The sequence below is a fragment of the Gadus morhua genome, chromosome 17 (assembly GCF_902167405.1).
Source record: "Gadus morhua chromosome 17, gadMor3.0, whole genome shotgun sequence".
NCBI classification, from domain to species: Eukaryota; Metazoa; Chordata; class Actinopteri; order Gadiformes; family Gadidae; genus Gadus; species Gadus morhua.
Genome location: NC_044064.1, coordinates 10,707,352 through 10,776,915, shown reverse-complemented (window position 1 = coordinate 10,776,915; position 69,564 = coordinate 10,707,352). Strand labels below are relative to the sequence as shown.

The following is a 69,564-nucleotide window of genomic DNA, read 5'->3' as shown; positions in this document are numbered from 1 at the left end:
ATGGTATTAACTTGAGATGTATATGGAACACTACCATCGCTACTGTACAAAAGGTATTCCACTCAACAAATAAAAGTGGAAGACAGAAATTTGTAGTAGCCAAAGTAAAGACTGTAGCTAAAGCCGGTATGTAGTTAACTGAGTTAATATCAAACATCGTAAAACAAGGTGATTTCTAGGTTTCTCTGCACTAACAGTGCATTTTTGCCTGCTGAAAAAGGATCTTATATCGTTTCCAGCTTTTCTCTTAAGACATTATGGATCCAGTAAATTGCATTGCGACTTAAGCCTTTTTTGTTTGTATAATTTGTTAAATTATATTTAATGTCATCGCAAGGGGGAGGGGGAGGAGGGTGCGTGTGCTCTCAGCGTTATAATGGAGAAGTTTCAAGACAGACAGCCAAAATTGACATTTTGATTCAGAAAATAGCCGGTCCTTTTGCTTCCTGTAAAAAGCATGTTTGTGACACTGGATAACGATATGGATACTTCATCTAGCCTGCATGTGGAGGGCCACATAAGGTAAGAAATTGGTTTACGTAAACTTTGCTGCTGGTTTTGTTTACTGCGGTCATGCCAGCCGACTCATCGAGATCGGCGGTCAAGCCAGCCGACCCAGTTTTTTTTGCCGTACCTGTATATACTAGCCATTACGGTAATAGCGTCTCAGAACTAGTTTAAAGTAAAAGCATTCGTCTGTTACATACAAAAAGACAGTCAATAAAAGCAAATACTATCAAAGGAAGTGTACGGCCGTTGTGGTATTTACTTTCAAAATCAAAGCCCACCAAACATTCCAATCTGAGACATATTACAAATGATTTTGGATTCGATTTAAAAGAAGATGCCCTGTTATTCCATGCTCATTTCACTTCAGGGTTATAGTTCACGACCCCATAGGGTCACCCAAGAGGTTTCAGAACATTCTGATATGGAGTTTCAAAATAAAAGCCCACCAAAAATTCCAATATGAGACATATTACATACGATTTTGGATTCAATTTAAAAGAAAATGCCCTGTTATTTCAGGCTCATTTCACTTCATGGTTATAGTTCAAGACCCCATGGGGAGACATATGGGTCAAGCAAAAGGTTTCCGAACATTCTGATGTGGAGTTTCAAAATAAAAGCCCACCAAAATTTCCAATATGAGACATATTACATATGATTTTGGATTCAATTTAAAAGAAAATGCCCTGTTAATTTCAGGCTCATTTCACTTGATGGTTATAGTTCAAGACCCCATAGGGTCACCCAAGAAGTTTCAGAACATTCTGATGTGGAGTTTCAAAATAAAAGCCCACCAAAAATTCCAATATGAGACATATTACATATAATTTTGGATTCAATTTAAAAGAAAATGCCCTGTTATTTCAGGCTCATTTCACTTCATGGTTATAGTTCACGACCCCATAGGGTCACCCAAGAGGTTTCAGAACATTCTGATGTGGAGTTTCAAAATAAAAGCCCACCAAAATTCCAATATGAGACATAATACATACGATTTTGGATTCAATTTAAAAGAAAATGCCCTGTTATTTCAGGCTCATTTCACTTCAGGGTTATAGTTCACGACCCCATGGGGTCACGCAAAAGGTTTCAGAACATTCTGATGTGGAGTTTCAAAATAAAAGCCAACCAAAGTTTCCAATATGAGACATATTACATGTGATTTTGGATTCAATTTAAAAGAAAATGCCCTGTTATTTCAGGCTCATTTCACTTGATGGTTATAGTTCAAGACCCCATAGGGTCACCCAAGAAGTTTCAGAACATTCTGATGTGGAGTTTCAAAATAAAAGCCCACCAAAAATTCCAATATGAGACATTACATATAATTTTGGATTCAATTTAAAAGAAAATGCCCTGTTATTTCAGGCTCATTTCACTTCATAGTTATAGTTCACGACCCCATAGGGTCACCCAAGAGGTTTCAGAACATTCTGATGTGGAGTTTCAAAATAAAAGCCCACCAAAAATTCCAATATGAGACATAATACATACGATTTTGGATTCAATTTAAAAGAAAATGCCCTGTTATTTCAGGCTCATTTCACTTCAGGGTTATAGTTCACGACCCCATGGGGTCACGCAAGAAGTTTCAGAACATTCTGATGTGGAGTTTCAAAGTAAAAGCCAACCAAAATCTCCAATATGAGACATATTACATGTGATTTTGGATTCAATTTAAAAGAAAATGCCCTGTTATTTCAGGCTCATTTCACTTGATGGTTATAGTTCAAGACCCCATAGGGTCACCCAAGAAGTTTCAGAACATTCTGATGTGGAGTTTCAAAATAAAAGCCCACCAAAAATTCCAATATGAGACATTACATATAATTTTGGATTCAATTTAAAAGAAAATGCCCTGTTATTTCAGGCTCATTTCACTTCATAGTTATAGTTCACGACCCCATAGGGTCACCCAAGAGGTTTCAGAACATTCTGATGTGGAGTTTCAAAATAAAAGCCCACCAAAAATTCCAATATGAGACATAATACATACGATTTTGGATTCAATTTAAAAGAAAATGCCCTGTTATTTCAGGCTCATTTCACTTCAGGGTTATAGTTCACGACCCCATGGGGTCACGCAAGAAGTTTCAGAACATTCTGATGTGGAGTTTCAAAGTAAAAGCCAACCAAAATCTCCAATATGAGACATATTACATATGATTTTGGATTCAATGTAAAAGAAAATGCCCTGTTATTTCAGGCTCATTTCTCTTCAGTGTTATAGTTCACGACCCCATGGGGTCAAGCAAAAGGTTTCAGAACATTCTGATGTGGCGTTTCAAAATAAAAGCCAACCAAACTTTCCAATATGAGACATATTACATATGATTTTGGATTCAATTTAAAAGAAAATGCCCTGATATTTCAGGCTCATTTCACGTCAGGGTTATAGTTCAAGACCCCATGGGGTCACGCAAGAAGTTTCAGAACATTCTGATGTGGAGTTTCAAAATAAAAGCCAACCAAAGTTTCCTAACCCTATGGGGTCGTGAACTATAACCCTGAAGTGAAATGAGCCTGAAATGAGCTCCGGGAGTATAATCCCTTTCTACTCCATGTCTCCTCCGCCCGACATCCCTTCGGCGGCAGCTCCGGCGGGGTGAGCTCGGCGCCAGAGAAAGGGATTGTACTCCCGGAGCTTAGCTGCAGGGCTAGCGCCGAATTCCTCTCGCCGGAGCTACTCATCTGCTGATCCACAAAATCTTAGCGATGCTCTGATTGGAGGGGAGTGGGGAAGTGGAAGGTAATAATCAAATGTGTGCACCCTTCCTACGTAGGAGGGGGCGCCGAAACTGACTCGCTCGTTCGGTAGCTGGAGGCGGGCTGCTTCCAGAAATGTGTATCTCACTCAAAAAATCATGTACAGACTTATTTCAAAGTTTGTATGCGTGTGGGAGCACCATCTACCCACAACAACACCCCAAATCCCAGGAAAAGTGCTGTTTTCATAATATGTCCCCTTTAAGAAGAAAATGCCAATGCTTGAAATATCATCGTAGATAATAGCTTGGAATTATCTATGATAATTCCAAGCTATTATTTATGATGATATTTAGAAGCCTAAATAAATTATATATTTTTTATATTTTGTTGCATTGTTGTAACCTGGATTGTGGTTTAAAATGGACTGTTTTATTGTAAAATGATTTTTGTTTATCGGTATGAACTGCATAATTTAATGGTTGCGTGATTGTAACCTTAGCGAGGAAATCTTTCTTTTTGATGTATGCTATTTAATTTAAATGTTTTGTTCAGCCATATAATTGCCTTTCCATTCTGTTTCGAACTCGTCTGAGTAAACATATTGTATTCATTAAAATTAAATCTACAAATAAGCTATATTATTTATATATTATTATATTATTATAAGGCCTGCATTAAATAGGCTACTTTGTGTTTTAATAAGTCTAAACTTACTAAACTTACAGAGCACAGTCATTTTCCCATGATAACTTTCCAACATTATAGGATTGTTTCCACACCTTTAATAATCTATAGGCCTATTGCAGTGACAAAAAATACTGTGGACAGATATATTTAGATCTGTGGACAACTGTTTTGTGCACAGCGTCTTTCAAGAATGTGTGAGATTAAGTCTGTTGATGTGAATCTAAATCAGCCATTTAAAATCCCCACCCAATTATGGTAAGAAGAACTTTGGGGATGGAGCTTGCAGCGCTGAGCCTTGTTTATAGCCTACACGGCTCTTCTCAATGCCGTGGAACGCTCCGTTCACTTGCATGGGCCCTTCACAACTTCCGGCGGTGAATTATATTTGATAATTCACCATTGCTAAGTATAATTGACCGCTGTCAAGGTAAACAAAGGATTTTTTGCCTCTACGACGTCTTTGTTAGCACTCCGCAAGTAGTCCGGTAACTTGTCAACCCCAGCGTCTTTTGTTGCTAAGCGACGTCATGGCGGACTATTTCTCTGCTAATCGAACACTACGAATGCTGGTAACAAATACATTGTAAAAAGACACACCATGTGAAGTTATTTTTTCGTTTTGGCAAGTAGCCGTGTAATAAGCGGGCTAATGTATAGAACCAGTCAATATTGTTTTTTAGTGCTGACTGCTTCAAGATGAATGATCAACACATGTAAGAGAAAGTGATAATTATTCAACTCAATTACAATTATATGTAGCTAAAGTATAATTCCGGTGAAAATTTAACCAAGAGTCTTTTTCGGCGTGAAGACCAATAAAATTAGGCCTCCAGGTGTTTATTTTCGTTGACAATAATAGAGCTTGCCCGGAGCAATTTAACAGCCCAAATGGCTGCCATGTTATTGGCTAGGGGCACCTCAAACCCTTCCAAATCTGCATTAACCACTAATATTGCTCAAAATAGCACCAAACCTCTGCAGTAACAGTGCTAGGGTCCCTACGCATAAACAACTTGGCATCAACAAATTAGTTAGCGTAGCAGGAGTTTATTAAAAAATACTGTTTTCCAAGTCTGTGCCTTACCGGTAGGTCCATGTTTCCAGGAAGACCACACAAGTCCATTACCGGCTACCGTAAATAATATGATATTGCCAACAAATTTAAGTTAATCTCCCCTCTTGATGCTTGGCTGTTTTAAATTTGTTGGCGCATCAGCGTTGTCTGGAGGGCTTGCCTTATTTTATGGGTCTTCATGCTGAGAAAGACCCTGGGTTCAATTTTCGCCAGAATTACACTTTAAGAATGGAGTTCACCGCTATGGATGCAATAAGATGACTTTGTGTGATTTACTGCATATCGAGGTGAACGGTGTTGAAAGATGTAAATAATAAAAATGCTTCAGCACGCGACTAATCAGAGATGTTCAGCGCTACAAGCGCCATCCCCAAAAGCGCTGACCATAATTGGGTGGGGATATTAAATGGCTGATTTAGAATAACATCAAGAACTTAATCTCAAACATTCTTGGAAGATGGCGTGCACAAAGCAGTTGTCCACAAATATAAATATTTCTGTCCACAGTATTTTTTGTCATTTCTTATATAGATTATAAAAGGGGTGGAAAACAATCCTATAATGTTGGACATTTATCATGGGAAAATGGTGACTTTAAATATATGAGAAGGGCAAAAATACAGATTTCTTGTTTATCTGATAAAAATAAATAATTAAAGAATATACTTTATAGTCCTATTATACTCTTGGATATGACAAGTAGGAGGATACCTGTCAAACCGCTCCCCTGGTGTTTATTTTCTGTATTTCTTCATGGATTCAATATAATAGGCTAAACATTGTATTGTACTACGGCCTATGAAGTTGTCTCTTTTGTGCTCCCAATGGCTGTCTTTTCTAAATTGCAGTAATTAAATCGTTGCATTAAACCTTATTCTCTTCTGAAGTTCCTCATGGAAGCAATTCCCGGATGGCAATGATGCCAATGTAGACCTACCACTAGGGGGAAGCAGATCATAAAGGAAAAGTGGAACAATCAGACTGACGCTCAAAGACATTAAACAATAATGGAGAAATGGCTTCTGATACCTTGTGGACTTGGTTTACAACAAATCACAAAAAATAATGAATTATTGCTAGGCAATGCTTAACAATGACATAACATTTCAGCATTGAACTTGAGGATTAGTTTCCACGGACTCATTTTGGAAATAATATATATATCAGCCAAGCAAGTTGTTAGTTTGGACGAGACATCCATACTAAGTTACCAAACCGCGGAACACAACTTCAAACTTCGCTTTTTACACAGGCCTCTCCACCAGCAGATAGACAAGCACTTCTGGGTAGTTCTACTCACATGTTGGGACAATAATATTTACGTCCAGTCTGTGCAGGGGCGGCCCCAGCACATTTGGCGCTCTAGGCGAGATTGTTGAGGGGGGGGGGGGGGGGGGGGGGGGGGGGGGGGGAGACGTGGCCGATAAGATTTTTTTTTTTTTTTTTTTTCGGGCGCATTATTTTGCGCTCCCCCTCTAGATGGCGCTCTAGGCGGCCGCCTAACCCGCCTGTAGGGAAGGCCGCCCCTGAGTCTGTGCTTGAAAGCTGGTATCACATCATATCTTTCTGATGTGGAGAACATTTCAGCTGCAACATCAGCTTATTGGTATCCAAGCTTTGGATATGAGAAAGGCTTTTGATATGTGGGAGGTGTAAAAAAGAACAGAATTCTACCGTGAAAAAAAACCCACATGTGACTGCATGCAAAAATAATCCATGTTTTAATCAATTGTGGCAGAATATTTGACATTTGTACATTGACAACTTTACATTGTCATTCACATTGTATCTTAAAAATAAAACACATTTAAGCTGTATTAGTCAAGGATAGAACACTTTCAAACTTGGAATTTGTTTGTGTTTAGATAGGTGAACCACTAAATGTCAATACTATTCTTGTACTGCCTTTCTGTCTTACATTTTTGAGTTTAGTTTTCAACACCAAAACTTTTGATGCTGACAGATAAAACCCGATTAGTTATTATGTTCCTTCCCAATAAGTAATCAGTAATAAATGGTGCCTTTCACAAGATTGTAATAATAATAACGGTTGGTTTAATTGAACAAAATAAATGCAGCAATGTTATTTAATGGAAAATGTCACAAGTTTAATTAAAACTGGTAGTATTTTATTGTTATATTTATAATTCTTTTCACTCCCTCCTCTTTTTTCAATAGAGGGTGCAGACAATTAAATGGGGGTTTAATGCATGCTTATGCACCGCTGTGAATCGGGCGGGGGCTGATACACCCCACCCTCCCTGTAGTGATAGGAGTCCTGAATATTACTGAGGCATACAAATGATCCAACATATACCACATTTGCATAATCTGCTGAACCCTGGGTTGCCTACATCAAAACATGGCACCTTTGACCTTAACCAAAGGTCAAATGACTACCGGGCCGGATTCCACGATACCATAGGCCCGGCCAGCTAAAATACGCTGAATATCGCCAAGATATCATCGTCATCATACGACAACTCTCAGTCCAACCTGTGGAAAATCACAGCTCCTCCTTAAGGCCAAAGTATACTTCTCAGACTCTGTAATCCGTAATCAGCCTCCGTAACTACGGAGACCCCTCGAGCATTAGCAGTTCTCCCTCGGGATGTCAGATACGCAATGCAATTCGCCGCCTGGTCAATCTTATATGCTGACTACTCACCATGTAAAAATATGTGCAAAGTAAAAAAAATTACAAAGTAAATAAGGTGCAATGTTTTGGTTAGAGGACCAATCACAGCCCTTGCCGTCTCCGATAGTAAATAAATATTGGAAGCGCACGTAGAGCTATGGAGTGGGTCTCCCACAGGGTCTCTGACGACGCAGAGGGCTCTCCGTGTCTACGTACAGCACTTTACGGAGGAGTACAAACCAGCTTTTAGGAGGAGCCACCTGCATAAATACGCAAACACACCCTAGATTGGTGGACAATTGGAGCGGCTCATTAGACGAGTGGTTCGAATCTCCTTGTGCACATAGTTATACCTGCTGTACCTGCTAGCCAGACTGCTTTCTAACTTACCTTGAATAAACGGTAAACTCAACTGAAGCCTCATCCTTGAAAAGATCACTGCAATTTGGTGACCCCAAAGTGATCCTCCAAAGACAACGCAGAGGCTGGAGCGGGTGGCCGAGCGCTCTCAAACTCTCAGACGGGATTAAACTAAAAATCAGCATCGTTAGAATATAGGACTATTAGGTGGGAGAGTTTGGAGTGGCGAAAGCCCAGCCGCGCGCTGAAGCGTTGGGAGAATCAAGGCGAGAGGACTTCTGTTGAAAAAGTAAAATAGTAATGCAACCTAAATCCTTAAAACCTAACAACTTTTCTTTTTTATACTATAAACTATATCATGCAAAACCCAAAAGTACCAACTGGCGAGCGAGTAGAGAAGAACCATAGAAAGCCGAGAAGAGGTAGGCCGGAATAACAACTGATGAATGGAAACTTGTTGATGGTAATAAAATCAAATAAATAAAAGATAATGCACGACGATGACAATAACGTTGACGACGGTAAACAGAAAACCCCCTTTCCATAACTCCTGCGGATCCAGTGCCCGTCTACGGAGAGCCTTGACACTCTATTGATTAATTTATTATTAATCCTCTTTGTCCCAAGTAGGACAAAGGCCTCGACAATCTGCCTCCATCGGGAACTGTCTTGCGCTGCATGCTGTGCCTCGCCCCATGTAAGGTTCATCTCCTTCAGCTCAGCGGTCAAGGTTCATCGCCAGGTTGTTTTTGGTCCCTTGTATCTCCTCATTTCCCATATGAACTGTGCTGCTTTGGATGTCTCGAACATCGTAGAGACATTCCGTGCACCTAGGCAGATCTTAGCTTTGGGCCTGTGCAGACTTCCTTCCCTCTCCGGACTTCCTGCTGGAGGCTTTGATCAGAGGAGTTCATGCTGAGTTCATGCTGAGTTGGCTCAAGTCCACTGCTGGGTCTGTGATGGTAGTAGTGATCGTCTTAGTTTCCGTAACATGTGTTTTTAAAGGATGGGGTCATTGACCCCATGCCCAACCCACAACCTGGGGGACCAGGTGCTTATTTTTGTCTGGCCTCGACCTGGGGTACCTGTCCGATATGGTTGAACCTGCCGGGGGCTAATGGCGCATTTCCACCGGAGGGTTTGGTTCGGTTCACCTCAGTCCGGAAGGGAGGGGGCAGTATAGCCCACTCAGTTCCGAGGTTGCGTTTCCACCGCCGACAGTACCCTTATGGTAGGCCGGATGTCGATCACCGCGGCAGCTACGTAAACATCGTGACATCATAGCAGCGCGACACAGTGTAGCCTGCTCAATAAAAAACAATAGGCCTAAATAAAATAAAAACAATAAAAACTGACCCATCAAGCTCCCTCTGCACGTCTTCCTACCCAAGAATGCAGAGGAATGTCTCCACCTCCTTGTTCGCCCAAGTTAAAGTTTTGCGTGACATGTCCATTGTCCAGAATACCTCGCGGGTATGCCTACTGTTTGTTTGTTTTTATCCCCATGTCGCCCGGAAGTGAGACGAGAACGGCTCAGTCCGGGTCACGCCCACTTTTGGCGATGGAAACACGATCCGTGACGCAAACCTTTCAACGGTTCAACCGCACCTTTGCGAACCGAACCAAGCCGCAGCCGCACAGGCTCTGGGTGTTGAGGGGCTGTCATGGTTGACACGCCTATTCAACATCGCGTGGGAGTCGGGTACAGTGCCAAAGGAGTGGCAAACCGGGGTGGTGGTTCCCCTTTTCAAAAAGGGGGACCAGAGAGTGTGTGCCAATTACCGGGGTATCACACTTCTCAGCCTCCCTGGTAAAGTCTACTCCAAGGTGCTGGAAAGGAGGGTTCGGCCGATCGTCGAACCTCAGATTGAAGAGGAACAATGCGGTTTTCGCCCCGGACGTGGAACTACGGACCAGCTCTTCACTCTCGCAAGGATCCTGGAGGGGGCCTGGGAGTATGCCCATCCGGTCTACATGTGTTTTGTGGATCTGGAGAAGGCATATGACCGGGTCCCCCGGGAGAAACTGTGGGAGGTGCTGCGGGAGTATGGGGTAAGGGGGTTTATCCTCAGGGCCATCAAATCTCTGTACTCCCAAAGCGAGAGCTGTGTTCGCGTCCTCGGCAGCCATTCAGTTTCGTTCTCAGTGGGTGCTGGTCTCCGCCAGGGCTGCGCCTTGTCACCAATCCTGTTTGTGATATACATGGACAGGATATCGAGGCGTAGTCGTGGTGGGGAGGGGTTGCAGTTCGGTGGTCTGAGGATCTCGTCACTGCTTTTTGCAGATGATGTGGTCCTCATAGGATCATCGGCCTGTGACCTTCAGCACTCACTGGATCGGAGTGTGAAGCGGCTGGGATGAGGATCAGCACCGCTAAATCTGAGGCCATGACTATTAGCAGGAAACCGGTGGATTGCTTACTCCGGGTAGGAAATGAGTCCTTAGCCCAAGTGAAGGAGTCCAAGTACCTCGGGGTCTTGTTCGCGAGTGAGGGTACTATGGAGCGTGAGATTGGCCGGAGAATCGGAGCAGCGGGGGCGGTATTGCGTTCGCTTTACCGCACCGTTGTAACGAAAAGAGAGCTGAGCCGCAAGGCAAAGCTCTCGATCTACCGGTCGATCTTCATTCCTATCCTCACCTATGGTCATGAGGGCTGGGTGATGACCGAAAGGACGAGATCGCGGGTACAAGCGGCCGAGATGAGTTTTCTCAGAAGGGTGGCTGGCGTCTCCCTTAGGGATAGGGTGAGAAACTCAGCCATCCGTGAGGAACTCGGATTAGAGCCGCTGCTCCTTTACTTTGAAAGGAGTCAGCTGAGGTGGTTCGGGCATCTGGTAAGGATGCCCACTGGGCGCCTTCCTTGGGAGGTGTTTCAGGCACGTCCAGCGGGGAGGAGACCTCGGGGAAGATCCAGGACTAGGTGGAGAGATTATATCTCAACACTGGCCTGGGAACGCCTCGGGATCCCCCCGTCAGAGCTGGTCAATGTGGCCCGGGAAAGGGAAGTCTGGGGCCCCCTGCTTGAGCTGCTCCCCCCAACTCAAAACTTGGGTGCACCATAAATACGTGCTGGTGCACCCAAATTAAACATTTAGGCGCACCAGTGCACCCAAGGAAAAAGTTAGTCTGGAGCCCTGTACCTGACTGCTGTGCTACTCGTCCCCAAACATTTAAAGTTCAATTCAAGTTATTTCAGAGTAAAATGATTACAAGTGAGACAAACCATTCACACATATACATACACACATATATATACATATATATATATATATATATATATATATATATATATATGTATATATATATTAGTGGTGGCCCGTTATCGGCGTTAACGGCTGCGTTAACGCGAAACTTTTATCGCGCGATAAAAAAAATATCGCCGTTAATCTATTTTCAAACACTTCCTTGTTCGGACCCATCACGTGACTGAACTAACCAATCAGAAGCTAGAATATAGGCTGAGGTAAACGTGAGGGAATCAGAGAGGCAGATTCAACAGAATATCCTGACTGTGTTAAATATGCAAACATGTAAATATGTAAGTAATAATTGTGTAACATAAATATGTAAATGAATAACTGACAAAACATTGTAAGTATATTTCTAGCAAATTAACTCCAATATAAATTATATTAATTAAATGTATTCTGCAACTTTCAAATATTTAACTTCTAAACCTTACATTATTATGGATTATTACACGGCTCTTCTCAATGCTGTAGACTGCTCCATTCACTTGCATGGGCCTTCCCAGCGTTCAGCTGTCAATTATTTTTGTTTATGCTCCGTTCACTTGCATGGACACTTCACAACTTCCAGCGGTGAATTATATTTGATAATTCACCGTTGCCAAGTATAATTGACAGTTGTCAAGGTAAACAAAAGGATTTTTTGCCGTTTGCCATTTTAATCTAGATTAATTCCGAAATTAATCTAGATTAAAAAAAAAAATCTATGCCCACCACTAATATATATATACACAGACATACATACATACATACATACATACATATATATATATATATATATATATATATATATATATATATATATATATGCATACAGTATGTATATATATATATATATATATATATATATATATATATATATGCATACAGTATGTATATATCTATATATGGATCTGACTGGGGTTAAAATAGGTGAATTCCCTTGAGGTGGTGAACAGTCTGGTTATGTGTTTAAACTGTTTATTCTCTTGCAGAAGGACAACCTAGAAGGACTTGGAGAGCAGAACTTTATAGCCTTGAAGTCACCTTAGTCCCACTGGTTTAACCTCAAACATCGTGACTGGGTGGTTTATAGATTCATAGGGACTTCATCAAACCTTTGCTCCGTCTTATCTTATCACTCGATAAGGTTATGGGGGTGAGTGCTGGTGGAAGCCCAGCCCTGACCTCATCATAAAGGCTTTACACGTAGTTCGCTGTTGTTCAAAGTCTACTTCCTCATTCGATCTGTTCTCACTGAGGAGCCCAGCAGCTCAATCTTTACTCAGTATAAGTACACAGGATACTGGCTCAGTATGAGTATAATTACACAGGATACTAGCTCATAATGAGTATAAGTACACAGGATACGAGCTCAGTATAAGTATAAGTACACAGGATACTGGCTCAGTATAAGTACACAGGATACTGGCTCAGTATAAGTACACAGGATACCGGCTCAGTATGAGTATAAGTTCACAGGTTACTGGCTCAGTATGAGTATAAGTACACACAGTGGCGGCTGGTGATCAAAAATGTTGGTGGGGCACAGTAATAGACAGGGGGTCTGGGGTCTGGGTCTGCCCCCCCCCCCCCCCCCCCCCCCCCCCAATAAAAATAATTGAATTTAATTGATTTTAATTCCGGTATTCTGGTGCATTTTGGGGGTGGCCACTTCCTATTACCTACTATTCATTCAGATTCATAGCCTACATCCTGACTAGCAGGACCTGGACAAGCTTACACTGCATATACAGACCTACTTTATGGCCATTCCACCAGCCATTGCTACTTGACCCATTGAAGTTATTCTGATATTGAGACAAATCATGATCACTGTCCTATAGCATCCATTTTTTGTGAGTCTCAATGTCTACTTCAAATACAGTTAGAAATATGGGACAGTAGCTTAATTTTGTTTATATGCTACAGGCCGAAAGACAAAAATAATATGTTTATACAAGTCATCACTTGAACTACTAGCTATTTAAAGCTATAATAAACTGCACATTTTGTATATTTAGGTAAGGCATTATGAAAAAATGTGCATGCACAATAAATCCTTACATTTTTTTTTCCATTTTTCTTTTCCCTCTAGGCTAAAACCCTGATGTTTTGGAAACCTAAAAAGCCCCCGGACATGACACTATATTTTGAGAAGGAGTATTCTTCCATATGGGGGGAATATAGTGAGTTTGGTAGGTATTCCTTAAAATCTACTTTACCAGCAGTTATCAAAATGTTTCTAGACGCATACTGTACATTTGAAATGATTCCGACGCTCATGATTATATCCACATGGAGTTCCAATCTGAAAGTTGTTCATAATGACGAAAGATGTATGCATACCAAGTTTCATGCATATTAGTTTCCTAGTGTTATTTAAAAAAGTATGAAAGATAAAATAAAAGGAGGTTTAGTAGTTCAATTGATGACTTGTATAAAAATAACCTGGCCTCAAACATAATTCACTTCTCAGAATCTCTTGGCACGGTGCTGCTCAGTAGAAGTCAACGGACAGTTTGATGTCCAACAGCATCTGACCCTTCAATCAAGTGAGTTAAAAAATTATTGAAAAGGCAGCTGCTTGTACGATGAAGGAAGAACTAAATATAGAATATATTGAAAGCTGGCCAATGCTTTGCGCCAGCTATGCATTAGTTCAAACTTGATATGTAAATTGATAAATCGCCTTTCCTGAATACAAATATGACCACCAGAAAACTAGGCAAATAAGCAAAACTTATGTGGGACTGATTGTGTGTGTGTATATCTGTGATTTTGTATTTTGTCGTATGTTGATCACTTTAGTTTCCTTTTCGGTCGGAAAAGGGCTGAAGAATCAGTTGGAATTGACAGCATGAAGGAGGAGATATAGTAACCAACCAATTCATTTTCGATTTTCTGCTAGTACATTGCCTTTTCATTGGTTTATATATATATATATATATATATATATATATATATATATATATATATATATATATATATATATATAATATTATATATATTCTTGAATCATACTGTTGCAGGTCATCTACCAGCCATCAAACTGCACAGCTATATTTATAATAATAATAATGATGGATTTAATTTATATAGCGCTTTTCTAGACACTCAAAGACGCTTTACAGTGAAGGGGGGGACCTCACTCTAACCACCACCAGTATGTATCACCCACTTGGGTGATGCACGGCAGCCAATCTGCGCCAGAACGCTCACCACACACCAGCTTGAGGTGGAGGGCGAGGGAATTAATGAGTCAACATTTACATTTATTTATATAAATATAGATGTATATATATTTATATACGGATACATACACAGTTTGTGAACCAGTCAGTGAGCTGAGAATATATAATTTCAATGTTAAATGGACTGCATTTTATCCAGCCCTTTTGTCGCCTAGAATTATATCAAACGACATCCACGTCAGTATGCGACCCATTTTCAACCTACCCCATTCGTGCCGTAGGCCTATGTGGAACTGTTCTGTGTAAAATCATACCTGAATTGTAAACGAAATGTCCGACAAACATTTGAAAGAACCGGTAGCGGAACCTCTAGGACGAAACCCAGTGTCGACCAACTCAAATTTGGCCGTATATATATAGGCTTATTGAAACGATATAATTTGGAAATGTGGAAATTATAAACATTTCAGTAGTACAAACCAGTGGTGTAGCCAAGAGTGTGCACGGGTACGTGTGCCTTGGACACCCAAGCGTGGTCCTGGCACACCTAAATCTTTTCTGAAATAAATCATTACAATGATTGTTTTAATTCAAACTAAAATGTGACAGAGAGCGCGGTGAGTGGTGCGCGGTGCACTAGGACCGGGCAGTGTCTGGGGGCAAACATTCGCTACCACAGAAGCGGGGCTGTGAAGGAAACAATAATTATGTTATTATGACTCTAGTTCTATAATTGTAGGTATAGCCGTCTAGGCTTCGCCTTATGGGCCTGTCCCGTGTGCATATGCAGGTTGGATGGCTACGGTGTAGGTCTGGGAAGAACTTCAGGCCAAAATCTTGCAAGCGAGCCTCTGGGTGCAAGTGCAACGAGATGGAGCACTTGCTGAGTCAATTCCTGTAGGGCTGGAGCCACAGGTTGAAGCTTATGCGTCCTTTGAGACCCCCTTTGATATATAAGAGACCCTCAAGTAACAGCTTACTTAAATGTTGTCGACCCAGTCACCTATTTCATCACTTCCTTTAGGGCTTCGGCCTCCTAATTGATCATTGTAGTATAATTGAATGCCCTCTTTCATATATATGATACCTCCACCACTGGGACGTGGCAACAATTCTCCAAATCCATATTGGGAGGGGGGGGGGTGATGCTTGTGGACAGTAGGGTTGTACACTAGACATAAATAGGAAGCAAAGTCAGGAGAAGGAATGACCTCTCACAAATATTTATTTAATAATTTTTTTCAAATAACCCTGCCTCGTTAAATCAATGAGCTTGGTGTTTTTCTTTCAAAAATAGATTATAGAAGAAGTCTAAACTGCAGAAAATAAAAACATCCAAGCTGCCTTTTAAGGATACCTTGGAATATCTGTCTATTTTTTAACCATCGGACCCTAGTTTACGACAAAAACAACACAATTGACGGCAGCTCCTTTGCCGCGTGGTTTTTAGAACCATGTAAGGATTGGAGGGGGCGGTCGATAGCAACCACCATAGCAACCATGACGGTCAAATGACTGGATGCAGCCCCGTTGAAAAAGATAGAATACCACCCTCAGGAGATTAATGATATTTAAATTATCATGACCATGAAGTCTTTATTTGCATGGGTTTACATTTCGTTCTGTGTAGCATGGAAAAATCGGAGAAACACTCCCATTCAGAATGCATTGGTTTACGTTTCGTTCTTTGGAGCACGGATATTTTTATTCATTTTCAGTTTTTGAGGGGGTGCTTCAAAGATGCTAATTTTTCTGCACTAATCCAAAATCCAATGGAAAAACCTGTTTGCTTTTTGTCAAGGGAACCGAGGGCGACGCTTCCGGGTTGGCCAACATACGTCATCCCTCCGCCACGCTATACTGTAAAAACACATGTTCAAGTTGAATGATAATGCATGAATTTATTCTTTATTCTGCCATAGTATTTATTTAAGGGGGGAGGGGGGGGCATACAAGTCTTTTGGCCATAGTGGATCCAGATCTGTTCCGGAGCATTTCAGCACCTCGGGCAACAGCGCAGGGTTGCCAGGTCCTGCAAAAAACGTGTGCGTGCGTGTGTGTGTGTGTGTGTGTGTGTGTGTGTGTGTGTGTGTGTGTGTGTGTGTGCAGGGGCGCTGCCTGGCGGGGAAAAGTGGTACTGATTCTAAGGGCCCAGCCCAACGCAGCACGGCCCACGGCCCGCGGATGGCAATTAATAATATAATATTAATATTCTTGCCTTTTTTTTTTTTTTTAAATGTCTCATTACAAAGAAATGGTAATTGGAAATAAACGTATTAAACTCACAACTGTCGATTTCCATAACGTTTTCGTTAGTTAATTAACATATTGTCATTTGGCCTTCCCCCTGAGCTCTTGCGAAATGGTTCAGCCGCAACGCACGATGCGTTGAATCGAACAGCATCCGAAATGTGAGATGCTGGCACTGGCAGCAGGTGTACAGAGCGGCTGGGCTGGCTGAGGTCAGGTCTTAACCACATGATGGTGAGCTGGTGGTGACAGCTACAGAAATGAAGTCAGGTTGGCAAAAACTGAAGGAAAGACGGGAGAAAGAGGAGAGGGCAAAAAGAGGCAGGCAACTGGTCACTCAATTGTTCGCCAATAAAGAAGGTATGCTCACTCAATGACCTTGCGTTTTCAAACTCTATCAAATGGTAGGCTAACAAGCAGAATTCTTGGATTAGCCTCCAAGAGAGCATGCTAGTTAGCATAGTTTCCTATTTAAAAACTCCACCTTTATTGTCACAGCGAACAAACGGCAAATGTGGACGAACGACCGTGATAAACTAGTCTTTTAATACAAAATAATTTTTTCAAAAGAACCTAACGTGTCTTAAATATGTGCATTTTCAACTTCAGGAGGAGGACAAGATCCGCCCACGGCCACCACGACTGGATTCCATTTCGGAGAAGGAGGTAAGCAACATTAGTTTGGTAGGATGTTAGTTGCTTTAGGATGAAAGTTTTGAATGAGGGTGCCTTCTAGGCTAGATCATATTTCAGTATTTGACGGTCAGTCGTTAGGTTCGAGAAAACAGAATGTTTTTCTTTCTTTTACTGTAACTCTTGTTACTTGTATATTTTTATTGATGTCTACAATGTGGATCCATTGATATTGTATGCAATTGCACTGTAAATTATGTTCTTTGTTTACATTTTGATTGTTACTTGGAGCTATTTTTTGCACTTTAGACTTCAGCAATTAAACTTTTTATTCATGAACAGTGTAAATTGAGATTTTTTTTCATATTGTTTGAAGCTGAAGTGTAAATATTTGTGTTGATGTCAAGCAATTGTAATGTTAATTCAGTTCCTATAAGAGTCTATCTTTTTAATGTATCTTTTTTATGTACTATTTATGGAATTTGAAATTGTACTTGCATAATAAATATGTGTTTAAAGTAAGCAGAAACGGTGGATTTTTTTGCAGTGCATCATGTCTTCTGAAAAGACTATTGCAGTTATACAAGGTATGAAATTGTGAGTACTCTTATGGTTTCTTGGGGCTCTGGCTGTGAAGCATCCACAGGCTTATGCTGCCATGTACTGGTTTAACATTGTAATGTACTCTCAATTACAAAGCAAGGTCACTAACTACATGAATGGGTAACCAATAATCAAACTGACAATTGTAGTACAGTTTCAAGCTGCTTACAGACAATTTAAGCATAACAATCAAATTTCTGTATTTGTGAATCTGTACACACAGCTTTATTTTCAACACAAATTTCCATTGGATTTCCATAGGTATTTGTGTTGTGTGGAAAACAGTGTGTTTGGATTTGCTGAAAAGTTGATGTGTTGAAACCAAACTGGGTCAAGTCCAATTTTAGCATGAGAGAAGGACATTGTTGTAAAATTGTGTTTAAGCCGCTATTGGACAATATGTATAAGACTGCTGCCTAAAAGACAGTAGGCTATAAATACTTAGTTTATTACTTGAATTACATGATGTCACTAACTGAATGAAATACGTTTAATAAGTAAGTTCATACCCTTATTTAAAGTCACACAAACCCATACTCCATGAAGGGGCAACGAAAAGTCTAACTGAAGTGCTATTGTGATGCTGGGCCATGTTTACCAAAACAGTCGATAGATGTTGGGGGGGGCCCAAAATTAGAATCTTTCATAGGGCCCAAAATTCCTGGCAGCGCCCCTGTGTGTGTGTGTGTGTGTGTGTGTGTGTGTGTGTGTGTGTGTGTGTGTGTGTGTGTGTGTGTGTGTGTGTGTGTGTGTGTGTATAACACGCTATTTTATGTTGAAATTCGACCAACCTGACGTCGTTGAAACATGCGAGCGAGCCGATAAAATCTTCCTAATAACTATAAAACTAAAGATCAGACACAATCACTGACTGAAGATTATGCAAGTAAACAGTATATTGCTAGCTGCAAATGTTATTAGAAACACGTTTAATGGTGTATCTGTCCTAAAATATTGCATTTCTTATTCAGATAATAAAGATTAATATAGGCTATACGTAACAATTTCACCAAATGGAGAACGTCTCGCCCCCATTTGGTGCTATTCCTCCATTCATTTAGAATGGAGAAGAAAGCGTGTACTGCTCACGCTTTGGTCAGGCAAAGCGTGACCCTGAACACGCCTTGCGATGTGGACCAACGTATCTATTTCACGACTTGGTGTGATACCGGGTTGGTGTGTGTGTGCGTGTGCGTGTGTGTGTGTGTGTGTGTGTGTGTGTGTGTGTGTGTGTGTGTCCACTGCCCAACCCCGCCCATCCTCTGGTTTTTAATAGTTCTGACTGAGTTTTCAAGAAGATTATACAATGCATAGTACACCCCAACTCATAGACCGCGGAACCGGCTGGGCCAGGGGGGCCGTGGCCCGGGTAACTTTTTGAAATGATTATTAAAAAAATAAATGAATGTTGGCCTGCAAGTTTTTTTTTCAACTCAAATCCTGTCGACAAGATCAAACTTAAACACAACCCATGCTGTAATAATTTAATCAAGCGTATTTCTAAACCAATATTGTTCACGTCACACGTCATGCATGAATGTTGCAAAATGTAGACCTATAACTGCGCAGCACTGAAAATCGCGCGAAAGAAGTAGAACTAGTGATTGTGGTAGACTGCAGAGATTGTTCGTGGCTTTAAGAAGATGCATTTGTGGACACAGCAAGGACTATTATTATTCTCACTGGTATTGTTACATTTTAATTTGTCAATACGTTAAGTCATTCTGTTGATGAGCTGATGGTTATGCAGTCCTATTTCAGTAGAGGTAAAATAGCATGATCAATCAAATTGATCAATATTGAGCATTTTAAGTCATTGAAATCCCAGCCAGTCATTCTCTCTCTCTCTCTCTCTCTCTCTCTCTCTCTCTCTCTCTCTCTCTCTCTCTCTCTCTCTCTCTCTCTCTCTCTCTCTCTCTCTCTCTCTCTCTCTCTCTCTCTCTCTCTCTCTCTCTCTCTCTCTCTCTCTCTCTCTCTCTCTCTCTCTCTCTCTCTCTCTCTCTCTCTCTCTCTCTCTCTCTCTCTCTCTCTCGTGTACTGGTACAAGCAAGCAGTTTCAGTTGCGTTACCACCGACCACCGAGGTACCTTTCTTGTGCATTTTATTCTGCGCTGTTCTGTGCTGGCTGACGTGACTGATGGCATTACGTGCGTGTCCTCGTATACCGTGCATAGCCTTGGCTATGGATAATGTCGGACCTAAAATGTTGGTGACCCCCTCTTGCGATTGTGGCCCCCCCTTGTTCAAACACGTTCCGCGGTCTATGCCCCAACTGTTTCTGCGCTGGGTTTTGAAATACCCAAGAAAACCGTGACCCGCGCCTTTGAGGTTTACACCCGCGAATCCGTTTTTAAAACAAGCCGTGAAGCTCGCAACCCTGCATCACCGTCACCTTCGCCGTACTGGCAGTACGAAATAATTATAATTCATGTATTGTAGGCTATATAACCAAGAATTTATGTATTTTATAACCTTGTTGGTTGTTCAATAAAACGTATTCACGGCCAAGATACGTGTTTCAGACTAAATACGTTAAATGAAACGTTCCCCGAAAGGGAAATATGCCTTAATGACAATAATGTGCTATACGTTGACATTCAACATATCTGGGATACGTTTCAACCAAACATAATCCTAGAAGTAAATAAATGGCAAAAAAAATATTTCAGAAGCAGGGAGATATACCGCACAAAAATCTATTTCAAATTTGTCAGTTTGCCATGTGTCTGCCTGCCGCAAATGCTCCCATTGAGCGGATATTTTCCATAATAAACAATACTATACACACACACGATAGCGATCAACTAAGCTATAATCTAGCATATAAGCAATCGCTCCATTAATACGTTATTCAGTGTTCCATGTATTTATGCTTATTATTCATTTTCTATTGACCAAACGTATGTGGCTCGGCATCAGCAGCAGCACTTGCCTCAACTACGAGCATGCAGGCAAAAAGCGCGACTCCTTTAAATAGAAAAGAAAAATCGCAAGAGCGATATGAGCTGTAAACATTTTGGATAGCGTTGCGTTTTGAGCTATTCTGCGATTTTGCATCTTTTACAGCTTTTGATGTGAACGTACAGTAAGGCTCTGTGTAGGTCATTTTTGTCCCGCAGTACAGGCATTTCTGCATTTGCCCGAACCTTCTCTGGATCCGGCTGCACCCCTGCCCAGGGGTGTTTCTAGGTTTCTGAAACATCAGGGGCTTAGCTAGCCTGGCTTACGCCATACCTCATCTCAATGTGATGAAGGTTGGGAACCACACATTAATTTTCTCGTATTTGAGGCGTGGTTCACGATTGCCCGGAGCCGTTTATTGGCCGCTACGAATGTCTATCATATGAGTCTGTACGTTGCTCATAGCCAATCGTATCAATTATACCGGATGACGTATGTAAAGCGACAGATATTTGATGAGGAAGAAGACGGTGGGTGTGTCGCATAGACGTCGTCATCATCTTGCCATCCCTCCCCGTTCTGTGATTTGTTGCCTATCTCAGGCGTAAATCCGATCCATGGAATCCATGCTGCCTAGCAGCGCAAAATGAAATTGCGCACAAGGCAGCTTGGGTATACCCAGCCTAGGGCTTAGCCCTAGAGGGCGGCAGTTTTTTTTTAATGCTTTATAGTGCGTGCACATTTTTTCATGATGCTTTACCTAAATAAACAAAATGTGCAGTTTATTATAGCTTTAAATAGCTACCTGACTGCTGTGCTGCTTATCCCCAAACATCTAAAGTTCAATTCAAGTTATTTCAGAGTAAAATGAATATTAAAGTCCTTACATATATATATATATGTATGGGTCTGTATTAACCTTTCTGTATGGATTATAAAAGTTCATTCCCTTGAGGTGGTAAACAATCTGGTTATGTTTTTTAACTGTTTATTCTCTATCAGAAGGACTATCTACAAGGATTTGGACAGCAGAACTTTATAGCCTTGAAGTCACCTTAGTCCCACTGTTTTAACCTCCTACATCGTGACTGGGGCCTGGTGCTTTATAGCTTTATAGGGACTTCATCTAACCTTTGCTCCGTCTTATCTTAATACTTGATAAGGTAATGCTTGTGGGTGCTAGTGGAAGCCAAGCCCTGACCTCATCATAAAGGCTTTACACGTAGTTCGCTGTCGTTCAAAGTCTACTTCCTCATTTGATCTGTCCAGCAGCTCAATCTTTACTCGGTATAAGTACACAGGATACCGGCTCAGTATGAGTATAATTACACAGGATACTGGCTCAGTATGAGTATAAGTACACAGGTTACTAGCTCAGTATGAGTAGAAGTACAAAGGATAATGGCTCAGTATGAGTATAAGTACACAGGATACTAGCTCGGTATGAGTATAAGTACACAGGATACTGGCTCAGTATGAGTATAAGTACATATTCCAGGAGCATCTCACTTTATTTTGAGATGCTCCTGGAATCTCCATGTTTCTTTCTAAATAACTAACTACCATTAATGACTAGAATCATTTAATCACTTCTAGACTGAATTTAATTAATGCATTCCATAGATACCAGTAAATATACAAATAAATATAGATTTTTAATTTATTTTTTATTTTATCCCAAATAAATTATTCAGGGCTAATTATAATAACCGGGGCTTTAGCCCAGAAACGGCAAAGTGACGGCACTGACCCTGCCTCTAATAATTTGTCTCCTAGGTAGGTTATGTCTCTAACCCTGAATTGGCACTTAGATTTATTAAGTTTAAGACCTGATCTTTGTGCCTGACAGAGAACTCTCCGCAGTTTCTCTTTGTTTTTTGTTTTGCCCCATACGACGACATCATCAATGAAAAGACCCACTCCTTCTATTCCATCAAAGTTGTTGGACAGTTCTATGAAAAACTTCAGGGGTGGAGCTTATTCCAAATGGTTTGAACAATGTCTTAAGAAACAATGTCTTCCAAAAGGAGTATTAAATGTGCATCGTTTAGAACTTTGTTCATCTAGCACTATTTGGTAAAATCCAGAGGAAGCATCTAATTTGGAAAAATGCTCCACTCATTGCACTTGTTATGTCTGATTTAGTTGGTAAACTGTGTTCACGTTGAATTGCTTTTATTTAAATCTTTGGGATCTAGATCTTCATTAGGTTTCTCTGAGATAACCAGGGTGTTCCCCCATTAGGTGGGTTCTCCTATTTTCCTAATGGCTCCTTCCCCAAGCAAAGAGTGTAATTTCTCCCTGAGTCTCCTTTTAAGCTCAACTGGTACATTTCTCGCCGGATGTATTACTACTTCTGCATCATCTTTAAGCCTTATTTTGTGTATGCCTGGTAGGCGGCCTATGCCTTTGAACACCTCTGAGTATTTTCTCTCCCAGTCAGAGTGTGTAGCCTTAGTTGCAGTAGCCACTGTTGTCACTTTTGTTTTTATTTATTCTCTTTATCAGCCCTAGCTGTTCACATGCCATTTAGCCCAGAATAGCTTTTCTATTTCCTTCAACAAGCGCAAATAGCGCATTCACCTTCTGTCCTTTGGTAGTCAGGCGAAGACTACAAACACCTTTCGAGGGTATCGGCTTGTCATCATATGTCCTCATATTTATCTTTTTGTCTCTCACCTTGGGCTTGTTTTTCAGTCTTTTGAAATCTTTCATTGGCAGGATGTTTACCTGCGCCCCTGTGTCCAGTTTCAGGGGATTGTCCGTGCCATTCACATCCAGATACGCTATCCATTCATCCTTTGAAACTGTCTGTACTTCCTCAATTGCATCCATGAAGAACGACATCAGCTCGTCCTCATCACTGTCAATCTGCTTTTCCACGAGCTGAACCTTCTTCCTTGATGAAGATTCTTTCCGCCGCATTTTCAGCAGTCCGTCCCAAAGGCTGGGCACTGTTTTGGCGCGTGCCTGAACCCACACCTCCCGCAGTTCACGCTCTCTTGCTGCTGCTTTGACTTGAAATCCCTTTTCTTCGCGGTCGACTTCGGCCTCCCGTGCTGAATGGCATCCACTTCTACTGTTTCACTGTCATTGCTGAGCATCTTTATTTGTGCCTTCGCACTCTCTGATGCTTGGCAAATTTAAACGCTTTTCTGGCGTGAGATCAGTCTCCTTCAATAAATGCATACTCACTTTATTGTCCTGTACTCCAATGACGATCTGGCCCCTCATCATTGGGTCGCATAGTGTTCCGAAATTGGATGACTGACATTTCAATCGTAGGTCTGTTGCATACTGTTCCGTCGATTCAGGCTCTTTCTGAATCCGGTTCCTAAAAACATACCTCTCGTACGTTTCATTATTTCCCGGTGTCGTGCATAGTACTATTCAGACTTTTGCATAACCACATCAAACTTATCTATTTGTTCTTATGTGAAGACAAAGGTGTTGTACAAGTCCAATGCACCACGACCCGCCACTGTTAGCAGCAGTGCGATCTTCCGCTTATCGTCCCCCTGCAATCCGATGGCAAGCACATAAAGTTCAAAACTTTCCAGTTTTCGTTGACATTGCCCTCAATTTAACTCTTCTGGTTGATGGATGAAATTCATTGTAACAATCTTTTTTCTTTTGGTTTTTATCCTGGTACCATGTATTGATAAGACTTACACACAAGCTAGTTCATCAGCATGCTTTACTGAGCCACTCATTGTCATACAACTTCCTGTTAACAGGTACAGGATAACATTACAGTGCCAACTAGTGGTAAAGGCATTAATAATCTCAACTCAATACAATTTAAATGATACATTTTTCGTAAAATTACACAAAAACATTTAAAAATGAACGTGTGAATCAATTATTCGAGAATAAAAAATGTCTAAAAGTAATAATATAGAAGTAAAGTTGGTAGCCTCGTCTACCTGCGCTGCCGGTAGGTGACGTCATAGGCTATCAACGTGACCTTTCACATTTGCCTGCCTGCAAGATGCGTATCATATAGTTGTTTTTTTAATAGACGGTGAAAAGCAGGGTAAGATCACAACAGACAGTCGGTTTCCTAAACCATTTAACTGATGTTGAAAAATAAACTAACCTTTATCTCGTTTGTAGCGGGTTAAAGTTAGCAGCAGGTTTGATATTCAAGTCATTCATCAGTGGACCCATACCAGCAGTTGACAGGGGAGTAAACAGATTCAGTCGTCTACTTGCAATGAATACATGGCTTTCCAGAGTCTGCAATGAAAGAGGAAGGGGCTTTATTGACAATTTCAACTTATTCTGGGGGCGCAAATATCTTTTCAGAGCAGATGGCCTACACCCAAACAGGTTAGGCTCAAAACTGTTGAGGGACAATCTTCTCTTCTCGCTTTCCCACAAATCTCCATGGTCTGACGCACAGGCCACAGTCAGAGCACAGGTTGAGAAGAAGCGAGACTACAGGCTCCACCACACATCTACTCTGCCACTATCTGACACACAGATAGCAGACAGCCCACAGACCTTGAAGATAGACAACAGCTCGCCCGACGCCATCGACACTGTGCCTTCCCCCATCGCTGACGCTGGCTTGGCGAGGAACGGCCACCCCCCTCCATGGTCTGACGCACAGGCCACAATCAGAGCACAGGTTGAGAAGAAGACCTTGAAGAGAGACAACAGCCCGCCCGACGCCATCGACACTGTGCCTTCCCCCATCGCTGACGCTGGCTTGGCGAGGAACGGCCACCCCCCTCCTTGGTCTGACGCACAGGCCACAATCAGAGCACAGGTTGAGAAGACCTTGAAGAGAGACAACAGCCCGCCCGACGCCATCAACACTGTGCCTTCCCCCATCGCTGATGCTGGCTTGGCGAGGAACGGCCACCCCCCTCCCCTAACCCTGAAATTAACCCTGCCACTGAAGAACCGGTTCCTGCCACTTCAAGAGTCCACGAACGCGCCTGCCAACCATGCGCCCGACGCCCTCAACACTGTGCTGAGGGGGGTGGCCGGCTTGGCGAGGAACGACCACCCTCCTCTGCATTACTACGATGACCTCCAGCCTCATCTCTCCCATAGCTATCTCTCCAGCCCCAATGTCTCCTCCCTTTGTGGTGACCTCCAGCCTCATCTCTCCCATAGCTATCTCTCCAGCCCCAATGTCTCCTCCCTTTGTGATTTTCCAGCCGAATATAAGAGACTGGAATATGTTGGCAGCAAACTTATATCTGGGTCATTGATAGCATCGCCATGTCATGGCGACAGGCTGATAACACCCAAGAGGATGGCGCCCCAGCCCCCCCACTATACTGATAGTAGTCCTGAGTATTACTGAGACAAAAAAGGGTTCAGCCGTAGACACAGTATAAAGGAAGTTTCACATAATCTGCTGAACCCAACGTTGCCTACGTCAAAGCAGGGCAACTTTCGCATTCATGCTGTAACCACTAAGAGAGTAAACAAAGGGAAACTTAGACACACTGCTAACCTCACAAATCTATTGCCTCCAAACCAAAAACAACCTTAAAGCCTATCAACAACACCATCAGGATGGCTCTACTTAATGTGAGGTCTCTTAATAACAAATCATTTTTAGTTAATGATTTTATTACCACTTCTAAACTGGATTTTATGTTTTTAACTGAAACATGGCTGGAACAAATTAACAGTGCAACCGTTCTGATAGAGACAGCTCCTCCCAACTATAACTTTTTTGATGCATGTAGATCTGGAAAAAGAGGTGGAGGGGTTGCTGCTATATTTAAAGATGTATTTCAGGGGAAACAGATGTTATTTGGTGATTTTCCATCGTTCAAATACCTTAGTGCTGTATTGAAATGCTCCCCCAGAGTTCTCCTATTAATTATTTACAGGCCACCCACATATTCTGCAAATATTTTCGATGACTTCACAGAATTATTGTCTAGCATCTCCACAGAATTTGACTGTCTAGTTATAACAAGTGTGCAAAAAAACTTTTTGCCATTTTGGACACATTTGAACTGTCTCAACATGTGAAAGAGGCTACTCATTGTAAGGGGCACACTCTAGACCTGGTTATCTCAAAGGGCCTCAATGTTTCTGATCTCTCTGTGACTGATCCTTCCTTGTCTGACCACTTTTGTGTTTTCTTTAACATATCTTTTATTCCCGATATACAGACAAAATCAAACACTGTCAAAAAACGGTATATCAATGAAGATTCTAATGTACTTTTTAAAAAGGCCATCTAGACTTAAAAAATGCTAGAGACAATTTTTCCTTCAATATCATTAAAACCAACACTAATAATGCAAAAACCCTATTTGCAACTGTTGACAGAATGACCAACCCCCCAACAGAAATTCCACCTGATCTCCATTCCACGCAGAAATGCAATGAGTTTGCAGCTTTTTATATTGATAAAATTGAAGGTATCAGACGTGCCATCAATATCTCCACTTCAAACAAAAATGTTGGACTACCACCCTGTTCAGGCAAAAATGACGTGGCATGGATGGCATACTTTAATGTCATAGACTCTCAAAATCTTGTGGAAACTGTGACACAACTAAAGCCATCCACCTGTTGCCTTGATACTATACCTACCAACCTCTTTAAGAATGTTTTCGACTGCCTAGCAGTAGACATATTGCAGATAGTTAACAACTCTCTCCAGTCAGGCAATTTCCCAAAAGCTTTGAAAACTACCGTTATTAAACCCCTTTTAAAAAAGCGGAGCCTAGATGCCTCTATTATTAACAACTACAGACCAATATCGAATCTACCCTTCATAAGTAAAATCATTGAGAAAGTTGTCCTCCAGCAACTAAATCACTTCCTGGCATCAACTGGTTGCTATGACACCTTCCAATCAGGATTTCGACCCCTACACAGCACTGAGACCGCCCTTATTAAAGTTGTAAATGACATCCGTCTTAACACAGACTCTGGCAAAACCTCAATACTAATGCTACTTGACCTCAGTGCTGCATTCAACACTGTAGACCATACATTACTTCTGGAAAGGTTAGAAAACTGGGTGGGGCTTTCAGGCACTGTCTTAAATTGGTTCAGGTCCTACCTACAAAATAGGAACTACTTTGTTTCCATTGGCGACTTTGTATCAGAATCAACCAACGTGACATGTGGAGTCCCACAAGGTTCGATCTTAGGACCCTCTTTATTCAACATCTACATGCTCCCACTAGGGCAAATCATGCAAAATAACAATATTGACCATCATTGCTATGCTGATGACACGCAAATCTATGTATCGCTATCACCAAATGACTATCGGCCCATAGATCTGCTGTGCCAGTGCATTGAGCAAGTGAAGGAATGGATGTGCCGAAATTTCCTTCAACTAAATGAGGACAAAACAGAGATAATTGTATTTGGTTCTAAAACAGAAAGGCTTAAAGTAACCCAACAACTTCACCCTCTGTCCCTAAAAACCTCAATCAAAGCCAGAAATCTAGGGGTTATCATGGATTCAGATTTACATTTTGACAGTCACATCAAATCAGTTACAAAATCTGCATATTATCACCTTAAAAATGTAGCAAGACTTAGAGGGCTCATGTCCACCGAAGACTTACAAAAACTTGTACATGCCTTTATCACTAGTAAGCTTGATTACTGCAATGGTCTCCTTACAGGTCTCCCAAAACAAACTCTGAGAAGCTTCAGCTTGTTCAGAATGCTACTGCTAGAGTTCTAACAAAGACCAAAAGATTTGATCACATTAAACCAATTCTGAAATCGTTACATTGGCTTCCTGCAAGTCAGATAATTGATTTTAAAATCATGTTGCTTACCTATAAATCCTTACATGGTTTAGGCCCAAAATATTTAACTGATATGCTTCCACTACATCAGCCTTTTAGACCACTAAGAAGCTCCGAGACCAATCTGTTAATTATCCCCAGAGTAAACACAAAACATGGGAAAGCAGGATTTAGTTACTACGCAACAAATAGCTGGAATAAACTCCCAGAGGATTTAAGACTTGCCCCAACTCTGAGCACCTTTAAATATAGCCCTTTGATATAGCCCTTTCTATAGTATTAATTCTTTATGTAAAATTTAATTTTGGTTGAATGGAGGTTGCATTTTTTATTCATGTGAATAGAGTCTGATGTAAGGTCCCACGTTTCATTTTTTGTTGAAGGCTTACATTTAGGATCAATTGTGGATTTAGTATTATGTTAAATTTCACATTGTCTGTAGGGATATAGTATGGATACTACTATGTACAATTGTATGTACCATTACACAATACATTTTGTTCAAACAAGGGTAATTCATTATTTAAAATAAAGATATATATATATACAATATACTATACATATATTGTTAACAAGTGTTGTTCCTTGTGCCCTTTTTTGAATAAGAGTCCCTGCCCCTCAAAAGGTCTCTGCATGGCCCTGTACGTGTCCATGTAGGGTAGTGGTAGTCTCCCGAATAAGAGTCTTAAGTTTCGATTTATTATAAAAGGGTGTTACTGTCAACAAAGCGAAACCAGCGCAACGGCACACAAGCGAAATGTTACGATCAAAAATAAACTTGGATAATATGAGTCTTAAGTTTCGATTTATTATAAATGGGAGATTATAAATCACTGTCAACAATGTGAAACCACCGCAATGGCACCTCCCTTGAGATTAATTCGGAGAAAGAAATGACCACATGAATAATAGTTATACCGTCAACACAAGTGACCTGTTACCACCAAAAATAAATTGATATATGAGTCTTGAGTTTCAATTTATTATAAATGGGTCACTCAGGGCCGGAGTGGGACCCATTTGCAGACCGGGAATTTCAGGCCCATGCATACCGGCCTACTTTTTTCATGATGGAAGGATTTGAATAGGCCTAATAGAACAAAACCACTATCCCTTTTTATTGGATATTGGATCAACCTTTGCCAAATGAAAAATCCACCTCAAGGGTCTTTTACTTTAACTATCAATTATATATAAAAAATACAATGTTAACCCATTACATGTTTGGGATCATTTCAATGCATCATGTCGGTTCTATGTGTGGGTTATCTTCTATCAAATAATTTAAATATATTCTTTATAGTCCTCTCTACCTGTCCCCTCAGTCCTGGCCTCTTCATGTCTATCGGGTTCACCAGCAGCATCAGACAAGCTAGACTGCTGCTCTGAGGCTCCAAAATATTTTATGTTTCATATAATTGACTACCACGTTTCTTCTGTCTTCTATATATATTCCATGAAATATATTGTCCAGTCTTGCCTCTTCGGCGTCGGACTGGGTTATCTCTTCTGATGCAAAAAAAAAAAAAAAAAGGTTATTGCTTGGGCTAACTTACACAGATCGTGCTGGAATTGACATGTTAATTTTCCCAAATTATTTTTTTGATTCGTAATATGGCTTAACAAAATAAACTAGAATAATGATGACTTAGTTTAAGCTTTTATGCTCAGGTTGGCATTTCAAACTTGGCACAAATGCTAAATGATTTATGTTGCAAATTAATCATTAATACAATAGTTATGTAACCGAGGGTTTTATTGTCGCCTAATTACTTTTGGTCGTATAATAATAATAATTCATTGAATTTATTTAGCGCTTTTCTAGACACTCAAAGACGCCTACAGTGAAGGGGGGGGGGGGGGGGGGGGGGGTCCAAACACTATGGACCACATGTAAACCCTATCGACCCCATGTCGTATGTCACATGTCCACATGTATAGTTCACTTGCGTGCCGTTTCAATGGTTTTGCTTTGTTGACAGACCATTTATAATAAACCGAAACTTGATACTCTTATTCTGTACCATGGACATGTAGGCTATGTGTTGCCAATTACATGACACTATATTTGGATCAGTCTTCCATACGTGGCAAATATAGTGAGCTTGGTAGGTATGCCTTAAAAACTGGTTTACCAGGAGACATCAAAATATTCACCAACCAAGTTTCTAAACACATGCTGTACATTTGAAATGATTCCGACGCCCCCGATTATATCCACATGGAGTTACAATCTGAAACTCCAATCTGAAATCCAATCTCCAATCTGAAAGTTCTTCATTATGACGAAGGTGTATGCGTACCAAGTTTCATGCATATTACACTTTCCTAGTGTTATTTCAAAAAGTATGAAAGATAAAAGAAAAGGAGGTTTAGTATGTTAGGTTGTGTGCTTTGGTCACCGTCCGCCAGCCAATCACATCGTGATTCTTGGTAGCGTGGGCGGATCTTTACATAATGAGCGCGCGGGATCCATAATCAGCGATGACTTGTATAAAAAGAACCTGGCCTCAAACATAATTCACTTCTCAGAATCTCTTGACAAGATGCTGCCCAGTAGAAGTCGACGGACATTTTGATGTCCATCAGCGTCTGACCCTTCAATCACGTAAGTTTAAAGATGATTGAAAAGACAGCCCCTTGTACAATGAAGGAAGAACGAAACATAGAATATATTGAAAGCTGGCCAATGCACCAGCTATGCATTAGTTCAAACTTGATATGTCAATTTAAAAAAGATTTTTGTAATTGCCTTTTTTTTGTTATAGAATCAAGCAATATGAATGTCGTATAGCATTGCCTTAGTATGGAGGATTAAAGTATGAAGATTATTCTTAAATTTGATAAAAAAAAAAGGTTCCTCACCTTCTTTGGTGAATACAAATTAGACCACCAAAAAAATTGGCAAACAGGCAAAACTTATGTGGGACTGATTCTGTTTGTGCGAATATCTGTGATTTTATAGTTTGTCGTATTTTGATCCCTTTAGTTTCTGAAAGAAACAAAATGGACTGAAGAATCAGCTCCAATCGACAGCATGAACGAGGAGGTATAGTAACCAACCAATTCATTTTTGAATGTCTAGTAGGCCTACATTGCCTTTTGTATTCATTTATATGTAGGCCGATATATATATATATATATATATATATATATATATATATATATATATATATATATATATATATATATATATATATATATATATATCAGTGGAGGCTTCTCCATTGAGGAGAGGGAGGAAGATCCTCCCTAACATTGTTGAGAATAAAAAATGTAGATTGCCCCGACTATTGTAATGAATTAATGCCCTTAAATATGACTACTTTATTGCCTTTGAATATATAATGTTCGTTTCCCTGGGTAAAGGGACATTAGCACCCCCTATCGCCTATTGACAATTACTTCAGGGAGGAACGTCCTCCCTCCACCGCCGTCCACTCCCATTCATTTTCCCGAAAGTACTGGCGGCCGGTGGATAACATGGGTTTCAATGGGAGAGAGGAGGAAAATCCTCCTCTGAGTGGGTGGGACCTTAAGGGGTCTGATTCGCGCAAAAATCTATCCGTCTGCGCTATGAACCAATAAGCAGGATCCCTGGATGTTGAGCAGCGTTGCCAGATTGGTCCGATTTCCCACCCAATTGGGCTACTTTTAACCATGTTAGGCTGGAAAAATTATCATTGGGCGGGAAATCTGCCCAATCTGGCAACGCTGTCGATAACAAACCCGGTCTGCATTGCCGCGGTGCTCAGTCTGAGAGACGCAGAAGTGAAATCTGCGATAGCGAGATCCTAAATGCACAATGGAAACATTGGAAACGGAGGACATTGTTAACGTCTTATTACAAAGACCATTCCATTCATTCAGAAAGAGGTAGACCACTTCCCAAAATCAAGGTCATCAGAAGTAATGGCAACGTCAGTGTTGTGAGTGCTACATGGTTTGCTAGGTACGCATGACTTACTGGTAGCATTACAAGCAATTGTAACTGAAAATAAACATAGCTAAATAACTTAAGTCAGTGAGGGCAAAAATAGGCCCAATAATAGGCCCAGATTTTTTTATTTACTTTTACAAATCAATAGTAGGCCTGATTTGACTAATATGCTTTGCATCCTTTCCTTCTCAAATTACAGTGATGCCACTGGTGGCTTTGTATACATTTTGTTCACATAACTCCCTCCCTGCTATTTTGTAGTTCGCCAAAACACCCTGAAACAACTTGAGTCTCACATTCTTATGCCACCATACACCAACAGTGCAAGCAGGCCAATGGCAACCAAGCGCGCAGTCCTTCCTCCCTCACTTTAAAAACCACCAGCCGCCACTGATATATATATATATATATATATATATATATATATATATATATATATAATACTTTAACATTTAAATTATATATTCTCGAAACAAACTGTTGCAGGTCATCTTCCAGCCAAACTGTACAGCTATATATATATATATATTAGAGCTGTCAGTTAAACGGGTTATTAACGGCGTTAACGCAAACCAATTTTAACGGCGTTCATTTATTTAACGCGCGATTAACGCAAATTATTATTTATTTTATGGGCTCAAAACAAAGAAGCAGTTGCCTGACTGCTATGTTCAAGGCATATCTTTGTATGTTCATCGTTAAATTGCATTATAGGCTTTTTTTTTGTACCGTCCTGTTTTGATCAGTATATGCCAATGTTGTTATCAATAAAAAAAACATTCGCACAAGGCAAGCCGATGCACTTCTCCATGTTGATAAGAGCATTAAAATGAGAAAAATTAATGGGACAAAGAATTCAAGGGATATTTAGCATAGAAAAAAAAAATACGATTAATCGTGAGTTAACTATGGCATTAAAGTGATTAATCGTGATTAAATATTTTAATCGCTTGAAAGCCCTAATATATATATATATATAAATAAATAAATAAATATAAATAATATAATTTGTTAATCGGTCAGTGAGTTGAGAAAATATAATTAGCATTTTATCCAGCCCTTTCGTCGCCTGAATTAGGGCTATATCAAATGACATCCAGGTCATACGGAAATCACGTCAGGACGAGGGTTTGAGTGAAAGTGGTTGTCTCTGATATAGGGTCTGATGCTTCTCTGCGGTTCACTATCCATACCCGTTTGTTCTAACATGTGTCATTTATTTTTATTTTGTTCATTCATCCCGTCGTATAAGGTCTCGAAAAACCAACCGAGGTCCTAGGACCGCATTTGATAAAAGTTGGCCCCGAGCCTAATTGAATCAGTGCTCCGGTCACTGCAGCTTGTATCGATCACTGGCTTCCACCGGACACTTGCAGCAGTTATTCTAACAGCGTTCTGGTAAATCACCTTGAATTGGAGGCCACCCAAAATCTCAGTCCTCCTCCCCAGTCTGTTTACGGGCAGTCGGATACGGCTGGACCCACACAGACGATAGTTATGTTATTATAACTCTAGTTCTATGATTGTACGCTGATAGGTGCAAACTATGCACCTATCAGCGTGGGCACCGCCCACATTTCCCACGGTATCGTGTCTATATAATGCGGTGTATACCGTCGCTCATCCTCCACGCTTTTCTTTCAGCATTTGGAGGGTACAGCAGGTGGGAAACTAGACGGCTACGCCTACAATCATAGAACTAGAGTTATAATAACATAACTATCGTTCTATTTCATGTAGGCTACGCCGTCTAGGCTTCGCCTTATGGGCTAAGGTGAAGCTGCGAGCGGAGCCCGATCAATGTACTCCTGCTGGACCCCAGTCAAAACGACCTAAGTCACCAGAGCACATTAAGACTCAAAAAGCCAAGGAAGTGTAAAACACAACAGCTTGATACAAAACTAATTCCTCCTAGATCAAGCAAGGCAATGATCAAGGGAGAAAAAAGTGAGTCTGTAAAGACTCCGGCTCTAATCCGTGCTTCATGGAACCCATGAAAAGGAAAAGAAAAACCAGAGCAACACGGTTTCCATTAGGTCCGCTACCACCGGGGGCGGAGCTACGGAATCCGGCTCTCCAATAATGGGACTCTCTCGGCCGTTTCTTATTTGAAGAAAACGGCGGGAGTGCCACACTGGTAAACAAAACCACCAGACAATTGGCGAGCCAATAGAAAACCCCCTAGCCTGTTTTTCATTTGAAAAAAGGTGGAAGAGTAAGACTGGTAATCAAGTCCAACTCGCCAGCCGGCGAGAGGAAATCCAACCACGCCGCTTTAAAGAACATGTCTATATTTTTGAGCCATAAAAGGGGTCCCGGACTCCAGCACAGAGTTGCCGAGTGAGCCCCTGGACATGTCTAACATGTAAAAACGGACAAAGGGGCCGGGGGAAGGCCATGACGCAGCCGCGCAGATGTCTTCCACCGAAACGCCCTTGAGTAGAGCCGTTGAAGCGGCCACGCTCCGTGTGGAGTGAGCTTTAACGCCCAACGGTGGCGCCAAGCCCTGCCGAGAGTAGGCTAAGCAAACACCCTCACATACCCAGCGAGAAAACCGCTGCTTAGAGAGAGCGCGGCCCCTGCTAGCGTCGCTATAACACACAAACAACTGTTGTGTGGAGCGGAACGCGGCCGAGCGATTTACGTACATAGCCAACGCCCGAACCGGGCACAGGAGATGCAACTCCGCCTCACTAGAATGCCCTCAAGAACATGAACTACGACAAGGAGGAGAAAGGGATCTTTGCCGGGCAGCGCTTATGCACCTCCGCCTCCGGCGGTGGTCCCTCAGCGGGGCTCAAGCGGGAGACATTCGCCGCCAACAATCCCTTTCTCCTCCATGTCGTGGTTCATGTTCTTGAGGGAGTCAAAGCCAAAGTTCCTTCCCCCCAATTCATTCTCAACCTTGGCTGAGATAACCCCCAATACGAGTCTCGTTGTAGAAATACCAGAGACGAGAGTCCAACGTGTTATGCGCCATCACACCAACAGCAGAACGGTTATCCAAATAACAAGGAAGTGTACAACACTTGCGTTACAGTCCTGGAGCTCTATATCTAAATAATATCATATAATACATAGATATCTATATCATATAACATATTGTGTGCGCCTCCAGACGATATTATGAATCACAAACGACTTTGTCTGGTTCTGCGACGTCTCTGGTTCTTCCACTTTCACATCAACCTGAAGTCGACTGAACCGCACGCTGCCTGCTGCCGGCTGCCCGCTGCCGGGCGATGGTGCCTCGCGGCAACCGGCGGCATGTCGCAGTTAATGTACTTCAGTGAGTCAAACCAAAGTTCCTTTCCCCCAATTCCTTCTCAACCATGGCTCAGATAACCCCCACGACAGTCTCGTTGTGGAAATACAAGACACGTCAAAGAACCGACAAGAAACACTTGCGTTACAGTGTGTGTATTCACATTGATGTGGACGTTGAAGAACCAGGAACGTCGGAGAACCCAACGCGGTCGTTTGAGATTCATAATATCGGCTCACACAGCTTTTGGCCGTGATAATATATATTATATGATATAGATATCTGTGTAGGCTATATGATAATATTTAGATATAGAGCTCCAGGACTCCCGTGTGTTCTAGAATATTTACAGAACACGGCTAAAGGCTGTGTGCGCCTCGCCATTGCGATACATCCACTGTAAACAGAGCGCACGGTACCGTTGCTGCAAGCTGCTCAGGGCCACACCCCCTCCCTCCTCCTTGACACGCCCACCGAAACAGCGCATTTGGGGGAAGCTCAATGTGCGACTGGCTCGGAGTGGCTGTAACTCTGCACCACGGCTGAATTCGGGAACGTCTTTGAATACTGTGTTAGTTGCCCACTAATACCTATATTAAAGAATACATAAAATAGCATGTCATGGGACCTTTGATATAAAATAGAGGAAGCACTAAAATACCATACAAAGAGTTTTGTTTTATGTTTTCAGTTAAGTAATACAATTGGATACTAGTTTGGAGTCACATTACATGTAAACCATTGAAGCAAACTGAATTATTTAGTAGGCCTATTCATATATTTATGTGAAGTAATTTAATGACGCTCCCTAATCTGTTTACAGCGATTTAGCGCAAGGCTCTGGGAGGTGAGCTAACCGCTCTTGTTGTGGGCAAACCTCAGTAAAGCTGCAGCTGGAACCGGACTGAATAGCCGTAGAATATCCATCGTAAAACTAATGCTGCGATCCGTTTGTATGGTACACCGGTACGTCCGACCTGCTCTAGCGAGAACGTGACGTAATCTCCTGGCTTGCAGCACTTCTAGCGTTCTCGTTTCGATAGTCTTTGTTATTGTTAGCTACATTAGCCTCTTTTGCAAACCAGCTCGAAAACAAACACGACTTTACATTGTATTGCACGCTCAGCAACACTGTGCAATGCATAAATTGTTGACCGGAATAAAGTAGCAATGTAATCAAGTGCATAAGAGCATTCAAAATCGACCTTAAAATGAAGAACGTCGTACAAAAATAGCTGCGCCCTCTACGGGCGCAGCTATTTTTGTTGTTGAGTCACATGGTCAGCCTCAAGGCCTGATTCCACCGGAGGCGTACGCGCCGCGGGACGGCTGCGCCGCGGTTACCGCTGCTGATCGCTTCCACTCTAATCAATGAGACTTTGAGGGACCGGCGTGGTCGCCCCACGTATCTGGGATACGGCCAACTGGATGTTGAGAGTGTGGGCAAAAATGAGGGCAATGGACTCAGGACTAAGAAAAGTGAAGTTTTATTCTCATTAAAACATTCACCAGGAAATGACTGCATCGGTCAGCAAACAAAAACTAAGATAACATAACATAGGATATCATAACCAAAACATATGTCTTTCGTACTGGCCTCACGTCAAACCAGCACCACCTTCAGCCCCCAAACACCAAATGAGGCAGCCCTTAAATAGGGAAATGCCAATTGGACCAATCAAGGCCGTATGGGCCAAACCATTAGTTGGGGGGGAACATTCTTTACCTGAAGCTACATACCCTGATCCTAAGCTCCCTTACCATACTGCCCCCTACCGGGACGGAAGACCAACTTTACCAGCCCAATATAATATATACACACACAATATAATAATAATAATAATAATTTCTCTAATGCGAGACAGTGAGAAGGGGGAGGATTTCACCTTCTCACATTTCCCACCACCTCTGGAGTTTCGCCAACAGGATGGCGAGACAAAAAGTCTGCCACAGTATTCTGCCTTCCCGATCGGTACTGCACCGTGAAACGAAATGGCTGCAGTGCCAAGAACCAGCGGGTGATGCAAGCATTTGAGTCCTTCATGCTACCCAGCCACTGTGAGGAGCGGTGATCCACAACGAAGGGTTCACAACCCCTGTCTCCCCCTTAGCAGCCTCTGTTACACAATCACAGTAAAGGCCGCTTCACCAAGGGGGTCAGTGGCATGATCCATGTTCATCGCCACATAGGCGCTGCATGCTTTGCCGGTGAGGTAGGGTACTATAAAGACGGCCCAATCCTCTCTTGTCCAGCGATAAGCCGTTGCTAACCTCACAAATGTCATGAGGTACTGCTCAAATGTCGTCTTCCTCTTCCAGCTTGGGAATGGCCGCCCTCGCCAGGTCACGGGCGCTACTGGTGCAGTTGCTGGTGCAGGTGCTGGTGCATGTGCCAATGCCGGAGCTGGTGCTGGATCTGGTGCAGGTGAAGGCCTCCGGTCTGCCTCGACGTCCTCCCCGAGTTGGTTCGGCTGCATTTGCTTGGACGCCTGCTTGGACGCCGCACGCTCCAAGAGCCTACGCACTGCGGTAAGGTCCGACCCCTCAGGCGGGTCTCCGCCGCATGCCTGGTCCTCACCATGGCCGTCTTCCTCCATCTCCAGTAGAACCCCTCGGGACAGCCTCTGCTCCATTCGTCGCCAGATTCGGCCTCGTCCTCGCTGTCCACTGAGTCCTCGTCTTCCCCCTCGTCTCTCCAGTTTCTCAGATGGCGTCGAAAAAAAAATCCCACCACTGCCACCAAATGTGAGGGACCGGCGTGGTCGCCCCACGTATCTGGGATACGGCCAACTGGATGTTGAGAGTGTGGGCAAAAATGAGGGCAATCGACTAAGAAAAGTGAAGTTTTATTCTCATTAAAACATTCACCAAAAAATAGAGCAACGTTCTAAAAGCAAAGGAAATGACTGTATCGGTCAGCAAACAAAAACTAAGATAAAATAACATAGGATATCATAACCAAAACATACGTCTTTCGTACTGGCCTCACGTCAAACCAGCACCACCTTCAGCCCCCAAACACCAAATGAGGCAGCCCTTAAATAGGGAAATGCCAATCAAGGCCGTATGGGCCAAACCATTAGTTGGGGGGGAACATTCTTTACCTGAAGCTACATACCCTGATCCTAAGCTCCCTTACCATACTGCCCCCTACCGGGACGGAAGACCAACTTTACCAGCCCAATATAATATATACACACACAATATAATAATAATAATAATAATTTCTCTAATGCGAGACAGTGAGAAGGGGGAGGATTTCACCTTCTCACAGAGACCATTTCCACCGGGCGCGCCGTGGAAGTTTCAGCAGCGTCCCAGGAGCGGCGTGCCGCGCCGCGGCGCTATCTTTCCGTCCAATTCAATTTTTGCCGCGAGCCGTTGCTAAACCGCGTCAATTTCGACAGAGCAGGTCGAGCCGGGCAGGAAGTGAAAAGTAAAAGCCATAGAGCATCCGGTCAATTTTCAAAATAAAACACAATACTCAGCTCATGTTACTTCACATCAACATTATTACGTCATGACCGGTGGCACCAGGTCAGCAGTCAATCAATCAAAGGGTCTCAGAGGGTCGGCAACATGGACGACGAGAGACTCATTGTCGAAGTTCAGCAACATGAAGTCATTTATGTACCAAATCATCAAGGAAAATGTCAGAAAGGACAAAGTGTGGCATTTAATTGCAATAGTTTTGGGAGTGGAAGGTGGAGTACATTAGGTTTAGGATTATCGCGTGATCTCGTGATCTCGCTTGAATACGGCTGGCTCGCAAGGCAGTGCTACGCTGCCGTTACGCGCCCGGTAGGAATGGACGCAGGGCAGAGGACGCAGCCGTTCCGCGGCGCAGCCGTTTCGCGGCGCGTACGCGTCCGGTGGAATCCCGGTGTCACTGAACTCGGTATACTTTCAGAATCACGAGTGGGACCGCCCAAAAGGGGGCGTTCCTCCGTGAAATACCACAAGAAAGCTTGGAGATTGACACCTTACGACTGGTACGGGTGGGCGTACCATACAAGTGGATCACAGCATATCTTCACCACTGAGATGTTTTGCAAACTTGTCCTATCTACGTAAGAAAATCTGCCAATTAAGATCAACCTATTCTATATTATGAAAACAGACATAGGTAGGAAACAATTGACTAATTAGTTAAACTCAAAAGAATCCTGACAAGTTTTAATGTGACGCAAATAAATCTGATTTGGGATTTTTTGAGCGGGGGAAACGCTGTTCTAAAGACGTCACCTCAAGGAGTGACGGGCGAGCTCACGGCATACAAACACAAAAGTAAAATACTTGCTCACTTCAAACTGTAATGTTAATACATTAAGCAGAAACTGAACTTCATGAACAGATGGCTTTATTTAATAAACTCTGTGAGCACGTTACTCAAGCATGGCTTTTTTTTGTCTTCTAAAACTGATCCTGGTAGTTAAAGTTAGCATGCAAGGTTAGCATAGCATGGTTGGGACCCATATCATTACAGAAACATTAAACATTGACTTAAAACCAGTTATCAACAACATTAATAATGTGTGCGGCATTGCTTCATATAACAAATAATGTCAGGTAATAATAGCACAAACACAGGATCCACCAACTAATTCACATCTAACTTATACAGTCGAGTATGTACAGCTAATTACAGGCCGGAGTATCTCCAAGTTGGAGGGGGCCTCATATCTTTGCCATTGCTTATCATTCAACATCCCTTTCCTTTGTTTATTCTATCGAGGACGAGCTACTATTATTTTTCAAATTCGTTTTATACGCACGTGCGCTAGTAGTGCCAGCGTAATGATGTTATGAAAACACTATTGAAGAGGTTTGCTGGATGTTTGTACTTGTTTTTACCATTGGCAATAACGTCTTAAGATTAGGCTACAATTGTAAAAAGATAACATTTAATTCTCTTTTTTTTTTATTAAAATAAAGTCATGCCCGGAGAAGTCGTGGAACGGGATAATTGGCTTTGTTCTAATCTTTAAACTCTTTATCTCATGATTTTCTGAAACGTCAATGGAGAAAATGAATGGGAAATTAACTTCCAGAGCCCCTGTTCTGCTAATTTCTGCTCCCTTGTCAGATTTTGCTACCATAGTGTGACTCGATACCTTAGTCTATGAAATCATGCTACCCTATCAGAAATGCTAGCATACGTCACAAGCGTATTTGTTCTGTAGATCAATCGCCTCTATCAAATAATGCTCCCACTCCAGAATCACTTTATATTACACCACTCCTCACCCTATACACTGTAAGAATATGGGGAGTATATTTTAATGCTGGTTTATAACGTCTTTATTGAAGATTTCAGGGGTACAGTATGTTGATAGACCTCTGCTTCTATCAAATAATGCTGCACTGCAGAATCACGTTATTTTACACCACAACTCACCCCATGTAGCCTACACTGTTGATGCTGTTTTATAACGTATGTATTGAAGATTTCATGGGTAAAGTATGTGCAATGTATGTAATGCAAAAAAAAGCACTTAAAACATCAATAATCAATTAAACTAAATAATAACTAACAAGAAAAGTGTAGCTAAGTATTGTTATAACTTGTATATATTTGTGAATGGGATTCTGTATGTGTGGGTTTATGTTTGCAATAGATAATAATTATTCAAAAGATCCAATCATAAATACAACCAAAGATCTCAAATCTTTATTTTATTTTGAGGCATTTCTTGCAGATATATTCACCCTTATTATGATGGCCATATTGGGCACACTCAAAATGTGCCCACCGACTGCACAATTCACACTGCACCTACCAAAAAATAATAATTAAAAGGGCATTACAATTTAGAATGAGATTCATTGTATGGTAATATCAAACTCATTTTTGAGTCAATTAATATTACAAAGCACATATTTCATGTTATACTTTACCATTTCAAACATGCTCTCATCTGCATTTATTTTCAGCAAAGGAGCACACCACACAGAAACAATAGAAACAATGGTTTTCATTAAGCTTTTAAATTGTGGCAACAACAATTTTTTTGTGTAAACTAAGTAAATTTATCCATCCACATACTGTACCCCTGAAATCCTCAATAAAGACGTTATAAACAAGCATCAAAAGATGCTCCCCATGTTCTTACAGGGTACATAGGGTGATTAGCTGCGTAAAATAACGTTATTCTGCAGTGGGAGCATTATTTGATAGAGGCAATTGGTCTATCCACACACTGTATCCCGGAAATCTTCAATATAAACAAGCATGTATTTCAGATACTCACCCTTTAACGTGAATTTCGAAGGGTACCTCCTAAGGTTTAATTTCTGGGACTTATCAAACCCATCCAGGAATGTTCCCAGAGACAGGAAGTCAAGTGATTCTTTCCACCTTTCCTCCATAGCTTTACAAACAAAAGTATTTAGAATTTATGTAACACAATATCTTGTTATAACATGACAAGATGTCTTCGTCGCCCCCCTCCCCACCCCAGACGAAAACTTTCTCCGCTCCCAGTCCCGTAAAGATAACACATGTATCATCTTATATCTACAGTCAGTAGCAAAGCCAGTGTGTACATGCAGATATTTACATGCTTACAGGTCAAAAGGCGCAATGTAACACATATTTGTAAGATAATTGCACAGAGAAAAACATGTTTTAAAGAAAATACTCCCCATCAGCCAAAAAGGCAGCAGAAATTAATGGATGCGCATGCAGGATTGTGAATTTTGGGATGCGCATAACCACTAGGTAGCAGAATATGATGGGTAACATGAATTGGCAGAACACCCTCAAAAGGGGCCGGTCACTGCTACGCTCTATTAAATCATCCACCGTGTCTTAAGGCGCGTTCATTTGTCTGGTAATAACTAGACGCCTCGTCAGTGATGACGCTCACGCTTACGCGTGTTCCCGACAGCGACCGTTCATGTGCACTGCGTTCCGAATATAATCATCCACCAGTCATTACCTAACCCTTTGTTAATATTTGTTAATTGTTACTAAAATATCACACCAACAGGATTACCGCCACATCTGCTGGGCGTGGAACATAGGTTCTGTGTTTGTTGGTGATCATGAACTGAGCAAAGTCGATGCCAACAGACGATTACAATGTCACTCAATAGTAAAGTGTAGACATGGCAAGAAATATGGGTAACACTTTTTAATAAGGTGCCATAATAAATAGCAAACTAGTCATTACCTAACCCTTGGTTAATATTTGTTAATTGTTACTAAAATATCTATTTGGCACAAGTTAATAGTTTTTTCTTCATTGATTAAATATAAGTTGATTGCATAACCCTCACACACGACCCTAGCCCTAACCCTAACCATCGCACACGGCCCTAACCCTAACACACGACCCTAACCCTGACCCTTACCAGCGACACTCTGGTGTCAGTGAAAAAAAACCATTAACGTGTGCCAAATAGATATTTTAGTAGCAATCAGTGTTGGGCAAGTTACTTCAAAAGTGTAATGCATTATTTATTACTTGTTACTGCCATTTCAAAGTAATTAGTTACATTACAGTATTACTGTCTTTGAATTGTAAGGCATTACACAACTTTTACATTACTTTTGCATTAGTTTCACCAAAATAAATTGTGTTCAATGCGCTCAGTACACAGCAGGAGGTGATGTGTTTGGCATAATGACTGAGCTAGGCTTAAGGCTAACAAAAGTACAATATAATGGTTGCAGTTATGGCTCATGGTGCAATACATTTTATAATAGTAATACTGTATCTTTAGGTATTTATATTGAAATCAATAGAGCTAGGGCCTACTACTGTAGATTGTAAAAAAAAAAAGACCGGCCATGTTCATTCGCATAACTAGTAAACAATACGTCACCAACAACAAAATCTGGCCCCAGTTGAAGATACGAAGGAAGTAAGAAAAGAATCATCAGAGCGTCATGAGGGGTCATTCACGAGAACTTTCCGACGTCACGAAAAAGTTTTCCCCATAATTCCCAGCGATGTGAACGCGCCATTAGCAGCAACACTGGTTGGGAACCAGTAGAACCAGCATTGATGGACGCGCGGGCGGTAATTGCAGTCAGGAACGAAGGAATGTACCATGTCAACAATAAGCGGAGGTGTCTTGCTTCGCCCTGAAGGGGCTTATTTTCGATAATGACTGGCGACGTTCGATACATTATACTGCTTATTACACGGCTACTTGCCAAAACGAAAAAATAACTTCCCAGGATGTGTCTTTTTACAATTACCATTCGTAGTGTTGATCAGCAGAGAAATAGTCCGCCAAAGACGTTGACGTTGCTTAGCAACCGAATACGCTGGGGTTGATAAGTTACCGGACTACTTGCGGAGTGATACCAAAAGCAAAAGGCAAAAAATTAACTTTCCTTGACAGCGGTCATTATATGCTTAGCAACAGTCAATTATGTAAGGGATAATGTATAGAACGCCAGTCATTATCAGGAAAATAAGCCCTGACAGGGCGAACAGGACTCCGACACGAGCAGAGTTGTCTTGCTTCGCCTTGCAGGGGCTTATTTTCTAAAATAACTTCACATGGTGTGTCTTTTCACAATTTATTTGTTACCAGCATTCGTTGTGTTGATCAGCAGAGAAATAGTCCCCCAAAAACGTTGACGTCGCTTAGCAACCGAAGACGCTTGGGTTGACAAGTTACCGGACTTCTTGCGGAGTGATACCAAAGATGTCATTAGAGGCAAAAATCCTTTGTTCTCCTTGACAGCGGTCAATTATACCTAGCAACAGTGAATTATCAAATATAATTCCCCGCCGGAGGTTGTGAAGGGCCCATGCAAGTGAACGGAGCGTTCCACGGCATTAAGAAGACCCGTGTAACTGTGCGTTCACTCAAAACGTGACATGTGTCGCCCGTTAGCGTTGTCGCCGAAGATTTGTCGCATCACGAATCATAATCTGTCGCTGTGCAAGGTTTGTCGAATTTGTCGCGCCACAACAAGATGACCACCATTGCATGTCTTTAACTTTTGTGGAAGAGGGAGAGACGTCGGAGGACCCGACGCAGTCTATTCATAATATTGTAATGACCACAGAAGAGGGAGTGAATGAAGTATGGATTCGACAGAGATTTATTAGATAGGCCTACCTAATAAACCGTTGTAACACACAAGACCGGAAACCATAGCAACGCCGGTAAACAAACCCTGAGAAGCCTAATCCCTATGAGAGCTCCCCGCGCCACGGCCATCCGGAGGCGCACAGAGCTTTTGGCCGTGAAATTATGCATACAATTATATTATATTATATACTATTATATATAGAGCTCCGGGAGTCCCAAACGGCAACAATCACATTCTCCTCCATGCTGCAGTTCACCCCGGACTGTACTGCACTGAGTTTGACGGTTGAACACTGATTGGCTGTTAGGTTACACATGTCACTCAGTGGCCACGCTGTTCAACGCTGATTGGCTGCCATCACGCGAAATTTGCGTCAAAGTTGAAATATTTCAACTCAAACGAATTTGTGGCGCCACAAATCCTCGTGAACATGCTCCCCTGTGCACGGCGAAAGTGTTGCGCGACAAATCAAAACTTGTCGCCGGTTTTCTCTCGTGAAAAATTTGCCCGATACAGGTCTCTACGTTCACTTTGTATGGGATCTTGTCGCCCCGTCGTTTGGTGTGAACGCACAGTAATAACGAAAAATAATCCACTGCCAGAAGTCGGGAAGGCCCATGCAGGTGAATGGAGCGTTCCACAGCATTGAGAAGAGCCGTGTCATAAATACACTTTATGAAACACACACACACTATGTGAAAAAACTTTTATCAACAATATTAACACTACAATAATGACAAAGGGTATAATATGCAAGAAACGGCTAAACTATTGGGTTGGAACCGGTCGGAAAAAGTTTGCAATGGTTTATGGTTAGTTCCTTCACTTGTTTACAAAATACTGCACACAGTCTTGTACCTTTGTCTTTCTTTCCATTTGAGATTTATTTTTGCCCCAAATCAATATTTCTATGGTCACAACTAACTTGACGGGGAAAATACACCTTAACAAGGCATAATGGTATGGAAGGCCATTAGGGCAAATTATGTCTTAGGAATGTCACGTTAAAGGTTGTATCAGCGATGTTGGGTGACATCACTTCTGTGTATTTGAAGCGAGATCCCAAACAAACGAAGCCAGCTCGCCCCGCCCTTCTGTGCTTCGTGCATCCAGTCAAAACTATCATGAACACAGCGCAAAACCCTGCAACACCCACTGTGGTAACCGGCTTGGAGAATGTGCCGGGATTCATAGATACCACACGTGGCAACGGTTAGTTTAAGCCGACTTCGGCGTTTATTTCAATGATCACAGACAGGACAAGGGTGCGCTTGGGTCTCAGTGAGCCTCAAGCCTCTGCAGTCAATGCGTGTCTCTGCCTTCCTCGTGCTCCTGGTCTGTAGCCTCTTATGCTGGCTCCAGGCCTTCCTCCTTCCAGCCGCCAGGTGTCCCCCATCCCGCTGATTGGGGGGACGGTCCAGGTGCTCTCCGTCGCCGGCTGGTGGGTGGCGGCGGTATACCCCGTCCTTCACGGTCCCTCGGGCCCCTTCAGGCCGAGGCTTCAGGGGCGGGATGCCACACCACCCCTTGTCGGTTATGGTTGGAATACTATTTATTTTGGTTTTGAGTGGTTGGTGGTACCATCTGTTTTTGTGTATAATCTCGGAGCATAAGCTGCCGCCTACAGAGACACGTTTTTTTTTTATTGCCTGCTTATGGGGCGGCAATTGTGTTTTGGCCTAGCATCGCTGATACAACCTTTAACATGACCACATTTAAATGTAATATTGGGAAAATTGAAAAGTTAACGTGCATTGTCTGGTTGTTGCCAATGATATATCTTACATATTCATGATGAGGTTCTGTTAATGAAGTCAAACAACAATGCAAGGGAGCACGTTACGCATCAATTACTGATGTGGGCATCTGTGGGTGTCTAAAGTTTGTACGACTTTATTTGCACTAATGGCCTTCCATACAAACTATGTCTTAACACACAACATTTACCCACCGGTTTATTCAGAAGGCCGTTTTTTTCAATTTGTGTGATTGATCACTGATATATTCAGTGTTATTCATTTTATACAAACACTCAAACACCTCTGAGATAAAAAAAAAAGTAAGACTCAGGAAGCATTTTTCGATATGATAGATATTTGCAATACAACAATATGTGCCTGGCCCTGAAAGGTAGAGTCAGAGTCAGTCATTTTTTAATGTATGCCACACAAAGTTATTGTACTGAATGGATTATTTTTGTTCGCTCTTGTTTAAACTGAAGGACCACCCCGATGCTTCTGATTCACTTTCTGAGGCATCAGGACATTCCAGTAGAGAACATCAACCCAATGATCTTCTTAGCGGTAAGGTTAAAGGACATAATATGATTCTGTCAAGTATATAGACACAAGCTTACTTATACGTTTTGTTTTACTGATAACACCTGCTCCTTCCATCGACAGAGTAAACCTTTAGTATCATAAGGAGTGATAATAGAAAACATAGCAAAGAAGCATCTATAGGCCTGTCATTCTGCAGCACGAGTAAACATGCTTCATAACATGAGATCAATCCCCCTCTTAAAATTAAACACTGATACAACCAGAAGATAGCATGCTACATGAACGTTTGTTTGTTCTAAATATTCTACCGAGGCTTAAAGTAAGGCTCAAAAATAATAGTTAAACTAAACTGTTAAATGTCAATTACATTTAATAGTTCCAAACTAAAGTAGACATCTGGGACCTTTTGCCTGGGATGCAATACACTTTTAGTGTCATTAGGATTGCTGACTTAAAAGATACAAATCAGGATCTGCATCGGTCTGCATTGGTAAACATGCTTCATAACATGAGATCAATCCCCCCCTTAAAGTAAACACTGATACAACCAGAAGATAGCATGCTACATGAATATGCTTGTTTGTTTTTCATCTTTTACAGAGGCCATTCCTCGAGGAAATGACCAAGTTTCCCATGTCAGCAGTTGTACAGTGTCTCTAACATGGGAACCACCTGCTGGTGAGGTGGAGGGTTATGTTGTGACCTGTTTATATGATTCAGAGACACACGGAGAGCAGACAACAGATTCAGACAGTGTGACATTCTCCGATCTGAAGCCAGGGCTCAAGTATGACTTCCAAATTAAAACCCAGCTGAAAAGCGGAGGACTCAGCCAGCCTGCCTGGACATCTGCCCACACAGGTGAGTTATTCTGATAAGCTACTAAAACCTTTATATACTACCCTTTTTGGCTATTGTTATCAGACTCTCCCCTCTACTTTGAGCTCCTGTTATATTCAGTTTTACTTGCAATGTAAGATAGCTACACCCACTAGTACTATTACCGGGGGCCTTAATAAACAACATTCATAATAGTACGTAAGTTGGAGGTGGAAAGTCAGAAAGGGAAACGCGTCATCTCCGATCTACGTGCGTTCGAGCAACCGAGTCGGAAAAAGGATGGACGCTTAACTACAAGATTATAAATGAATTATTATGCTCATAGATTATGAATGTAAATCATCTAATTCTGAATATAAATTTTGTCGAGAGCATGTCAACCGACAATGCATTGCTGTCAACGTAAAATAACCCTACAATAAGAAAAAGTGCTAATAGTAGTAATAATGCTAGATGCTGTATCGGTTTATACTCGATATTGGCCGATAATGAAGTTCAGGAATCAGCATTGGTATCGGGAAGATTTTTTTTTCTTATTGAAACAACTCTAATTCTATTCCTATCTACTGGCAATTAAAGATAGCTAAACTCACTCGCACAATTACTAGGTGCCTTGATAAAAATCATTCATACAGAAAATAAACAGAAATAAACCGTATAAAATTACTTGGCTCAATAGAGGTTCATTATGCCGGCACTAACATCATTACTCTTGGCTGGGCTCTGACCTAACAGCAAGTCGTATCTCATTATCATCTTGTCTACTCTTGAAAAATCAAGTCACAAACTAAAGTAGACATCTGGGACCTTTTGCCTGGGACGCAATACACTTTTAGTGTCATTAGGATTGCTGAGTTAAAAGATACAAATCAGGATCTGCATCGGACTGCACTGATAAACTTCATAACATGAGATCAATCCCCATCCTAAAGTTAAACACTGATACAACCAGAAGGTAGCATGCTACATGAATAGGCTTGTCTGTTTTTCATCTTTTACAGAGGCCATTCCTCGAGGAAACGTCCAAGTTTCCCATGTCAGCAGTAGTACGGTGTCTCTTTCATGGGAACCACCTGCTGGTGAGGTGGAGGGCTATGTTGTGACCTGTTACTGTGATTCAGAGAGACACAGAGAGCAGACAACAGATTCAGACACTGTGACATTCTCCGATCTGAAGCCAGGGCTCAAGTATGACTTCCAAATTAAAACCCAGCTGAAAAGCGGAGGACTCAGCCAGCCTGCCTGGACATCTGCCCACACAGGTGAGTTATTCTGATAAACTACCAAAACCTTTTCATGCAAATTTCATACTACCCTTTTTGGTTATTGTTATCAGACTCTCCCCTCTACTTTGAGCTCCTTTTATATTCCATTTTACTAGCAATCTAAGATAGCTACACACACTAGAACTATTACCGGGGGCCTTAATAAACAACATTCATAATAGTACGTAAGTTGGAGGTGGAAAGTCGGAAAGGGAAACGCGTCATCTCCGACCTACGTGGGTTCGAGCTGCAAAGTCGGAAAAAGGATGGACGCTTAACTACAAGATTATAAATTAATTATTACAATTATACATATAAAGAATGTAGTTCTGAAAGTAAATTTTGTCGACAGAAGGGGAACCGACTATACAGTGCTGTCAGCGAAAAAGAACCCTTCAATAAGAACAAGTGCTAATAGTAATTACAATGCTAGATGCAGTATAGGTTTATACTCGATATTGGCAGATAATCAGGAATCAGAATTGGTATCGGAAGAAAAAAAAGATATTGAAACAACTCTAACTCTATTTCTATCTACTGGCAATTAAAGATAGCTACACACACTCACACAATTACTAGGTGCCTTAATAAACAACATTCATACAGTAAATAAACATAAATAAACCATATGAAATTACTTCTGGCTTAATAGAGGTTCATCATGCTGACACTAACATCATTACTCTTGGCTGGGCTCTGGCCTAACAGCAAGTCGTATCTCATTATCATCTTGTCTACTTTTGCAAAATCAAGTCACAAACTAAAGTAGACATCTGGGACCTTTTGCCTGGGACTCATTACACATTTAGTGTCATTAGGATTACTGACTTAAAACATACAAATCAGGATCTGCATCGGTCTGCAATGGTAAACATGCTTCATAACATGAGATGCAACCCCCTCTTAAAGTCAAACGCTGATGCAACCAGAAGGTAGCATGCTACATGAATATGCTTGTTTGTTTTTCATTTTTTACAGAGAACAGTCCTCCAGGAAATGTCCAAGTTTCCCATGTCAGCTGCAGTAAAGTGTCTCTTACATGGGAAACACCTACTTGTGAGTTGGAGGATTATGTTGTGACCTGTTCCTGTGATTCAGAGACACACGGAGAGCAGACAACAGAATCAGACAGTGTGACATTCTGCGATTTGAAGCCAGGGCTCAAGTATGACTTCCAAATTAAAACACAGCTGAAAAGCGGAGGACTCAGCCAGCCTGCCTTGATATCAGCCCACCCAGGTGAGTTATTCTGATAAACTACCAAAACCTTTTCATAAAAATGTCATACTAACCTTTTTGGCTATTGTTATCAGACTCTCCCCTCTACTTTAAGCTACTATTATATTCCTAGTTACTGGCAATATAAGATAGCTACACACACTAGTACTATTACCGGGCGCCTCAATAAACAACATTCATAATAATAAATAAACAAAAATAAACCACATAAAATTACCTGGAATGACGAACATGATATTGATGACATGATGCCCTCACAAAGTCCACAAAAATAACATGCAAATGTTTTAAGATGTTCACTTAGTTTTAGAAATGTGAAGTGAACCGACGATCGTTCTAGTTATAATCGTTAGACCTATTATATCCACAGAAACTGAACTGGATGGTTTTCTAAAAAAGCTTGGCTTAAAAGAGCACTACAAGGAGAAGCTCTCACTAAGCAGTGTCCTACAGATTGACACGAAGGCCGTCAAAGATGAAGCGGCTAAATGTCTTTCAGATCTCCCTTGGTGCTTTCTCAAAAAGCTAATGATGGTAAATTCGACTGCTAGAAATGTGAAATGCTCTGCAGGCAGTGAGTCAGAGCAGGATCTTGCTCGTGGCAATGTTGGTTTTGATTTTTACACCATGTTGGACCCTAAAAAGTCAGGTGAAGAACTGAACCCATTAGACATAATCACTGCTCTCTTTCTGTGCTCAAATGGCCTCCTTCAGCAGGAAATGGCTGTCAAAATGTCCATGTGTCAGTTTGGGTTGCCTCTACTGCTTCCTGATTGTGGCACACAGAAGCACACGCTCATGCTTTGGGCTTTGAGAGGCATTGTTAAGAAGTACAGACCTCAGGCACTCTCGGACACCAAAAGCTTTATTGAAAAATCAATTGTTGTCGCTGAACTTCCAATGGTGTCCTTTGTGAGACTTGGTGAAAGTTCTTTATCAAAGTCAGAGATTCTGAATACACTATTGAGCAATCCCCAACAGTACCACAACACTTTTTTTCACCATAACATGGAATGTGGGAATGTTCCAAGGGAAATCGCAGATGGACTGGTGGAAACTAGTTGGTATCTTCCCTGTGGTAACAAAAACATTGATATCTTCAATGAACCAGTAGCTGTAGCTAATCTCAGAGGAGACATTGCTCTCTGTGAATTGCAATTTTTGTTTTTATGCAAAACGTCTGCTGCAGTTTTTGTGTTTCTTGACAATTTTGACAAGCAATATGAACTACTCAAAAAACCAGACGAAACAGAGATTTTCTTGATAGTCAATGTGGATAGCAAGAATTTCAACTCCGAAAGGTGCAAAAAGGTACTGGAAGAATTAAGTTTGCCACAGACCAACATCGTTTGTAAGAGGAAGGAAGTCAACGATGCCAACTTTGCAAAAACCCTACAAAATATTGTAAGAAATGTTATTAAAAACCCAGATAAAAAAAAGAGCATAGAGCAAATGGCTGACGATGCTATTAAGCTTGGAATAATAGTTGATGAGCACGCCTCAGACTGTCAGAACGCTGAGAAAAATGCAGAAGCTATCACCTCAAAAATAAAAGACACTGCACAGTACAAAGAGAAAGAACTTCCTCGGCAGGGCTCAATATGGAAAGAATTGAACCATTTAGAGAAGGAGGAATGTCGGCTTCGAAGAGCTGGGGATAAAGACATAGAAAAATACAAATGTGGCCTACGCCAACAGAAAGCAAAACTCCGGGAACAGCAGAGGGATTTGGACATTTCAAATGATATGATCAGCTTCATGAAAGCAATCTCATGTCCAGCTGTTGAACAGGCTTATTTTTTTAAATGGATGCAAATTAAAATTGACAACTTGTCCAGAGAACATTTATCAAACCTCAGAGCAGAGTATAAACAGAAAAGTAAGGATTCAAGCAAAGAAGAACTTAAAGTCATTGATCAGCAACTTTCAAAAAGTGCTTTAGGTATTGAAAACTACTTTCGAGAAATGGGTCAAATATATGAATCTACAGTCTCCCTTCCTGAATCAGATTCAGTTCGTAAACAATTCATGCATTTGCCCAAGTTGTGTGCCCAATTACTCATTGATGGATTTCCACTGGAGCTTGTGGATGGAGAAGCATCAGGCATTCCTTTGGCATGGGTGAAGGATGTATTTTCTGAGCTGACAAGAATGGTAGATCCAGACAGCAAGATAAGGGTTGTCACAGTTCTTGGTATTCAGAGCACAGGAAAGTCCACTCTTCTGAACACCATGTTTGGAGTACAGTTTGCAGTCAGCAGTGGCCGATGCACCAGAGGGGCTTTCATGTTGCTCATCAGAGTGAACAAAGAGTACTCCAAAGAAATGAACTGTGATTTTTTGATCATCATTGACACCGAAGGCCTGAAATCGCTAGAGCTAGCACAATTAGAAGATAGCTATGAGCATGACAATGAGCTTGCAACTATTGTTGTGGGGTTAAGTGACATCACAATATTAAATATTGCAATGGAGAACATGACAGACATGAAAGACATCCTACAAATTGTAGTACATGCCTTTCTCAGGATGAAAGAAGTCGGCAAAAAACCAAAATGTCTGTTTGTTCATCAGAACGTATCGGATGTGTCAGCCCATGACAATAACTTAAGGGACAGAACTGTGCTGTTACAACAGTTGGATGAGATGACACAGGCAGCTGCCAAAGTTGAGAAAAAAGAGGAATACAAAAGCTTCAAGGAAGTAATGGAATATGATCCAGACACTGGAAACGGGTACATTCCTGGACTATGGCATGGAAACCCACCAATGGCCCCAGTAAATTTAGGTTACAGTGAAGCAGTTTATGAACAGAAAACAAACATTATCCAAATGTTGAAAGATTGCAAGTCATCTGCTTACAACATGGATCAATTTCTGGATTGGACAGCAAGCCTATGGAATGCCATAAAACATGAAAATTTCATATTCAGCTTTAGAAATAGCTTGGTGGCTGATGCTTACATGAAAATATGCACAGAATTCAACAAGTGGGAATGGGAATTCAAAAGGCACATTTACTCATTGGAAATAAGTGCAAAAACCCAGATTTCAAATTTTGGAACATCTGCTGGCAAATCTAAGGTATCCGATATCAGAGAACTTGTCATGGAATTGACTACTGAAGCCTGCTCAGAGCTAATGAAATGGGAAGAAAAACTTATTGACAATCTAGAACTATATTTCGAAACAGAAAGTCATGTCCATCTAGTTGAGAGATACAGAGAAGACTTTAAACAAAGTGCAAAAGTCCTAAGAAACCAATTGGAAAGGTTGTTTAAATCGGAGGTAAATTTAGCGGCTGAAAATAAAGAGGGAATGGCAAAAGTTGAGGAAGTCAAGAACAACACCACAAAACGTTTGGAGGGAGAAGTGCTTAGATTGCTAGAGGAAGGCCGTAAAAGTAAAAACAAGCAATCGGATGACGAGCTGAGAAAGGATTTTGACCAGGTGTGGGAGAAAGCTACAAAACCTCTAGTTGACAAAGTAATGCCCAAAACCGATATCTATAGTAACGTTCATTTTCAACTGAGAAATAATGTAGCCTCAATGGGTAGTCATGCCAATCAGATAGTTAACGTAATACTTAAAGAACATGGGAATGGGGATTTCAAAGTAAAATGCGGCATGTTGAAAAAGGCAATAAAATTTACTCAATTCTGTCCTAATTATGAAGCAGAGTTACAAGCAAAGGCTGACGAAATAATAGCATATTGCAAAAGAATTGTATCTAATAAAAGGCTGGGGGAAACAGATTACCATGAAAATTACATTCAGGAGATTTTGCAGATCATTGATGCGAAACTAGATCAAGGAACAGAAACCCAATATGTAGTGAGTTTAAAATTACACATTTGTGGTTATGCAGCCAGTATCTTTGAAGAAATGCACCATCGTTTCATAACAGAAAATGACCCTATCGATTGTGTCAATCGAGACAAAGAAAGGTTTTTTGAGGATTTTAAAGACCTGTATTACGCAAGGGAGCAGGATAAGAAGAAAGCTGAGGAATTTGCTATTTGTTGCCTCCAGCCTGCAGTGAAGACCTACATTAGAGTTCACATGGTTCCAGATGTTGTTGATGAAATGGTGTCAGGCAATGATTCAGTGACTTTCAGCTCGCGCATGTTTTTCCAATATTCTGTCTTAAAAGACTTGCTTTCAAAAGACAAGTTCTGCCACTTCGAAGAGTACACCAGTTCATATGAGAAATTCATAAGGGAATGGATTCAGGAGCAAATTGAGAAAACCTTTTTAGATGGGCCTAAACTTTTGGAGTTAGAGGATAAATATCTAAAAAAATGTATCGAATGTATTGTCAATGCTATTCAAAAGGCCATAGTGAACAAACAATCAACCCAAAAAGAGTTTGTTCAAGATATGTGCAGGGAACTTGGTGATAAATTGGTTATTTCCCAGGATGCTCTCAGCGCTTGCATGGCACTTTTGAAAGAAGCCACAGCAGAAAAGTTTGCAGACTTTCTCAAACAATCTGTGACGGAAATGGAGCAAGCTCTGCAGAAAAAACCAGAAGGTACTGATTTAAAAGATAAACTAGACGGACTCGGGTCAAGGCCGCTAGACACCCTTACAGAGAAGTTGGTTGGATGTGGTAAACAGTGCCCATTCTGCAAAGCACCATGTGAGGCAGGGGCAGAGTCTCACAAGGCTCATCATGTTGAAATACATAGGCCAGAGGGGCTTGGAAGATACAGATGTCAGGACTCAAAGAAACTTTGTACTTCTATTTGCACATCCTCTATCTTTGGTAATGGCCAATTCAGAAATAGTGATACTCAGTGGGAGTTGCATTCTTTCAAGGAATACAAAGAATTGTATAGGGATTGGGAGATTCCTGCAGATAACAGCTACACAGCATCTGATTACTGGAAATATGTGATGGTCAGGTTCAACAAGGACTTTGCTGAATCTTATTCTGCAAACCCTGCAGATGTTCCCATTGAATGGACAACAATTAGCAAGGAAGCTGCTGATAAAAGCCTTAAAGAGGCATTTGGCATCAAATAGGATTTGTCGAAGAGATCAGAGTGAGATTTCTTCTCTGACCATGAGGAAGAGCGGCCTCTTTTGAATAATATATATTTGATCTAATGGGAGTGTTGTGAAAATCACCACTATTGTATCATGTGATATGTTATGGTGCACAAGTTATCCTACTACATATGTGAGGCAAGAAAGGCTGACCTGATGAGATATAAATAGTGATACAAGGATGTGTGTCTTTTAATTCTAATGTTTTTTAGTTAAAACCAGTTGATTACAAACCCAGCTCTGAAATTACCTTGCCTCTTTAATTTTGTGGTTCGTTGTTGAAGTAAGGTTCCATTGGAACTTTTTAAAGTTTGAGCCTGATGATTGGAATTTTTGTTAGATTATTTGACATTTGACATTAACGTAATAAACTAAGCATAAAGGCTATTTTTGTTTAATTGTTTTGCTTTACTATTGTCTGGAAAAATCGGTATTGTACAATACTTTAAATATATTATTTGTGTTAATATTTTTGCCTAAGTTTAAATGGTGTATTTTTTTGTATTCCTGTTTCATTCAATGGTCAGTCTTTTTTTTATTTCTTTATTCAATTAGTTCAAGTTTGTTCAATAATCTCTCATGCAAAGTAATTCAGAAATAAGTAGACGATATATCTTGCATGTGCTTACTTAAACGTTTAATGCAACATTGGCATTGTATGAGATGTCTTTGTTATGACAACCTGACATAAACTGAGACAAAACAACTTGTTGATGTCTTTGTTATGACAACCTGACCTTAAAAAAGACAAAATAACTTGTCAATGTCTTGGTTATGTCGACTTGACATTAACCATTAATAACATGACCTGTCAGAAACATGTCATAGTAGGCTTAATAATCAAATGTAAAGAAACTATTTCGATTTATGTAAGGTTAAATTAAGTTGTCATATGCGGAAGGTTTTGACATTGACTGTCATGAGACCTTTATTATACTGTCATGAATGATTCTGTTTGCCTCAAGTAAAGTGAAACAATTTGGACACTTCCATAACATGTCATGAAGCGTTATCACACTGTCTAACACCTTTACAACAGGCTCATGAATAATTCTGTTGGCCTCAAGTAAAGTGAAACAATTTGGACATTTCAATAATATGTCATGAAGCGTTATTACACTGTCTAATGCCTTTACAACAGGCTCATGAATGATTCTGTTGGCCTCAAGTAAAGTGAAACAATTTGGATATTTCAATAATAATGTCCTAAAAAGTAACTACACTGGCTAATTTTGACATTGACTGTCATGAGACCTTTATTATACTGTCATGAATTATTCCCTTTACCTCAAAGTGAAACAATTCTGACTTCTCAGTAAATGTTATTGCACTTAATTACGCTAACAACAGTGTGCAGTAGTCACAACTTCATAAATGTAACATGAAGCATGTGGGTATTACATGAGGAAATACCTAAACAAAAGCAATATAAGCCAAGAGTCTCTTTTATTTACATTAAGACACAAAAAAAACCTTACACTTTGACCTAAGCTGTTTTTTCACATCATGAAAAAGTCTGCCCAAGACACCATCATAATGGTGGACACCTAACCAGTTGTGCCACTCAATCATTTTCCATTCAGGAGTCCGATTACCTCTATGACGCCATATTTTTAGTTTGTATTTCTGCCATGCACGCTCAATATGTTGGGTATGAGCACCACTGACTGGGTCGACAAAGTTCCTTTTATGGCAGACAGAATGCTGTTCAAAACCATAGTTAGAAAGCACGCCATTCATCAGTCAGGATGGATGTTCTTGGTCTGACATGTTTTTTGATTTGGTGGATGAGGGTTTTCCGTGTGCAGTCCCTGACGAGCCTCAGAATGGGTCTTCTGGAGGTCCCATCTATCTCCAGCATTTCGAAGACCCACTGGCGTTCCCTTCTCCAAGTGTTGCCACATCGGCCACGATGGTACTGCAAAGTAAACAAAAAAAGGAACAAAGAGATATACTTTAATAAGGGTTGGGCTATTTCATTTTTTAACACATTGGTATCCATTCCACTTACGGTATACAGTATTTTCATGCTATTTAAAAAATAAATAAACAACATTTCGGACCAAAGTGTAATCATCACTGTGGAAAAGCAACATACTTCTTATTTAGCACATAAACTGCACACACAGTATGTTACATGGCCAAAAGTTCTGCACATTCAAGAAGCTAAATATAGTCACAATAACAGTGACACAATATTTATAAAATAAATAAGAGGAATAAGAATATACTAAAAACACAGGTAATGATACACACAGAAAGAAACAATAGACAAAAATAAAAACCTCACTTGCTGGTTTAAAACCAATGAGCCAATCAAAAATTTGTCTTAAGATGTGATTAAAAAACAGGCAGTGTGGGGGCCGTCCTCACATGGAGGGGCAGCTTGTTCCAGTTTAGATGCTAAAACTATGAAAGCTCAGTCCCCCCTGGTGTCCGGTGTTGTCTTTGAGACTGAGACTGGTCAAACTACCTCAAAGACCTGGAGAGGACATACTTGTAAAAGGTCTGTAATGTAGTGTGCTGCTAGGCTATTTAAAGATTTAAAAGCATATAATAAAATATTAACATTTATTCTAAAATGCACAGGGAAACGATGGACGGAGGCCAGGATTGGAGAAATGTGTTCTCGCTTTTAAATGCCAGTTACAAGCCAAGCGTCAACTGTCTTCACTTCATTAGAGCCTCAATTAATAACAATCTTGATTTGACAACAGAGTTCACTTGTTTATCTATTATGTTTATATTTATGTTAATTAATGCCGGAATAAGTGTGCACACTAGGAAACAGTGGACATCTGAATTATTCTCCTCAAATTAGTAAAAATTATAAATGTGAACTTAAGTTAAGATATGGTACAGCTGCATACATTGACAGCCTACCTTTCGTTTGTGGGCAAATTTGCTCTCATCAATGATGACAAATCGATGACGACCAGCAATTATCATTCCTCTCTTACGCAGTCGAGTGAGGGCAGCAACACACACCTTCAAATGTAGAAATATTAAAGTTAACCTGTAACAATGCCTTAGTATGGAACTAAATTCTGTATGCAAATTGAATTAAGTTTGTTTAGCATTTTCGCAGACAATCCATCAATGTACTGTATTTTCATTGAATGTGTACCACCTAAGTTTGTATCAATGTTGAACCCATTTGTTAACAGTGGGTTGTGACGATAGACTGTATAAAACAGGTTGAGTATGGTAATATCGGAATGTTTTTCTCATTCTTGTCAGCGTTTTGGAGCTTGCTGCTATCCCATCAGTGATCATGGCAAGCTGCTGTAATTGTAAACCTTTTGCAAACCTAAAAAAAATAATTAATGGACCTAATTGGAGCAACTCAAAATTGTGCTGTTGTTACAATAAAAGCCTGGCCTGCAAAATTGCCTGTTATTGAATTGGGCTGACATGAAGCAAAGAGTACTATGCTAAAAATTTGTTTAGATAGTACCCAAGTTTAATTCCAATTTTATTTTAATCAATAGAAGAATAACATTTGAAACGTTTAACATTTTGAAATATGAAACTATACCGGTGTGAGTACCAGATGTGTTTGGCTGCCAGATTGCCTCGGGGGTCCTAGATGCGCAATAATGACGCACTTCCTGTAAACAATGTCATTAAATGCGCATGACCGTCACTCAGTAGCCGGTGTGTCAGTGTTTTTCCGCTCTTTAGGTAAGTATTAACAATCTCCTTTTCTTTTCTAATCTATATCAAAGATAAACCAAATAAGCCTATAAAAGAGGTGTTTTTATGTGACTAAACACGCCACAAACTATTCTAAGCAGCATACTTGAGAAATAAAACAAAATAACTACAGCCAACTTATAATAAAGCAAAAACAATATAAAATAAATATAAATTTTAAAGTTGTAAATATGGATACAAATCCTTGACGAGACTAATTGTATGAAGTTGAATACAATTAGTATTCAACCCCTCCCCGTCAAGAGGAGTGGACACTGGGCATCAGTGCCCCTCTCCCCCCCCCCCCCCCCCCTTCCCGTCGAGAGGAGTGGACACTGGGCATCAGTGCCCCTCTCCCCTGAAAATACAGGTTAAATAGGAAACAGAAAGGTCTTCAGACTTTATTTAAAAGAGCTGAGAGTTGATGCAGACCTCATGTTTTCTGGGAGTTTGTTCCAGATATGTGGAGCATCTTGAAATCAATTCCTTGAATGACAGGAAGCCAGTGTAAAGACCTCGGAAATGGGGTGTTTTTCTAAGTTTTTCTAAATCCTGCTGATACATTAGCCCTTTAATTCTTGATGTGTTTTGAAGGTGGTAGTAGGCCTACTTAGTAATTGTGGTTTTTGAAATTCAAGTCTGAGTCTATGACTACACCAAGATTTCTGTCTTGGTGTGCGGTTTCTAACGTAACAGCTGTGTGCTGACTTTTAATTGTTCATCCCTTGCACCAAAGACCATTACTTTGTTGCTGCCCCCACCCTTTGGAATTCACTCCCCTCCCACATCAAAGTCTTTCCAACCCTCTCTTCTTTCAAATCTGCACTCAAAACATACCTTTTTACACCAGCCTTCCCCACCTAACTCCCACCTTATTCTTCATCTTTAACCTCTGTTTTCTTCTTTTCCTAGTCTGTCTGACATAGTTTTGATAGGGCAATATGTAAAGCGTCTTAGAGTACCATATTAAGCGCTATATACATTTCATTTGTTATTATTATTATTACTTAATTATTTGCGTTGTTCAATTGAAGACCATTTTGGCACATCCAGTGATTGATTTGTTCAATGCACTTCCTCAGTGCTTGTATCGGTCTCCTGGCGATATGTAAATTTACTCATTGCTAAGAAATAAGTAGTTATTTAGCTGTTGATAAACAGCTTTTTCAATGATTTTGCTTAAAAATGGTAAGTTAGATATGGGCCTATAATTCTTCATGAGTGATGTATCTATATTGTTCTTTTCTTAGAAGTGACTTGATGACTGTTGATGACTGTTGTTTTTAACAAGCATTGATTTCATACATCTACAAGTAAGTCATTTAATTGCTATGCAAATGTATAGAATAAATCCAAGTCATATAAATGCTTAAAATAATACCTTAAATGGTATTGGTATTAAAATGTATTTAATCAGTCCTTCAAACGTCTTAAAAATGCCAATACATTGGGATTGGGATTTTGTCAGACATTTTTTTCTCATGTTGTTATTTATAAATCCCCAAATAATTTAAGCAGAAGCATCAGTCAAAAATGCTTCTCACATTTACACCTTAGTCAGTTAGTTCAGTATGGTATTTAATGTGGTTTTAGAAATTCAAGTCTGAGTCTATGACTACACCAAGATTTATGTCTTGGTGTGTGCTTTCTAACATAACAGCTGTGCACTGACTTTTAATTGTTCATCCCTTGCACCAAAGACCATTACTTCAGTGTTTTCATTGTTCAATTGAAGACAATTTTGGCACATCCAGTGATTTTGTCGCGATTGCTCTATAATTTGCTCCCCAGGCATTGGTTCTTAGACAGGTGAGGGGCGTGGCGAGCGGAGCTGGGCACCGCAACGTGGCACACCTGGACCTCATCAACCAATCACACGCCTTCTTAAGCCTGGCGGGGACTTCTCGTCGGCGCCAGATTATTCCGTCTCATTCGGTATTTTGGCTGACGTGTGTACATTGACCTTCGATTCCCTAACCTGATTCTGTGATTCCTAAACGTCGTGTTATCCTTTCGCCAGTTCCTCGCCAGTGGACTACCCCCGGACCGCAACACTCTCCGGTGCCTCCGCCAGCTACGCCTAACCGCTCCTGTCTTCGCCTTGCCCGCTGGTTATCTTTTGAGTTCTCCTTTACTGACAATAAATCGTGGATTGTCCGTACTGTCTCTTTCTCTGCATCCTGGGTCCTAACCAACCTTTTCACCAACCGTAACAGAATAATCTGGCCACCATGGACCCCGCGGAGTCGGACAAGGTTCGGCAGGCGCTATCCTCGCAGGGCACGAGGATCGGTCAACACGACGCCGCATTACAGGAGTTTTCCGAGGTTCTTCGAGGTTTCTCCGTCGGCATGACGGAGCTGGGAGCCCGTATGGAGCAGATTGGTTCCCAGGTCTCCTCCTTAGCCGCTCCCGGCTCGATCCATGGACCGGCAGTCTCCTCCGCGTCGGACTTCCCTGCTGCGGCGCCCGTTTCCTCACCCAGCCAGCTCCGCGAACCGTTTATTCCTACTCCGGTCAGGTATGCGGGGGAGTTAGGACGTTGTAGGCAATTTCTACACCAGTGCACCCTAGTCTTCGAACAGCAGCCGTTGTCTTACGCCAGCGACAGGACTAAGACTGCTTTTATGATGAGTCTGTTATCAGACCAGGCCGCCGACTGGGCGGTAGCGAATTCTATTAATAGACCCTCTCTCGCGCTTTCCTATGCCGATTTTGTTTGCGAAATGCGGAGGGTATTTGACCACCCGGTTCGGGGAAAGGAAGCCAGCAGCCGACTTCTCTCCCTGCGTCAGGGCTCGGACTCTGTCACTCAGTTTGCATTAAGCTTCCGTATTCTCACGGCGGAGAGTGGGTGGGATGAGACGGCTTTACAGAGCGTTTTTTCGAGGGGACTAACCGACCGTATTAGAGACGAGCTCGCGGTTAGGGACGAGACCAACTCATTAGACGAACTCATTGCCTTAGCCTCCCGCTAGGACAATCGATTAAGAGAGAGACGGAGGGAGAGACGCAATCATCCCGACACTCCGCCCGCCGCTCTTGGTTCTGGATCTATCGGACTCGGGTCCGAGCCCATGCAGGTGGGGAGAATGCGGTTGCCCTCTGCAGAACGTCTCCGTCGTACTAGGAACAATCTCTGTCTTCACTGTGGGGAGGGGGGTCATTCTCTTGACGCATGCCCACAGACAGTAAAAGGGCAGGCTCACCAGCTTCCAGGGGGCCGCTGGTGAGCCGAGTAGCCGGTCCTCCGGATTCCCCCACGCGGATCCTAGTTCCGGGTCAGTTACCTGATCTTCAGCATTTCAAGTCTTTTTTTGTTTTTATTGACTCGGGTTCTGATGAGAACTTTATTGACTTTGACTTTTGTTCGCAGGCCCAGCTGAGACTGGACTTACTCCCTGAGCCCAAGGAGGTCTTTGCCTTGGATGGCCGCCTTTTGGCTCGGGTCACTCACCGGACCACTCCTGTTTCACTCCTGCTCTCGGGCAACCATCAGGAATTAATTCGTTTTTTTGTTATTCCCTCCCCCACATCCCCCGTTGTGCTCGGCCTTCCCTGGCTGAGATTGCATAACCCCCACATTGACTGGTCCACCTCATCCTTAGTCAGCTGGAGCACTTTTTGTCATTCTCACTGCCTTCGGTCGGCCACGCCCCCTAGTAAGTGTGCCGTTCCTCCTCACTCACCTGACCCCATAGACCTCTCTGGAGTTCCCTCCTTTTACCATGACCTCCAGGAGGTATTTAGTAAAGATAGGGCCCAGTCCCTGCCCCCTCACCGTCCCTATGACTGCTCTATTGACTTGTTGCCCGATGCCCCCCTGCCTTCCAGCAAACTGTTCAACTTGTCTAAGCCGGAGAGAGAGTCCATGGAGAACTATATATCCGAGTCACTGGCGAACGGCCTCATTCGTCCTTCTTCCTCTCCCGTGGGAGCAGGGTTCTTCTTTGTGGAGAAGAAGGACAAATCCCTGCTCCCCTGTGTGGACTACAGGGGAATAAAAGACATCACGGTCAAGAACAAGTACCCTCTTCCGCTTCTTGACTCTGCCTTTGCTCCTCTTCACCAGGCCACCATCTTCACTAAGCTGGATCTCCGGAACGCCTACCATCTGGTTCGCGTCCGGGAGGGGGACGAATGGAAAACGGCATTCAACACTCCACTGGGTCACTTCGAATATCCCGTTATGCCTTTCGGGCTCATAAATGCACCAGCCGTTTTCCAGGCTCTAATCAATGACGTTCTCCGGGATATGTTACACCGATTTGTAGTAGTCTATCTCGATGACATTTAGATTTTTTCTAGGGACCTCGCTGAACACAAGCAGCAGGTTCGGTTGGTGTTACGGCGGTTATGGGAGAACAAGCTGTTCGTCAAGGCGGAGAAATGTTCCTTCCACACCGACTCGTACAGTTTCCTGGGCTTCGTGGTGCAGAGGGGTCAACTGCAGGCGGATCCTGAGAAGGTGAGGGCGGTTTCTGAGTGGCCGGTTCCTACCACTCGGAAACAGCTACAGAGGTTCCTGGGATTTGCCAACTTTTATAGGAGGTTCATAAGGGATTATAGTCGGGTGGCTGCTCCCCTAACCCAATTAACCTCCACTAAGGTTCCTTTCGGTTGGCCGCAGACGGCTCAGTCCGCGTTTCTGCGGCTTAAGAAATTGTTCTCCTCGGCTCCAGTACTGTGTCATCCCGATCCAGCTGTCCAGTTCGTGGTGGAGGTGGATGCCTCCGACTCTGGGGTGGGAGCAGTGTTGTCCCAGCGCTCGGCGCTGGACAACAAATTACATCCCTGTTCCTTTTTCTCCCGCCGTCTTAGCTCGGCTGAGACTAACTATGACGTTGGTAACAGGGAGCTGCTAGCAGTGGTGCTGGCATTGCAGGAGTGGAGGCACTGGTTGGAGGGAGCGGCGCATCCATTTATCGTGTGGACGGACCATCGGAACCTGGCCTACATCCAGACCGCTCGTAGGCTGAACTCCCGCCAGGCACGTTGGGCTCTCTTCCTGGGTCGGTTTCATTTTACACTCACCTACCGTCCTGGTTCCAAGAACGGCAAGGCCGACGCTCTCTCTCACCAGTACGACTCCCCGGTGTTGCAGTCGGTGGAGGAAAGGATTCTCTCTCCCGCCTGTGTCATCGGGGCAGCCCGATGGGAGATTGAGCGGGTGGTGCTGGATGCCCAGCAAGGACTACCTACCCCCGAGGGTTGCCCGCCGGGTCGGATGTTTGTTCCGCCGGCGGCCCGCACGCCCGTTCTCCAGTGGGGGCACGAGTCCAGAGTTGCCTGCCATCCAGGGTTTCTCCGCTGTCTCTCTCTCCTCCGACAGCGGTTTTGGTGGCCTTCCATGGCTGCCGACACCAAGGAATTCGTGGCTGCCTGTTCCATCTGTGCCCGCGGCAAATCATCACACCGTGCTCCGGCTGGTCTTCTGCGCCCTCTACCTGTTCCACACCGGCCGTGGTCGCACATAGCTGTGGACTTCGTGACTGGTCTCCCGCCCTCAGACGGTAACACGGTCGTACTGACTATTGTCGATCGTTTCTCCAAGGCTGTGCATTTTGTTCCGATTTCTAAACTCCCCTCAGCTCTGGAGACGGCGAACCTGCTGGTCCTGAACGTGTTCCGGCTCCACGGTATCCCCCAGGACATTGTGTCGGACCGGGGACCGCAGTTCTCCTCACGGGTTTGGAAGGCGTTTTGTAAGGCGTTAGGGGCGTCGGCCAGCCTCTCCTCCGGCTACCACCCACAGACTAACGGCCAGACAGAGCGAGCTAACCAGGACCTCGGGTCGGCATTACGTTGCGTCGCCGCCGAACACCCTGTCTCCTGGTCCACTCACCTGCCGTGGATCGAATACGCCAGGAACTCTCTGGTCTGCTCCGCCACAGGTATGTCTCCCTTCCATGTGTCTATGGGCTTCCAGCCTCCACTCTTCCCGGTGCAGGAGACAGTGGTGGCGGTCCCGTCAGTCCAGGAACATCTCCGGCGCATCCGCCGGGTGTGGCGCGAGGCGAGGGAGGCACTCACGCGCACGGCGGCCCGGAACCGGCAGATGGCGGACCGTCACCGCACTCCTGCTCACGACTACCAGGTGGGGCAGAGCGTCTGGCTCTCCTCTCGGGACCTGCCCCTTCAGACTGAGTGTAAGAAGCTGACACCCAAGTACATTGGTCCGTATGTGATTTCGGCCATCATTAATCCGTGTGCTATCAAGCTCAAGCTACCCCCTGCGCTCAACATCCATCCAGTCTTCCACGTTTCACTGCTAAAGCCTGTTTCTGCCAGCATTCTCAATCCTCCGTCCGAACCCCCTCCACCCCCCCGGCTCATCGATGACCACCCGGCCTATTCTGTCCGGGAACTGTTGGATGTACGCAGACGGGGTAGGGGGTTCCAGTTTCTGGTGGACTGGGAGGGGTACGGGCCGGAGGAGCGGTCCTGGGTCTCCCGATCCTTTATTTTGGATCCTGAGCTTATCAGTGAATTTTATGAACGTTTTCCAGATAGGCCTGTTGGGCCGCCAGGAGGCGTCCGTTGAGGGGGGGGGTACTGTCGCGATTGCTCTATAATTTTCTCCCCAGGCATTGGTTCTTAGACAGGTGAGGGGCGTGGCGAGCGGAGCTGGGCACCGAAACGTGGCACACCTGGACCTCATCAACCAATCACACGCCTTCTTATTCCGTCTCATTCGGTATTTTGGCTGACGTGTGTACATTGACCTTCGATTCCCTAACCTGATTCTGTGATTCCTAAACGTCGTGTTATCCTTTCGCCAGTTCCTCGCCAGTGGACTACCCCCGGACCGCAACACTCTCCGGTGCCTCCGCCAGCTACGCCTACCCGTTCCTGTCTTCGCCTTGCCCGCTGGTTATCTTTTGAGTTCTCCTTTACTGACAATAAACCGTGGATTGTCCGTACTGTCTCTGTCTCTGCATCCTGGGTCCTAACCAACCTTTTCACCAACCGTAACAGATTTAAGTAGTTAATTAGCTGTTGATAAACAGTTTTTTCAATGATTTTGCTTAAAAGTGGTAAGTTAGATATATGGCTTGATGACTGTTGTTTTCAGAGCCTGTGGGAATACACCTGTGCGATATCGCCACTGCAGGCCACATGAATTACATGTGTACCCGTGTGTCTATCCAAACACATACACTGCAATTCACATACACACATACCAGTGGCGGCTGGTGGTTTTTAAAGTGAGGGAGGAAGGACTGCGCGCTTGGTTGCCATTGGCCTGCTTGCACTGTTGGTGTATGGTGGCATAAGAATGTGAGACTCAAGTTGTTTCAGGGTGTTTTGGCGAACTACAAAATAGCAGGGAGGGAGTTATGTGAACAAAATGTATACAAAGCCACCAGTGGCATCACTGTAATTTGAGAAGGAAAGGATGCAAAGCATATTAGTCAAATCAGGCCTACTATTGATTTGTAAAAGTAAATAAAAAAATCTGGGCCTATTATTGGGCCTATTTTTGCCCTCACTGACTTAAGTTATTTAGCTATGTTTATTTTCAGTTACAATTGCTTGTAATGCTACCAGTAAGTCATGCGTACCTAGCAAACCATGTAGCACTCACAACACTGACGTTGCCATTACTTCTGATGACCTTGATTTTGGGAAGTGGTCTACCTCTTTCTGAATGAATGGAATGGTCTTTGTAATAAGACGTTAACAATGTCCTCCGTTTCCAATGTTTCCATTGTGCATTTAGGATCTCGCTATCGCAGATTTCACTTCTGCGTCTCTCAGACTGAGCACCGCGGCAATGCAGACCGGGTTTGTTATCGACAGCGTTGCCAGATTGGGCAGATTTCCCGCCCAATGATAATTTTTCCAGCCTAACATGGTTAAAAGTAGCCCAATTGGGTGGGAAATCGGACCAATCTGGCAACGCTGCTCAACATCCAGGGATCCTGCTTATTGGTTCATAGCGCAGACGGATAGATTTTTGCGCGAATCAGACCCCTTAAGGTCCCACCCACTCAGAGGAGGATTTTCCTCCTCTCTCCCATTGAAACCCATGTTATCCACCGGCCGCCAGTACTTTCGGGAAAATGAATGGGAGTGGACGGCGGTGGAGGGAGGACGTTCCTCCCTGAAGTAATTGTCAATAGGCGATAGGGGGTGCTAATGTCCCTTTACCCAGGGAAACGAACATTATATATTCAAAGGCAATAAAGTAGTCATATTTAAGGGCATTAATTCATTACAATAGTCGGGGCAATCTACATTTTTTATTCTCAACAATGTTAGGGAGGATCTTCCTCCCTCTCCTCAATGGAGAAGCCTCCACTGACACATACAGCTCAATGTAAATCCATGAAAACATGTTTGATCCCACGGCCAATTCAGGATATATTCATGAATGTGGTAACACATTATATACATTATTATAGGCCTACCTTGACATTTTTACTATTTTACAGATGTTTGTTAAATTATAGAGCAAAGATACCCCTAGTGGAAACGAGGAAAATGTTACCTTTTTTATTGTTATATTAGTTGTATAGGCAATATACAATTCATTGAACATCTGGAACATTTTCAAGGAATAGGATGAATATCTAATATGAACACATTCATGAATTCATCATCAATTCATCATGGGATTTAAACATGGCGTTTTTTATGGATTTACATTTAGCTGTTCGTCAGTTGTATCAATGTATTGTCTTATTTATTCTGTTTTGTATGAGCAAATTAAATCTCATCAATCATATGACTTTCCAAGTTCTTCATTTTCAGTAAATAGAAACTAGAAAATACTGTCTTAATATCTAACTTTAACAATGCCAATCCTTACTTTAACATATGTGAAAATAAAAATATGCATTCATCAGTGCTTTTAGACGTGTTTCCAATGGCCTTGTGAGAGAACGGGCTCCGTTCAATGAAATCAATACCAAAACTGATTGAGCACCGTTTATAAACAACCCTTCCGGGTTTTGTCCATTGGCTTGTGTCGATACGTCAAGTGTCGATACCAGGGGCGGCGCCAAACGGTTGCTTGCCGTTGCTATAGCAACTCCAAGCAATTACTCAGAAACCCCAGAGCAACCCCAGATTTTTTGTCAAACTCAAACAACATATTTGAAATAATGCCATTTTCCGTAAAATGGTATTAAATAAATTCAACTAAACCTATGAGTAGCGTCAACATTTCAGGGCCGTGACTGGACTGTCGTTCAAATCAACACGAGTCAGCCTGGGACTCTCCTCTCCTCCCCTCCCCCTCACCGTGCCCAGTTCCCGAGCGTTGGGCATGCGCACACTCTGTAAGTGACATGAACAGATTAAAAAAAAAAACTTGCACACAATTAACACAAACTATCCCAAGCAATATGTACAATATTAATTAATTATTATTTAATGTACATGAAACAATAATTTCATTAATAGCATAGTTTTACGAAAAATAAATAACATTTCAAATATGCAGACATCTCGCGGCGAGATTATCAGTCAGAGATGTTCGTTGCCGGCTCGTTGGCGCTTAAAAAATATGGACAAGTTTTTACTATTTCGAAAGAAATCAAGTTCAAACACGACTCGCGATGGCGAGGCTGAGGATGGGCTCGTTAATAGCCAGACTTGTGTTGGACTTGGCAGTTGTTCGGAGGGGGGTTATGCTGAGGTCAAGAAACGGAAGAAAATATTGTAGCCCACACAGTTCTGAATTAGCAATACAATGTTAGCAAATGCTTGCTAGCAATGTTGGTGTGTTAAACCGTATGGATTAAAGTGGAATATTGCAAGACGTCCTGTGATCAAGACATCGATTTAAGGTAGGCCGTTTGGTTATTAAGTTTGCCCGTCGCAGCATATTGACTTGGGGCCCATGTGATTTTGTTTTGAAGTAGAACTAGATTCTAGGTTTGGCTCATGCCAAAGGATGGGTTTATCGTAGCCTGGTATGATCCGCCCTTAATAGAAGTATTATGAAGTATAATAGTATCAACAATAATAGCAACTATTGTATTAATGTTCCACATAGGCCTACATTTGAGACGTATCGCGCAACTAATGTGAATGCTTTGGAATGTACCGTGGCGACGGTGGGTCTGAGATGTGCAATTCACCACTATTGACAGGACAGCTAACCTTGTAGTTGGGGGACTGCTGACGGGCTGTTGATTGAGAGAACTATGTTGTTTGTTATATGTCGTGTGGCCGCAGTGCCACCTGGACTAGCAGTGAATGTGTACATGCCGCTGGGCTATTTTCATGTTGGCCTTCTTAAAGATCTTCCTCTATATTGTTCTATGTCTTTACGTCTTTATATCTGTGCGTGTGTGAGGGAGAGGGAGAAAGATAGCGCACGTTGAACTGTCAAATGATACGATCACACTCAATCACAGTGGTGCGATTAGTCTG

At 42.1% G+C, this 69,564-nt stretch overlaps 1 protein-coding gene across 1 annotated transcript; it reads left to right on the top strand.

Moving 5' to 3' along the window:
- The first annotated feature begins 38,072 nt into the window (after positions 1-38,072).
- LOC115529941 (interferon-induced very large GTPase 1-like) lies at positions 38,073-55,869 on the top strand. Its single transcript, XM_030339087.1, has 6 exons — positions 38,073-38,171; positions 46,148-46,343; positions 47,807-47,947; positions 48,723-48,780; positions 48,902-49,188; positions 50,801-55,869. Exons 1-6 carry the CDS (start codon positions 38,073-38,075, stop codon positions 55,456-55,458), a joined length of 5,439 nt encoding a protein of 1,812 aa, XP_030194947.1. The 3' UTR covers positions 55,459-55,869.
- Positions 55,870-69,564: the final 13,695 nt, after the last annotated feature.

Bases quoted from the DNA above. Each gene is read 5' to 3' on its own strand.
- LOC115529941 (XM_030339087.1), top strand. From the start codon at position 38,073: ATGGCCGCCCTCGCCAGGTCACGGGCGCTACTGGTGCAGTTGCTGGTG. The intron at 38,172-46,147 runs GTGAAGGCCTCC...CCTGGTCTGTAG, and splicing joins TGGTGCTGGATCTGGTGCAG to CCTCTTATGCTGGCTCCAGG. The intron at 49,189-50,800 runs GTGAGTTATTCT...TTATATCCACAG, and splicing joins CTGGACATCTGCCCACACAG to AAACTGAACTGGATGGTTTT.